Raw genomic sequence first — 72089 nt, forward strand, 5'->3', positions numbered from 1 at the left:
AATTTTTCACACAAAGCTTTGTTGCATAAAGAATAATAAGTTCAGTCATCTTATTCCCAGTGTAAGAATGCGCCTTTAAGATGGGCTGCATCATCTTTAAATCTCTGAACAGCAAAACCCCCAAATTTTTCAACAGCCTGATTAACAGATATATCCCTAACCGGAATCTGAGATCCACCCACATGCACCTCCTGACAACACCCTCTTTCAAACAGAAACGTTTTGGCGGCGCTAGGTTCGCCATACTGGGTCCTAGGTACTGGAATTCTCTGCCCCTAGAGATCAAATCCTGCACAGATCTCATGACCTTCCGCAAACTGCAAAAAACATGGCTCTTTAAACAGGTGTTTGAATAACTATCTGATTCATCTCCCCACCCATCACCTACCCAAGCAGCGCCAAGAAACCAACCCGGTGAACGTGCGCTATATAAATCCAATATAACATAACATAACATAACAAGAAAGCAATATGTATATTTTCAGTTTACAGTAAAGTAATGAAGCATATTATAAATTGCCTTATAGCACTTTTGGGTAGATTTAGTAATACTTTGGGGTCCATTAGGATGGCGGTCGGAAAATCTCCACGACCACCATGGTAGTGGGAAAAGACCGCCGGCATGGACCGCGGCATAACAGCCAGTCCAATGAGGATGCTCCGCAGTCGAAACCTGACGGCGGTGGTTGGATTCTGGCGATTAACATTGTGGCGGCCGATGATGCCAGCAGCACCGCCGCAATGTCAAAAAGAGCATGTCCTGCATATCCCTGCACTGATTGGCAAGCACTGCACAGTGCCTGCCACCTGGTACAGGTACATGGTACCCAGTGCACCCACACCCCTCCAACACATTGGGGGCCCGCAATGGGCCCCCGGAAACATTCTCTGCATGCCTTTCCATGGCGGTTCCTCCGCCGCGGAATGGCTGGCTACCGCATCATAATCGTGCCGACGGTGCTTGACCCTGCTCCGCAGCAATTGTAGAGGTCCAGCTCCACCAGCCAGGCAAGTGGGCGGACTGCAACCAGCGGAAAAGTGGCAGGCGGAAAATCACACCGCGGCAGTCACGACCGCGATGCTAATCGGACCGGCGGTTTTCTGGGTTTCAATGGCGTGCGGATGGCCGCCGCTGGTACGGCAGTTGCACCGCCGGACCGGCAGCTGCCATTCGCCCGCCACCCTAATAGACCCCTTTGTCCTGGGTTTGTATTATAAAATTGATGCAAATTTATGCAAAGTGTTAAACTGGGATTTACTTTCCTGCACAAAATGTGTTGTTTTTCGCTGGAAAAAAACTCTAAAGTAATGCAAAGTAATGCTATGTATGTGTTGATTTTCATCAAGAAGGCATACCATGTGTGGTACATGGGCGTCCACATACAACCACCCATAGTTTTAAGAGAAAAACCTTACCTACTAAAAATGGTAGACAAGGCTTTGCTTCAAAAATGTACATCTCCTCGAGGCACGAGGAATAGTAAAAAAAAATCTTTTCTCCAAAGTTTTTCAACGACACATGTGTGATACATGTACAGCACAGTACAACTTTGAAAATGTTTTGAACAACATATAAGCATAGTATTTTGTACTGGTAGTGTACCGTTCCAGTGTAAAACCCATGCTAGACATCATACACAGACCATTGAGTAGTGATGCAATGGTGTGTGTGAGGCACAAGGCAGCCTAAAGTGCATAGGCACAAAGGGGAGAGAGATGCAGCACAATCTCTTAAAAGATATGGTGTAGTTCTGCTCTCTCACTTTCACACAACCCAGCACAGGAATTCTGGTTGCTATGCAACGTTGCGAGAAAAATTATTAAAGCTGGCCCTGAAGGAACAAAACAAACTATTAGGTTGCATGTTCTCATTTCATGCAATGGTCTAATTTTGAAGACTTTTTCTTCTGAAAGCAAAAACGTTCTGCCAGTGTGCTGTCTTTGTTTTTACACTGTGTCTTGATGGGTACGGGCTCTTCCTATTGTTTTGTAATGCAATGAAAATAAAAAACAACAGGAGGACCGTGAAGGTTTTAAATCAACACCCATGGACGTGCAGAGACCATTTCATGAGGGTCAGGCCGGCAGCCCCAGCCCAGCCAGCCAAACCCAGCCCATGAAACCTGAATTGGGAGGCTAATGCTCTGTCAGTCCAGTGGCCATTGCACCTCTGGGAATGGCTTTGGATAGTGCCTCTATTGATGCCCAGACTGCCTGATTATTCCTTTGGGCATTTAGCCAGAGGATCACAGCCACTGGTTGTAGGTTTTTGAAGGAAGAGGCCAGCTCCCCCCGTTAATTTCGGCAGACACAAGTGCATTAGGTAAGAGAGAGTACAGAGAGAGGAGGGAAGGAGAGGGAGTAGGAAGGTTTTGAGCTGGTTTTAATATTTTCTTTTGCCAGGTTCCCATGTTTTTTCCCTTAAGGGCTTATTTACAAGCCCCTCTGCCACCGGTGCATCACTTTTTATGATGCTTTGGCGGTGCATTGTACATAGCCATATCTACAAGGCCACACAAAGTCCCTTTGAGTGGCTTTTTATGGCCTTGTAGAAATGGTGTAAGGCAATGCAGCTCAAAGTGCTGCGTTGCCTTACTCTGTGTAAGAGGGGCGTTCCATGGGCATTGTGGTGGGTTTTCCCTCGCAACACTCATGGGTTTTGACGCATTCCCAGTTTTCCAAGGACGTGTAAACCTGGGAATGCATGAAAATTTGTATGCCTCTCTAGGGGAGGCATAACGAGGAGAAATAACTTTGTTTCTCCTCGTTTTTCCTCTTTCTATGTGTACTGCAAAAGCCTCCATGGATTGTTTTTGTAAAACAATACTGCCAATAATGCAGACACCCTTGCACTGAATTGTGAGCTTTTGATAGCTGAAAGGACAGGAATGCGCCATGTATCATGAATACAGGGCATGCCTGCCCTTTATTTTTGGCACAGGCCAGCGAAGCAAAGTGACTTGCTGAACTGCCCTGTGCCAAAAACTCATAAACGAGGCCTTAAGTTTCCAGTCAAATCCTGCCTTGATTCCATATTGAGGACAGTCAGTCAGGACAGAAATGTAAGATCCTTTTGCACAAAAAACAGAATTACTGGCTAGATATGCAATCATTAGGAATACCAATTTCCTAACTGCGATTCTCTCTGAATCGCAATTAGGAAATCAGTATTCCCAATGTATGAAACTCATTTACGGATTCCCTGTGGGTGGAAAATCGACCTACCTCATGTATATTAAAGAGCTAGGTGGCATTTTGTGACTCATTAAGAATCACAGCCATCACAGGGATGGTGATCTGCTGGGGCGGCAATATTTTGTAATGTTGTTAAAGGAAAACAGGATGCATTTAAAAAGAAAAAAGAAAATCCTTGAAGTTTCAGTTTTTGAATAGTAGGCTGTGGGCCGTGAGACATTTAAAAAAAATATTATTTACATTCCCAAAGGGGAAGGGTGGTAAAGTATTACTGTTTTGCAATCGCAATTCAGTTGCAAAACAGATATATATACAACACCAATTGGGCATTGGGAAGGGATGTTTTAAAATACAAGCCTCTTCCAAATACCGAATCACAAATGCAAAATGAGATTTGGTAACAAGTTACTGAATCGCATTTTGCCTTTTGTACAATTGAAAAATAATGTTTCTGGTCGCTGGATTCAGCTAATTGGGCCGTTTGCGACTGGAAAAATTCTTTGTACATCTGGCCCTACATTCCTAACTATATCCTGCATATAGGGCACTAGCGTGTGAGTGCATGTATGTATGCTCGCGCACAGACACAAGTGCACACATATGCGCCCTCACAGGAACAGCACACACACATGTACACATACATAAACAACCCCGCAATTCCTTATAGAAAATACCTTTTATGCTGTTTTACTAATGACTGCGAAATGCTATACCACGCAATACCCAGCACTTCAAGAAATAATTCAACACAAGCAGTATTCTCAACAGAACTGATTAGCAACAGCTGGCAAACACAATAGATGCGGCTCAGCGGCAGCATCACCTCCTTTCCACCCTGAGACTCCATGTAGCCAGGAAAGAAGAGGTGCACAGTGCCACTGAAAACAAAGGTAAGCAGCTGCAGAATAGCGAACTCACAACTCTAGTCTGCAGGAGCCTTCTTGCTGCAGCTCAGGGCCTACTTTAGCATTCTTTCACCTATAAGCTGTTGTCCCTCATCATGTTGTTAGTCAAAATGCCTCACTCGTATGATTAGAAAAAAAATTATGAAAAAAAGCATCGTAAGTGTGGTGCATAAGTATGAATGCAATTCTTATTTTTATTTATTTTTGTAATTTCATGTAGCCCAAAGAGACCCCTTGAGTATCTCATGTATACGAATGGACCATAATATACTGCATCAAACCAGATACAAGCATACGCAAATGGTTTCAAACACACATTTAACATGTTTCAAGAAACAATAGGGCATTAGAGTAAAAACAGGTGGCAAAATCAGTAATAAAATTCTGGCAGAGAATCTAGGCATTCCCAAGATGACTATGATAGTGTGCATTCTGGCAGGACATCTTTTCTTTGCTGAGCTCAAGGTGTCCGCTTCTAGTGGCATCATCCATGACCCACATAAGTTCCAGACACAGTTCTCTTGACTCAGAATCATCACCAGGCCTCCATCGGAAGAAAATCAGGGGGCAGCAACCGATCAATGAACAGCGTCCAGCTTCGTGAATGAAGGTCCGTGGCCAGTGGAGTCAGGCCCAGAGATGTTTTAATGGATGGGCAAAGTGGCCAATCACAAAAGGGCACCACTTTCCCATGGGGCCTCCAAAAAGTGAACTTTCTCTCTATTCCACATCTGCCTATTTGTCCATCTCAATCTTTATTGTATTATAGGATATTATTTGGGATCAAGGAGCCTGAATTAGTAGAAAATGGGTGGTAAAATGAAAATCTGTTTTGGACAGGGACCCCTAAAGTATGTCTTTCCCATGGCCCTCAAAATCCCTAAGATAACACTGGTCCATTTACCTCTCCGGAGATGAAGGACAATGCTGAGTGGGACCATGTGATCTCCTGGGCAATCCACACCCACACTTCTAAAGTGCCACCATCCTCTGACATGACCCTTGGCCTGGGGACAACAGCCATGTGCCACTAGCATAGAATGTGACAGAACAGTAGGAAAATGCTTGCATTAGTAAGATTGACCAATAGAGACACGTACCTGTGGGAAGACACATATCAGTGGCTTGTTGAAGGCGTGCTGTGGCCAAACATTGGCATTGGTCTCCCATTGGTTGTGGCTCAGTGGCTGAGTCACGGTGGTGGGTACTCTTTCCTTGTTCTTGGGCAGTAGGATTACCCTTGTTGGCAGCCACAGCACCAAGAGGCAGGAAGGTGCATCACCATGGTGGATGTCACTTACTAGACCAGTGTAGTATGTTGTGTTTCAAATGGTCAAGCTCATTCCATGTTCTGGAATGGAAACCTTTTTATAAAGAAAGTTGAACCCACACAGAGCAACAAAATGAGTTTGCGCCTCAAAGTATAAACCTCCTATTCATTTAAGCATAGGGAGCCTGTCTGATGGGGACTGGCGCAAACATGCCTTGGATTTAAGGCAAATCCATAGCAGCTAAAAACAGCCTTACATGGCTTTGCACCAGCCCTCACACCAAGTGAAACTAGGCGTACACTGTGCCACGAAGTCTTCCATCAATGTTAGATCAACTGTAGTTTGCTCCTGAACACTGCCAGATCTTCTCCAGTCGTGGGTGCACTTCTGATGCATAATAAAACCTTTGAACCCACTTTTTGGCTCCGGTATTCGTACACTATGTATACGCAAGAGGAGGAGAAAAAAATGTACACCCACCGAGTACTGCTGTTTTTGCTGCCGCGGGAGCGATCAGCATGGGAGATGTCAAAGTGACTGCATGTTGAGAGCCTTGAGCCGTTGGTGTTTATGCCATCCGGCAGGAGATTGTCCACAGCTGTGGCTCCTCCATTTGGCAAACGGAGTCGGAGAGGGGAGAGAGGTGGCCATGACTCCGTTTAGGATCAGATTCTGTGGAGCTCCTTCCAGGTACTGTGGTGCGCGTGTGTGCGCGGGCAAGACTCGTGTGTGTTGGTCTCAGGCTGGAGTGTTCTCCACGCGGAGACGCATGTTCACATTGTGACAAGGGCACGTCACGTGCTCGAGGATGCCGGTGCAGCCATAGCAACGCTTGTCAGCAAATCACGTTGTTCCTCAGACTCCAATCATCTGGAAGCCATTTTCTTTAGCACCGTACACCTTTTAACCCCTTCGCTGCTGCGGACATTCCGCTGCAGCGCTGGGGGGGGCAGGGGGGCAGCGCGGTGGGCCTGTGCTCATGACGGAGCCGCTCCGTCATGAGCCACAGTTGAGCTGTGCTCATGACGGAACGGTTCCGTCATGACTCCGCCCATTTGCGTTGTCGCCCCGCACAGGCGGGGAAACAGCGCCGCGCAGGCGGAGCGGCCACCAACAGGATTGTCATGACGGAACCGTTCCGTCATGAGCACAGCGCAACCGTGGCTCATGACGGAACGGTTCCGTCATGAGCAGGGAAGGGGTTAAGAGACGCTTTTTATTTATTTTGTCGGCAGCGAATATGAAAGGTACCATTTTCTTGTATTTCAGAGAGCCAAGTGATGCTTATTAGATGGTTATTACAATTTAATACAGCAGTAATTATCTGTGTTTCGAAAGCTAAAGGATTTGAGCAGGATTCATTAGGGCATTTACTGACTATAGCAACATTTATCTTAGGGGCATATGTACAAGGCCCTATCGCCATCAGAACGTCACTTTCAGTGACATTGTGATGGCGATATGGCCCTCGCCTTATTTTCAAGGCAGCATTAACCCACTTAACGTGGCTTAACGCTGCCTTGTAAATAAGGCACTCTTTCACACTATGCTTAGTGTGAAAGGGGAGGGCAAATGGTGTTGCTGTGGGCGTTCCACCGTCCAGATGACAAAACCATCATCTTTATATGGGGCACTGAGACCAAAGTTGTGCCTTTCCAAAATGTCCCATGTACAGATTTGCATATGACGCAGAATAATTTGACCCATGGTCACCCCTTGGGCTTGTTTGTACCAGTCCTTGCCATGTAAACAAATGTTGTTTTCAAGAACCAATCTCATCAGTTCCAAAATCATCTTGGTGTGTTTATATAGTGTTGCGTCCCTCACCGAGAGGGTGGACACCAATGCTATTAGGCCCTTTTCTAATGGGATACTCGTATAAGGAAAGTTAACATACAGTGTTACAAAGCAAAAATTCTCTGACCACTCAATGTCTTCCAATTTGCTCAATAGATCTCCAGTATCTCGTATGTAAGATGGAAGTTTTCATATTAAAGGCTGTAAAAATACATCTATGAATTCCGAGATCCTTTCTGTTGGTGATCTAATACCTGAGATAATGGGTCTATCCAGTGGGAAGTTTCCACTATTATGGATTTTTTGTAGAGCATATTTACATGGTGCACGTGGGCATGTATTGTAAATGTATTTATACTCCAAGTCATTGATGAGTCCTCTTGTCCGCCAGTAATTCAGTTTGGACTCAATCTCCCTCACAGTTTCCTTAACTTTATTGGTGGATAGCTTTAAATATGCTCTGGTATTCGATACCTGTCTGTTAATTTCTGTGATGTAACCTGTATTGTTAATCACAACCACGTTACCCCCTTTGTCCGCTTCCTTAATGACAATTGAGGGTGTCTTCCTAAGTGTCTCCAATGCCTCCACGGATCTATGGACATATTACATATAGCGGGCACCATACACAACTACTTGTTCACCCATACATGATTGTAAGTGAAAGGTTGACTTTTGGAATACATTTTCATATACTATCTGCTGTCAGATTTTAATACAGGGACAAGGCTTGCTACTTGATGAATGCTAGATACAATTTATATATTTTCCCATTAAAACATGTCTAAGATGGCGGCCATCTTTAACCACCACCTTTGAACTATTGTCAGTCTACGTTCTATCTTTAATATCAGCGTTATACTTCACCGATCAGGAAACTTTTCGTAACCGGTGCTTACACTTCTGGAGTCTGGGAACTCGTAGCAAAGACGTTGTACTGAATACAGGTATGTACCACACTGGATTTATTTTGGTTCTTCTAGGGGCTCCTTGGTGTTGGTTCCGGTCCTCACATTTGACAATCCGGCATTCAATGACGAGGGTTTTGGCATTTTTTCTGTCTATTTGTTTCTTTCGCTGAATATATAAACATGTTTGTAAGTTGAAGCATTACATGTGAACAGTCCAGTAGGATATTTGTGTTTTTTTCTGTGCAGTACTGATGAATTCACATAAGATTGATTTTCTAAATAGACTTGAATATGGGGATAGATCATCACTTATTATTCACCTACGATCATGGTTTAGAAACTATTAGTTGTGGCATCCACCAATATTTCTGATGCCTGTTATTAAGATACATTTTATATATGATGAATACAGATAGAAAATATCCTTCGGTTGGGGGAATATTTAGCAAACAATCTACACTCTACATCTCTTGCCTTGGTCTGGGATTGTTTAAAGGCATATGTGAGGGGAGTCACACGTCAGTATATTGTTAAACAAAATCGGTCTTATTCTGCTCGGATTGAAGGTGATCATTTGATATATATGAACCTAGAGCAGCAACATGCCCAACTAATTGTATCGAAGGATACTCAGGAAGCACGAATATATATGCAAATCATTGACATAAGAGCGAAGCTTGGCAGAAGGATTAAAGATAAAGCAGCCAGTAATTTTTTAAAGTTTAGAACTCGACAGTATGAGTATGGGGAGCGGGTTGGTCGAGTTTTGGCTTATCAACTTGCAGATCAAAGAGCTAAGGTCCACATTAAAAAAATTTTGGGGGTAAATGGTGATGTCTTCTCTAAACCGCAAGAAATTGTGGACCAGTTTAGAATATTTTACACGGATTTGTATGACGAAGTAAGTTGCTTTATTACTCAATCGGCTCTAGACTATCTTCAAGAGACTGGCTTACCTTTATTAGATTCGTCGCAAATTTTAATCTTGGAGGGCAACGCCGATTTAGCAGAACTTAATCTGGCAATTGGGGACTTACCAACTGGCAAAGCAGTGGGTGAAGATACCATCCCACTGGAATTTCATAAAACATTTAGGGATCTCTTGGCCCCTGTGCTTCTCGGTCTGGTTAACGAGATACTAGCTGGTGGTGACTCCCCCCCTCGTGGAATAAAACTAACATCATTGTTTTCCCTAAAAAAGGTAAACCTCAGGAAAATCCTAGCTCTTACAGACCAATATCCTTAATCAACTCAGATGCTAACATTTTTGCTAAGCTTCTGGCATCACGGCTGGCACCTCTGATGCATTTGCTTGTATCTGAGGTACAGCATGGTTTTATCCCAGGCAGAGATACCACCACACATATAAATACTGCCATAGCGGTTTTTGATATTGCTAATAATTTGGATCAGCAAATTGGGATGATGATGCTAGATGCCGAGAAGGCCTTCGACCGGGTTGCCTGGGGGTCTCTGTGGTCCACAATGGGGTCTTTTGGTCTCGGTCGGGGGTTTGTCTCGGCGGTTCAGAAACTTTATCATAAACCTACTGCCGTTATTAAGTATAATGGTTTTACCTCGTCTTCTTTTAGTATTTTTCGTGGTACGAGGCAAGGATGTCCGCTTTCCCCTTTACTTTTTGCCTTATATATTGAAACTTTTATTAGACATTTGCTCCATAATATGCTTATCTTACCGTTTTTTTTAATGGCATCTCTTTAAAAGTCACTGCGTATGCAGATGAAATCGCAGTCTTCTCTACTAGGCCAGCGGAAGCCACTATAGCAATAACCCAAGAGGCGCAACGGTTCGGGTCCTTTTCCGGATATAAACTTAATTTGGATAAGACCCAGTCAATTCTCAATTTTACACCGATAGCACCCCCGCCATCGTTAGGTATTAGAACTTCGGCTATGTATTTGGGTGTTTGTATCAGCTCTCGTACCGATAATATCTTTGATTTAAACTATACACCACTTTTGAAAAAGGTAGCCATTGACCTTCGTAGGTGGCACAAGCTCCCGTTGACCATTATTGGGAGGTGCAATATAGTTAAGATGAATATCTTACCTACATTTCTTTATTTTTTTCGTGCCATTCCTCTAAGAGTTCCGGTTACCTTTTTTAAATGCTTGGATAGTGTTATTGGAAGTTTTATTTGGAGCTATCGGAGAGCGAGAAGAGCGCTTAGATATATTAAGCTATCTATTGAGCAAGGTGGTTTTAGACTGCCTGATTTCAGAACTTATTTTTGGGCTGCCTTTATTAGTTGGATTCAGTGTCTGCTTAAGGGACCTGCTGTGGTTAAACCCTGGTTTGCGTATCAGCTGGCATGTGGTTTAAACTCAGGATTTTTATTGCATCGTATGCTAGACCCAAACTACTACAAGAGAGTCCGATTTAAGATTATTCGGCATATTTTTCATATTTGGCAGGACATTTGTAAAAAATGTAATATTCCGGAATGGCATGAGTTTATCTATCTTTGAGATAATACGAGGCTCCCTGGTATTTTTTCTGACTCAGTTGTACGAAATTGGCAACAACAGGGTATTACATTGCTGGGGCACCTATACGATGAACACGGTTTCAAGTCTTTTCAATCATTGTCAGAGGAATATGGGGTCACTCACAACTCATTCTTTAAATACCTACAAATTAGGAACTTCTTTATGCAGGGGGAACGTCTGTTGGTTCTCTCCCCTACAACAGAGTTTCTTAGGGTAATTTTTAAAAATGGGGGTCGAGGTCTTATAGGAAGAATTTATCGTTGTTTATAGATATATCAGATGACGACATTATACAGGTCGCAGCGAAGTTGAATAATATGTTAGATATTGAGGTGACCCCTGATGAGGTTTCAGAATCATTGGTTAGAATTAGTTCCTCAGTCACTTCAATTAATTTACAATTACAACAATTTCGCTTTCTGTTTATGCTGTATTATACTCCAAAAGTTATTTCTAAATGGGCCGTACACAATTCTACTAAGTCTTATTGCCCTAAGTGCAATGAATTTGCTGCGGATTTGCGACATATGTTTATTGTTTGCCCTAAGCTTGCTGGTTTCTGGCATAAGGTTGCTCAGGAGCTGAGTAGGTTAACAGGTAAAACTATTGTATTATCAGAGAAAGAAATCTTGTTAGGGACACTACCTGATACAGGTAATGTCTCAAACGTTTTAGTTTTAATTTGTATTGTATGTGCTCGTTTGAATATCGCCAGGGTCTGGATAGAAGAATCGTGTCCTACTATTACGGAATTTTCGCTGCTGTTGAGGGGGGTTTATGAAATGGAACTGGCAATTGCTAAAGCTAGGGGATTGCGATCAATGGCTAAATTTAATAGGATTTGGTCCAGCCTTCAGTGGGATTGATAGCATTTACTCAATTTGTGTATTATTTGTAATGATATTTGTTTTTGTGCTCAGTCTGTATTTATTTCCATCTGTATATATTGCAAAAAAATTCTGTATCATTGGGGATGGTGATATTATATGTATACAAATTTGCTGCGTTTTGTGACCAATAAATAAAAAAAATAATTAAAAAACAAAAAGAAAAAAAAGAGAAAATATCCTTCGGCGAGATTCGACTACTCAGTTCCGCGATATCTTCACTTTTTAAGTATCTCACAATTACCTAGATCTGACATACATTGGATTCAGCACTGTGTATGTCTTCAGAATATAATTGGACTTTTGGTACTTGAACCAAACGGATGATGGTGTTTGCACCTTTCACTATAGTACAATGGAAATATGTGTGTTAGCTTCTTAACGAGATTACGGGTATTTTAAAATACAACATATTTATACTCTCCAATTCATTATCTCTTACCTACGCTTTTTTATGTGCAGGGGACTCATCAGGGACCATCCCTCCTACACTTTAATATGGCTAAACTGATGGGATGTTATTGGATCCCCCTTTAAGGTGATTTCTTTTGCATTCAAACATGGCTTCATCTGGTAACTTATCCCAGTCTGATCTATGGATACTGTTTAATACTATAAACTTCCCTTTGGGACTACCTTCTGATTGGAACAAGAAGTGCTATTGAAGCTATTCCCCTATACTTAAGATACTTAATTTGGACAACTGGACAGCTCTCCACACAGCAGAGGACACATCAGAATACAGGACTTGAGGTACGTCCCTATACATATATTACAAGGAAAGACTTCTGTCCTTCCCTTCCAGTTTTTGCAGGACATTTTAATAATAATTTTTTATTTCCATCTCTAGATCAGTCTATGAAATACTGTGGCCTATCTTTGGCCTTTGTATGCGTCCAGCTTTATTGGACTGCCTTTTTAGGTCAGTTTTATAACAGTCAACTTCTGGTCTCATAACTCTCACAAATTCACTTCTTCTTGGTTAAGGCACTATTCTCTTTATTCTCTATTAAATAGCTGAATCTCTGACTCAGGCGTTTGTGGGAGTCTGCACTGAAACTACTGTTTTATTTTTCTTACACTTCTTTCGCATTATGTGCACATTATAAAACATGAAGAATAAGAACTGGCATGGAGGCAGAGGCTCTGTTTTCTTTCCTTCCTAGTTCCAGGTAACAATATGCGGATGTAATTTACAATATTAATTTGATGACGATTATGTTTAAGAAACAGATTAAGTTATTATGTATGGTTGAATGATATATCTGTATATATGTAATTACAGCCTTGAAAAAGTCACCTGTGTGACAAAACACGTGTCGGCTGTTTTTCCTGACTTAATATACAAGTTTCAATGAAACAATGCTTGGCTCTTGTCATTTAAATGCTTGATCTGTGAAATACTAAAAGGAGTAAAAACAATGTATTTGATTGCTGTAGTGAGTTCTGTGGTTCTTGTTTCTCATTACATTTAAAATGGATTTACTATGTTTTTGTGATACAGCACAGAAAATGCTGTACAATTCTTGGAAGATATATTTGCATTAGAAGATTCCCCTAGGATTATAGTCACATACAATTGCACACATTTTGCAACATGCCACATGCATATGCTAAAAAGAATTCATGATGTGCAACACTTAAAAATGGCTTTTTATTCTCCTTACTCTACTGGGTTAGTGGAGAGAACAATCAGATTAGTTAAAGAAGGCACTCAAACAGTATGTAATCAGGGTAGTAAGTACAAGACTTTGTGAAGACAAAACTGTGGAGTTCAAACACAAAACATCATTCCACTACTGAGATAGCTCCTTTTATGCTGATCAGGGGGAGGAAAGTACACACAAATGTAATTTTGAAATTGGTTGAAATGTGAAGGTAACTGTAAAGTTATTGAAGCAGACAATGTAATGAAATCTTAAGTGTTACAGAAGCAAAATATAATTGCTAGACCTGTCATTCTTAGGGTTGCTTTTCCCCTGACATTTTACCTTTTGCCTCCTGTTTTTGCTGATTTGTTTTGTTGGCCTTAGGACTCTGTTCACTTTACCTCTGCTAACCCGTGATAAAGTGCATGTGCATCTACCCTAAACATGATGACATTGGTGTATACCTGACTGGCATATTTGTTGTATTGGTAAGTCCATTATAAAGTGGTATGCCATATACCCTTAGGCCTGTACTTCAAATACTACTAGTGGGCTACAGCATTGATTGTGCCACCCACAGAAGTAGCCTTTTCAAACCTGACTTAGATCTGCCACTGCACAGCATGTGTGTGAAGCCAGATGAACTTGGCATTTAAAACTACTTGCCAAGCCTTAAACTCCCTTTTTATTACACATAAATCCCCTCTAAGGTAGGCCCTAAGTAACGCTAAGGGCAGGGTGCTATGTAAGTAAAAGGGAGGACATGTACCTTTCTGTTTTACATGCCCTGGTATTGGCAAACAAACTATTTCATTTTTCACTAGTGTGAGACCTAATCCTCTCATAGGCTATCATTGGGATTTCCTTAATACACTTTTGAGCTGCAATTCTTGATCAGAGAGGAATAGCTTATTCGTGTTTCTTATCTTTGGACTGATAATGATAAATCCTCCTTGCTGGTGAAGTTGAATTTACAATGACTGTTTTAGAAATGACACTTTTAGAAAGTGGGTATTTCTCTGCACTTACTGCTCTGTGTGCCACCCAGCCTGTCTCCAATACATGTCTGGGATGTGTGACAGCGACACTTTGAGCATTCTCTCTAGGTAGTCAAAACACAGAGAGTATAGGTGTATCTAAGTACCCATATACATACAGCTGTATTCTGATGGACTTGCCTGGGCGGAATAGAACGGAGGGGCTAACATGTCACTTGCATAGGCTGTGTCCTGTCCTCATGCAACGGACGGATTATCCCCCACAGATAGCCTGTAGACAGGACTGGGTTGAAAGAGATCCTTGTGCACTTCAGAGGGCTGCTTTGAGTCACTCCGACATCAAATGTACTTTTGGGTATAAGTACTGGGTCTCTGACCCCCTAAAATCAGGGACTTCTGGATCTTGAACTGAACCTCTGTTAGAAAGACTGCTGTGCTGCTTAAATGACACAACTTAGACTGCAGGCTTAGAAGGCTTGCTTTTGTCTTATGTTGCCCTGCTGCCCACAGCTCTCTGACTCTGCTGAAGGAGAGTGAGATGTCAGATCACTTGCTGCTTGCTCCAGAGCAGTGCCATATCCTTTCCAGTCATGGGTGTATTCCTGATGCACAATAAAACCTTTTAACCCATGTTTCAAAGCTGGTATCTGCACAACATTCCGTTCAATCCATCATGGTTGGTGTTTCTTTGATCTTGGCACATGATGTCAATCTAAAATGATGGTTTTTACTTCCTGGGTATCTTTTTCTCTTCAAGGTAAGAGAACAGTCTAAAAGTATGAAGACCTTACTCTTGGGGAATCACAATGCCTTTGTATTATGGCTGTCTCAATTTCTAAAGGTTTTTCCATGTATATTATGTCCAGCCTTATTTTCCCTTGCCTGTCTACCTAGCCTTGTGCATTACCATTTAGCTTTTGTTCATGCGCTGTTGTTGTTGGCAAAACATTTTGAGTTTTTTTCTGCCTCTGACTTATTTCTTTTCTTTGTAGTCTTCTTTAGAAGGCAGTCCTCAGCTTTGTATTTGCAACACAGCACATTGACTGGTAAAGTGTCTTCTGCAAACTTAGGGCCCGATTCACAGAGTTAACTTAAGACAAAATCTTAAACTTACTACTTTTGGTATTCACAGAATGCACTTACTACTTTTGGTATTCACAGAATGCACTTATTACTTTTGGTATTCACAGAATGGATTTACGACTTCTAACTTTACGTCCGCACTCAGGCCGGAAATTCCGGCCCGGAGGCGGAGCTTCCGGTCCGGAGGCGAAACTTCCGGCCCAGAGGCAGAGCTTCCGGCCCAGAGGTGGATATTTTGGCCATGGCTAAATCTCCCCCACTGGCCGGAATCCCCACCTCCATGCTGGAAGCTCCGCCTCCGGGCCAGAAGCACCGCCTCCGGGCCGGAAGCCCCGCCTCCGGGCCAGAATTTCCAGCCCGAGTGCGGACGTAAAGTTAGTAGTCGTAAATCCATTCTGTGAATACCAAAAGTAGTAAGTGCATTCTGTGAATACCAAAAGTAGTAAGTGCATTCTGTGAATACCAAAAGTAGTAAGTTTAGGATTTTGTCTTAAGTTAATTCTGTGAATCGGGCCCTTAGTGTGGAAAGAAAAGGTTGCAGACCAGGCAGCCTGTCCGTATGTAATTTGTAGGTGAGAGTGGTGGCTTCAGCGCATCTCCAGACAATTTCTTTTTTTTGGCCCTGGCGTGGTTTCTCTGGGACTCCCCCAAGAGGCCTAAGGGGTCAGGGTATTCATACCCTATGCCATTCCCTTATTTTTTTGTCTTTTTTGGGAATTGGCTCAAACCAAGTTCCAAGATGGCTGCCAACACTTCCTGGTTTGAAGTGTTGGTAGGCAATCAAATTTGAGCATGGGGTCTGTATACAAATTTGGGTTTTGGTTAATATCTCTAAAACTACTGAACGAAGTTGCACCAAATCACAAAAAGGCACTTCCCTGGAACAATATCTGCCAAATTCGGTGTAATTTTGTTAAGCGATTTTGGCTGTATCCATCCCTAAATTTACTATAGAAATTAACAGTAACCTTTTTTCTCTGCCCCTGCTTGACAGATCACCCTGAAAATCTACAAGAAATAACTGAAGTGAGCATCATACTAGTTTTGAAAATTGTGCAAGGATTTCCCTATATATATTTTAGATAAATACCACTTGGTCTTTTTGATTGACCATGAAGATCTGTGTTGTAAAAAGAGGATTGGAGCATCAGGAAATAAGATGAAACATAACATATTTGTTGGTAGAAATTTTGAAATATATTAGGTTTTTCATTATTTTGTTTTTATCACTTTTATATTATGTACACATTGCCTGTGGATAAATACACATACTGACAGTTATTATTCAATTCTGTGATAAGAAATTGCAATTGATTCCAATTGATCTTTATGGTGTTTGTATAGCACCAATTTGATTAACAGAAGGATGCACTAGCACTTTCATTGTTGCCAAATGGTATAACATTGAAGGATATTTCTTTCCTCTGGGCACCTGCACTTTCATAGGCCGCAAAGAAATTCAATGTGCAATACTGAATGAATAATCTAATATAGATTATTCTGCACGTGCACTATAAGTAATGTTCAATGAGGATTTGAATTGAACGATAATATGGAGCACTAGCACTTTCAATGTGGCATATGATATATGTTTTTATTTGATGCAGAATGATCTCTTCCCTCTTAGGCACTTGCACTACAAATGGTTAAACAGGACCAAAATGTGTATTAGTAAATGGGCAGCATATCGTAGAGAACCTTGAGAAAGTGTACATGACTGAGCAGTACAATGTTTAGATTGTTCGACATAGCATCGGCCCGGCCCTCACGTTGGATGCGACCAAGGCTTTCGACAGGGTTAATTGGGTATACCTGTCGGGGGCTTTGGCTAAGTTTGGCGTGGGGGCAGGGTTTCGTAGGGCAATTGGTTTGTTATATCACATCCCAGTTGCACGCCTTCTGGTTAATGGAGAGCTATCTGACCCGGTAACTATCACTAGGGGGACAAGGCAGGGTTGTCCACTCTCCCCCCTATTGTTTGATTTTTATATCAAACCTTTTGCGCAACAACTGAGGGAGGAGGTCAATATCAAGCCTTTTTCTTATAAAGGCTGGGAAAGGAAAGTAGCCCTTTACGCCGATGACGTGCTTATTCTCACATCAGATGTTGGCACTGCACTCCCCATAATTTTAAAGACTGCACACTCTTTTGGCCAAGTATCCGGTTACGAGAATAATGATACCAAAACCGAGATGCTCGTCTGGAATGATGACGGACGAGCTAGGGAGTTACAAGCAGGTTCCTCGATGAGGTATTTGGGTCTACATATTGTGAAGGATATTGAAAAAATTGCTCAAGTTAATTTATCAGCAGTAGCTAAAGAATGTCGTAGGTTATTGCATTCATGGTCTCATATTCCACTTTCTTTAATTGGGAGGGTTAATTTAATTAAGATGTCGATTCTTCCTAAAATTTCTTTTTTGTTTTGTACCATTCCTTTGCACTTTGATTATTCTTGTTTAGCTAAATTACAGTCAGACATAACATCTTTTATTTGGAACAACAAACAGGCAAGGATATCATGGAAAAAGCTTAGGCGACGAAGAGACAAAGGGGGCTTGGCTGCTCCGGATTTGAAATTATACGCTTGGGCCTTCCAGTTGACTCATTCCCGTATGTTGTTAAAAATGCCTTCAGATTACGGGGTGGGTATGATGTATTCAGCTATGCTAGAAGGGGAAGGTGTTAGCCAATCGGCCTTTCTTTTAAATTTTGCAACCCAAAGTACTTTAAAAAAATCAAACTGAAGGTCTTACAGGGATTGGCAAAATTGTGGGCCGAAGTCACAAGATCTATAAAACAAGGGTATTTTTGTGATAGAACACCGCTATGGGGGCTACCTGAAAATCCTGTCTGGCTTGGAGACATTTTAGCGGCGCCTATAAGAGATGCGAGCCTAGAGGTCTGGGGGGATCTCTTTTTTGAAGGAGAGTTGCTTTCCTGGGAACAGCTCCAGGCTAGGATCGGCCCCAACCTATCGAGGTTCAAATACTTGCAAATGGCTAGCTGGACTCAGGCTTATAAAACTCAATCCCTTGAAAGAAATAAGTTTCCACTTGGAGGATATAGCTTACTTATTAACAAACTGGTCAACAACCCATCGGGTAAAAAGGAGACTTCACAGTGGTATAGACTCCTACTCGAGGAAACGGATGGAGTTTTTAGTCTGCCGGACTTGCTGTGGAGTCCTTCAATTTCTGGTCAAAATCTACAAGAACTCTGGTCAGCGTCATTCGGCCTCTTGTGTAGCATAGTGAAGCCTTCATGTCTACGCAGAAACCACCTTTTCACACTGCATAGGGCATATTATTCTCCCCTCAGATTATCTAAATTTTCTGTGAGCAACTTAGTGGCATGCTCAAGATGTGGTCTTCTGGCAGCATCAGACACTAACATGTTCTTTGATTGCCCTAGACTAGAGTCATACTGGGCAGCTATTAGCAATACTCTAACCACATCACTGGGTGTCCAGGTTAACATAGACTTGCCTCTTGTAATCTTCGGGATTCTGGAAGGAGTTCAAAGTGCAGCCAAAAAGTTGGTGTTCTATGCGGTGTTGTTGGCAAGAAGGGAGATCTGTAGGAAGTGGAAGGATTCGTCCCCCCCAACTTTAGCGAATGGCAGGCTTCCGTTTTGTACACATCACGTATGGACCTGGCTAGGTCTGGAAATCAGAGTAAAAAGGCTTTTTGGTATTTGTTGGCATGGGTACATTGAAATACCCGGGGGTTTTTTTTTCCCCCGGGTCCAATGATTACGTTACTATGGTGCCCCCATTGCCTTGGCACCATGAGATCAGCCGCTACCTGGTCCTAGCCCGGGTTGACTTGGCCGTTACCTATACCAAGGTTGCCTATAAGGGGGTAACCGGATGGTTCTTTGCATTTTAAGATTGAAATTGCAATAGCTGAGGGATATTGGGAACCCAGTATGTCGTTTATATATCACTGCCAGTTTTGCTATGAACTGAGACAGCTGCGTGCTTTTTTTTTTAATCTGGTCTGGCATTGAAACTATGGTAGCAATGAGGACTAAAAAAAATAAATAAAAAATAAAAATGTTTAGATTGTAAATTGGACTATGAAAACATGCAGACAATGAAGTGGAAAAAACTAAACAATGTAAAAACACAAATGAGAGTAATTTAAAATGATTATCATTTAATCATAATACCACAAAATATTTGGAATTATATAAAATTGCTTGTATGGTATATGTTGTGATATGAGTTATTGTATTGCTGAAAACAATTTGCTCAGTTTGGTAGCGAAGAAGTATGTTTTCTATGTCTCATATATCATGTGATCAACCAACTGTGATAAGAATGCAAGCTCAAATGGCGCACAGTGTGTGAGCAAGGCAGAAATACTGCAGAAAAGCTTTATAACAGTGCCAACAGCATAAGAAAAAGTGATTTTTTTACTAGCAGGGGTGTTGGTGTCCAGTATCACGACAACTGGAAATTGAAGTGTATATCATTTCTATTATTAATTATGTGTTTACGATATTTATCGTTGTTACAGTATTCAAAATTGTTGTTCATGAGGTCCGAACTTTGCATTGATATTCTTGATGAATTGTGAATGACAGGGTAACTTTTCTGTCTCTATTATGACGTAAAATTATTTAAATGTTTACCTGCTAGCACTATGGTAACTTGACAAAGGCCTCTACGGCTGAAACACGTTGTTTTTGAGTGATTAAACACTCGTAATACTTGATCGGTGGCCTGCTTCACTCCTTTGGTTTGACTAAGTTTGACTAAGTTTGCACATTTGTAGCTGACCTCCGCCATGGTAGGCACCGGCACGCACACGCTGGTGTGCAGCTTTGGGCGGACATTTTCTTTTGAATACATATATACAAATATTCACTGAAAAAAACATAGGTTTCAGGGATGTTATAGTTAGTTGGACATTTCACTCGTACAAAACCAGAGAAATTCCGCCGTTATAGTTAGTTCAGCTAACTATAACTCGCGCCCCCGCAATGCACTGCTGATGACGTCACATATTACACCATTCATGACATGGTCAGTGACATCACTGATGACATCTCAAGTGACATCACTGATGACATCACTGATGGCATCATCCAGTGACTGTGTGTTTCTATAAAGTTTAAATATGTATTATATATATTCTAAGGTGTATTGATGAATGAGTGGGAGTATAAGTGTCTGGATGGAGGATTTAGTAGGTGCATGACTGATTGTATACGTGAGTGATTAAATGTGTCTTACTGAATGCATGGGTTAGTGACTAAACTGTGTATGTCTGTATCAGTCTGTCTGTTGTTGTGTAAGCTGCTGCCTGGGTTGGCCATGAGCTACATGAGTGTCTATATGGGTTATCGATTGGTTGCCTGAGTATTTGTATGGGTGCCTGAGTGTGTGTGGGGGGGGGTGGGAGGTGTGTGACTGTAAATAGATGTGTGAGTGGTTGATTCACTGGGTATATGGGTTCAAGAATGCATGTGAAAACAGCTGTATGGGTGGGTGAGTGTGTGCATGGGTGTGTTGGTGAGTTAATGGATGTGTCAGTGTTACATGTCCAAGAAACTACGGGGCATATTAACAAGGGCTTTATCTCTTTAAAAGCCAAAGAAGCGGAGATAAAAATATCGCCCTATCAACAACAGGCTGCGAACATGCAAAATCGCATGTTAGCACCCTTTTTCACTACACTTCCCTTTGCATCTCATTAGAGAGTGGGCGTCCCAGAGCAAAATAATAGGAGAAATGTCGCTAAGCGTCATTTCTCCTATTATCAAGCTTCCCGCTAACCCTGTTAGAGACAAAAAAAGCAGCGCTAACCGCGGTTAACGCTGCTTTTTTACGTCTGCTAATTTTCAGACTTAGCCATGTAATCCAATGGGAGGTGGATTACATGGCTAAGTCCACCATGGGCTATCAACAAGGATATCCCTATCCTTGTAGTTTTATTGCTGCATTACCAGCGATAACCTCCCAAAATGCCGCTATCGCTAGATTTTTTATCGCCTAGGCAGTTAGCGTTGTTAATAATGTGATAACCAGGTGATATTATCCAGCGATAGCGGGCGTTAAAAAAATTAACGCTAAGCGCCCTTAGCGTTAATTTTCCCTGTTCCTTGTTAATATGCCCCTTGATATGTAAAATACAGTGTATGTGAGAGTTGGAGTATATAAAGGACTATACGTGAGAATCAGTGATTGTGAGAGTGGGTGTATGGATGAGTGTGTGCTTGCATCAGTGATTGTGTAAGAGAGTAAGTATGCATTAGTATCTGTATGTGTAAGTGATGTGGTGTGTGTATAACTGTATAGGCGAGTAAATTGAAGTGTGATTGATTTTCTGCATGACAGACTAGGTGTGTGAGTAACTCTGGATGAGTGGGGGTGTGTGAGTGTCTGTATAGGTGTAGGAGTGCATATGATAGTGTTGTATTGATGAGTGACTGCATGTATCAGGGATTGTATGGGTGAATGAGTGCATGTGTGTGTAGACCTAGGAATAAGTGAGTGTGTAGTAACTGGCATTGTTGTGTCGATGGTTTTGAAAATGGTAGTCTGTATTTTACAGCGGGTGTATCAAAGGTTATATTAGGGTCTGAGGAGGTGCATCAGATTATCACGTGGATGATGTCATCAGTGATGTCATCAGTGATGTCATTTGAGATGTCATCAGTGATGTCATCAGTGATGTCACTGACCATGTCATGAATGATGTAATATATGACGTCATCAGCAGTGCATTGCGGGGGCGCGAGTTTTAATTAGCTGAACTAACTATAATGGCATAATTTCTCTGCTTTTGTATGAGTGAAATGTCCAACTAACTATAACATCCCTGAAACCTATGGTTTTCATGACACACAAAACCTACTTTGAAACTTTTTGGGGAATATTCCATGAAGATTGGTCAAATGACGGCAAAGTTATAGAAAAGTCAAAAAATGCTTTTCCTATGGAAACTAGGTTTAACTATACCTACTGTTGGAGGTGGGGGTCCTTATCATTTACCGCCGCCATCAAATGCTGGAGGCAGGAGTCCCCGACCCCTTGCTTCAATGTTAGGCTAAGTAAGGACACCGTCTGTGATAGCCCTGCTCACCTCCTTATTAGTTTGGCATGAGCAGCCAGGGTTATCTCCAAGGCGCGAGTGTTCAGTATGTGCAACCACGCTCACAGTAACCTGATGATGTCACCACAAATAGACTCCACATGAGTTTTGATAAAATGAGTATAATCTTCATATAAGTAATTATACGATATGACCACACGATTCAAAATCAACATATAAGAATGGGTAGTATTCTTTCCAGTGGGTTGGTAGGTTCTAATCCTAACCATCGCTTCTAACCAACAATTAAGCTCACTTCTAACCGTTTCCAAAAGGTTAGGCCAGTCGTATTGCTAGAATCACACATGTTGAAAAAGGAAATAAATACTGCAATGCGTAACGATATTCTCTTATACTGTGCAACAGAGAAATAATGCCATATATAGCGCCATAGTCATGTACTTTGCTTTTGAAGGAATAATGCAATGTGTATCACCACATGCATGCCCTGTACCAGGAAGAAACAAAGCAATGTGTCACTCTACGTTATACTCAGATACTATGCACTGATGAAATGATGCAATGTGCCACATTACAATCGGGTAATATGCAAGGGAAGAATAACGCAGTGCATTGCTCACCAAGCATGTAGTTTGTCAGGCACAAATGAGGTCAGGCATCATACGGCAGTTCAATAGTTCATTAGCAGCAATAATGCAAAGTGTAATACGACAGTTTTACATGCTCTGTTAACAGTGCCTCCGTTATGGATCAAATGATGACACAAAAGTACTGCTTCCTACTACGCCCTCAACACTGCCCCTCCTTGGGTCAGCACAGGCCAGGATCTGAGCCCAAACAACGGCTCGTGCTGACTGAACCGGGAGTCTGAGAGAGTGTCCCTCCAGGCCCGTACTCCTTCACGGGGTGCAGCGGACTCGGGCCGGCGGCTCAGCTCTTCTGTGGTATCTGGTCTGGGCCGCTGCATGTGACTCCGAGGGCCCAATGACTTGGCCCACCTTCTGGCGGTGTCAGTCCACACCGAGATCTGCCCTCAGCACTGTGGAGACTTACTTCCAATTCAGTGACCCCCTTACTCAGGTACTCCTCACCAGTACCTCAGGTTGCACTATGACACGCACACCGCACATCTGAGACTCGCCTCTTCTCTGGTGCTCATGACAATCCAGAGCTCTTCACCAACACTCCGCTTGCACATCCACACGCACCCTGTGTGTTCTAGTCTCTCCTTTCCTCCCGGTGCACACGATGTCCGGGCGCTTTTCACCAACGCCCTGGCTGCACCACAACACGCACTCTGCGTGTCTGAGTCTCACCCCTTCTCCTGGTGCACACGATGTCCAGGCGCTCCTTACCAATGCCCGGGCTACACCACGACATGCACCCAGTGTGTCTGAGACTCTCTTCTTCTGTTGGTGCACACGATGCCCAGGCACTCTTTACCAATGCCCTGGCTGCACGCTGACACGCACCCAGAGCGTCTGAGTCTCGCTTCTTTCTTTGGTGCACACGAGGCCCTGGCGCTCTTCACCAACACCCGGGCTGCACCACGACATGCACCCTCCACGTCCGAGCCTCACTTCGTCTACCCGTGCACACCGCAACCTGGCGCTCCTCACCAACGCCTTGGCCTGCACTTCGACATGAACCCAGCGCGCTCTAGACTTAGTCTACTCATGTGTGCCCACAATCACACGCCACAACTTCTGAGGTTCTCAAGCTGCAAAAGCATGCACACACCGCTTTGCTTGGGACTTTCTCAGGAAACATTTATGATCCTGTATTTCCAAACAGGAAGCCAGTTCACCTCAGGGGTTACAAGACACAACACAAAGCACAGTCTCTTCAAGCAGGGAGACCCAGCACCTCCAAGCACAGTCCCAACAGCCTCTCCCTTAGTTAGAACAGCACACTGCAGACCAGCCTCAGATCATGAAGCAAGGACCGTCGAGACCTCAGGAGGCTGGACCAGAATTTTGCCAAAATCCGCAGGAGCGAAGACCAGGTCTTTCCTCTCCTCCGAGATAGCACGCTCCTTGATAATGAGATCACCAAAAGGGGCAGTATCTCTAGGGAGGGGAGAGACAAGAAGTCAGCACCAAAAGGGATTTTTCCAGGAGTTCACGTTTGGCCAGTGTATGACAGAGAGGGAAAGAACCTGCAGCAAGACAAAGACAAAGATACAAAAGAACATATCACTAGCACTGTCTAAGGTAGATTAAACAAGTAATTGTGAACGCCTTTGTGTGCCCAAACAACTTACTCAGGGACCAGCAACACCTCCCAATAGAAAGACTATAAATCAGACAGGAGTGGGGAGTCTTTCACAAGGTGACCACCACGGGTAGAGTTTCTGAAGTCTGTTGTCAATGCAAATGAAATCCGATACTCTCTGGCCGTGTCTCAATGGCCCAGGGATAATAGCACATGAAACCAAAATGAGTCTATAAAGCTTTAGTCTCCAAGAGTTTGTAACAATCCACTTACTTCCAGGAGAAAAGAAAACCCCGACCGGAGTTTTCAACTCGTTCGCTGGCAGGGTGAGAGAGCAGGTGTAATCCAGGAGAGTGGTTTATCCTCGAAGGTACTGCTGCAACCAGCACTAGAGCGTAATCACTGAATGTTGTTCTCCTAGTAATCCTCAATAAAGCAAAAACAAACCAAAAAAAAAAATACTCAAAGTTTCGGACGTGCACTCTGCGCGTCTTAAAGGTACAGCAGTCCTTTTCCTTCTGAACGTCTCTCCGTATTGTTCTCTCCCAGGCTGGATGCTCTCGTTATATGCCCGGGTAACGGAAGTGATATAGTCGTGTGTGACTTCTCATGAGGTATGTCCATAAAAAAAGAACAAAAACTAAGAAAGGGAACGCGATCTCTCTCACGTTTCGAAGTGCGGGGAACGCGATATCTCTCGCGTTTGAAGTCCGGTTACAGGAATGCGGGGAACGCGATCTCTCTCGCGTCTGGAGTCCGCTGATCAGGAAGGCGGGAAAAACTCGAATTCAAAAATGTAGCACAACGCTTCTTCCTTGCTCTGCGCTGTAGCGCGGGGGAGTCTCCGTGACTCGAAATAAATGACACACACAGCGATGCGCCACACAGGAGCTTTACCAAGTAGTTGTTGCACGCAGGTATCAGGTATATCAAACAGGAACAGGTAACGGGGCGGGGCCTCAACAGGAAACAAAGCCAAGCTCAGAGAGGCGTGTTTACTCCGCTTATAACCCCTACTACACAGCTGTGTTTGCCAGGAAGTCTGGGAAGGCACACAAAAGACCACTACTCTGGTGCATTATGGAACTTGTATTTCAGATAGGGCCTGCAGTGAATGTCTACCTATAACAGTTCTCCCCCCTAAGGGTCCCTCTTAGGTCGGGGCTTGGAAGGATATCTAGCATGAAACCTTCGTGGTAATGTGGGGGCATTTATGTTTTCGGCGGGTTCCCATGTTCGGTCTTCTGGGGGATACCCCAACCAATCAATGAGGTAGTGGACCTTTCCTCTCATTATCCTTGAATCTAGGATCTCTTTAACTTCATATTCTGGTTCTCCGTCTACCATGATGGGAGGGAGTGGTGGTTCAGGGAAAGATGGGGGTATATATGGTTTAAGAAGGGAAACATGAAAGACAGGATGAATCTGCATGTCTAGAGGATGTTTCAACGTATAAGTGACGGGGTTGATAACATGTGTGATGGAGAAAGGTCCCATAAATCTGGGTTATAATTTGCGGGGACCTTGTAAAGAGATGTTTTTGGTGGACAGCCAAACTTGATCTCCTTCTTTATACTCCGGGGAAGGGCGTCTGTGTTTGTCAGCCTGCTTTTTCATGGATAGTTTAGCATCGACAAGGTGTAGTTTAGCCTGGTCCCATATGGACTTGAGGTGGGCTAAATGATCTGTTACTGCAGGCACATTACTGTGTGTTAGGGCTAGGGGCAAGAATTTAGGATGATATCCAGTAGTAAAATAGAAGGGGGATACTTTGGTAGCAGAGTGAGTGGCATTATTATATGCAAATTCCGCCAAAGGGAGAGCTTTGAGCCAATCAGACGAAGTAGTGCTGATTAAACAACGGAGGTATTGTTCTAAAGTCTGATTGGTTCTCTCCGTTTGTCCATTCGTTTGGGGATGGTATGCTGAAGAGAGACGGTGGTCTATTTGCAAAACCTTACAAACTCCTTGCCAAAACTTGGATACAAATTGAGGGCCTCTGTCAGAAACTATCATAGAAGGCACCCCGTGTAATTTGACAATGTGATCGACAAATACATCAGAGAGTGCTAAGGCAGTAGGTACTTTTTTCAATGGAATGAAATGGGCCATTTTTGATAACATGTCCACTATGACTAAAATAGTGGTGAAACCTTGTACCGGGGGGAGGTCTGTAATAAAGTCCATGCTGATGGATGACCATGGTGTGTCGGGGATGGGCAAGGGACGCAACAGACCTGTCGGGACCTGATGTGAGGATTTTTGACGTGCACATGTGGGACATGCCTTGATACATGCATCAATATCTTGAGCCATTCTTGGCCACCAAAACCAACGTTGGCATATCAGTAAGGTTTTATCACCTCTGGGATGACCTGCCATAGGTAACGTATGGCACCATTTAATGATCACATCCTGAGTTTCTTTATTGGGGAGAAAAAGACAGTTGTCATGATAATACATATTCCCCACTATGGTGTTTGTCTTGTCAGTGAGCCATGTTTCCTTATCAACAACTCGGTAGGCGGACATCAATTGACTAGTAAAAGTATGGGTGTCAGATGTAGCTGCCACTATTCTGTTGCAGGGGATTATGGGTACTGGCACCTCATAGGAAGACTTCTGTTCCTTACCAAGTCGTGATAGAGAATCTGCTTTGCCTTGTTTTGCGCCGGGACGGAAAGTGATTAAGAAATCATATTCCGAAAAAAAAGATACCCAGCGCATTTGTCTAGGCGTAAGAGCTCTGGCCGATCTAAAAAACTGCAGATTTCTATGATCCGAGTATATGGTGATGGTGTGAGGTGATCCCAATAGGTAATGGCGCCATTCTTGAAAGGCCATTTTGATCGCCAAGAGTTCGCGTTCACCAACTGTATAGTTTTGTTCGGCCTGAGAAAGGGTTTTTAGAAAAATAGGCAACAGGATGTAGGTTTCCCATTTGAGCGTCTCTTTGTGACAGTACCCCTCCCACGGCATACTGCGAAGCATCAGCCTCGAGGTAATAAGGCTGTGTTTCGTCCGCATGTCGAATGATGGGAGCAGACGTAAAACTGTCTTTTAGCTGTCTAAACGCCTTTTCTGCAGCCTCATCCCATTCAAATGTGACTCCCTTCTTTAGCGATCTAGTAATGGGCGCTACTCAATCAATCAATCAATCAATGACATTTATAGAGCGCACTACATACCCGTAGGGTCTCAAGGCGCTGGGGGTGGGGGGGGTGCCGCTACTGCTCGAACAGCCAGGTCTTCAGCTTCTTCCTGAAGGAGAGGTGGTCTTGGGTCAGGCGCAGGTCGGTCGGGAGGGAGTTCCAGGTCTTGGCGGCAAGGTAGGAGAAGGATCTTCCTCCTGTAGTTGCTCTTTGGATGCGGGGGACGGCGGCGAGGGCGTGGTTGGCTGATCGGAGGTGGCGTTTGGGAGCGTAGAAGTTGATTCGGCTGTTGAGGTAGCTCGGGCCTTGGTCGTGTAGGGCTTTGTGTGCGTGGGTGAGGAGGCGGAAGGTGATTCTTTTGTTGACGGGGAGCCAGTGAAGGTCTCTCAGATGTCCGGAGATGTGGCTGGTTCGTGGGATGTCGAGGATGAGTCTGGCTGAGGCGTTCTGGATCCGCTGGAGTCTCTTCTGGAGCTTGGCGGTGGTACCGGCGTAGAGGGCGTTGCCGTAGTCCAGTCGGCTAGTGACGAGGGCCTGGGTGACGGTCTTCCTGGTCTCGGTGGGGATCCACCAGAAGATCTTCCGTAGCATGCGTAGGATGTTGAAGCACGCCGAGGAGACGTTGTTGACTTGCCTGGTCATGGAGAGGGAGGAGTCCAAGATGAAGCCCAGGTTGTGTGCATGGTCTGTCGGTTTGGGTGCGGTGCCCAGGGCGGGAGGCCACCAGGAGTCGTCCCAGGCGGAGGGTGAAGAGCCCAGGATGAGGACCTCCGTCTTGTCCGAGTTCAGTTTCAGGCGGCTGGTCGTCATCCACTCGGCTACCTCTTTCATCCCTTCGTGCAGGTTAGCTCTGGCGGCGGCGGGGTCGTTGGTCAGGGAGAGGATCAGCTGGGTGTCGTCGGCGTAGGAGATTATGTTGAGGTTGTGTTGGCGTGCGATGGCCGCGAGGGGGCTCATGTAGACGTTGAAGAGGGTGGGGCTCAGTGAGGATCCTTGAGGGACGCCGCAGATGACTTCGGTGGCCTCTGACTTGTACGGTGGTAGGCGGACTCTCTGTGTTCTTCCGTCGAGGAAGGAGATGATCCATTCCAGCGCCTTGTCCAGGATTCCGACGTTGCTGAGGCACTGTACTAGGGTGCGGTGGCAGACAGTGTCGAATGCCGCGGAGAGGTCTAGGAGGATGAGGGCCGCTGTTTCTCCGTTGTCCATCAGGGCTCGGATGTCATCGGTGGCGGCGATGAGGGCGGTCTCGGTGCTGTGATTGGCTCAGAAGCCGGACTGTGAGGGGTCGAGGGATCCATTCGTCTCGAGGAAGGCGGCCATCTGCTTGTTGACGGTCTTCTCGATGACTTTGGCAGGAAATGGGAGGAGCGAGATGGGGCGGTAATTCTTGAGTTCGGTAGGGTCCGCAGTGGGTTTCTTGAGTAGAGCGCTGAGTTCGGCGTGCTTCCAGCTCTCAGGGAAGGTGGCGGTGTCGAAGGATGTGTTGATGATGTCTCGCAGGTGGGGTGCGATGACAGCGTCGGCCTTGTTGAAGACGTGGTGAGGGCAGGGGTCGGTCGGTGATCCGGAGTGGATGGAGTTCATCGTGCGGATGGTGTCTTCGGTGCTGATCGGGGTCCAGGCGTGGAGGGTGGTGGTGGGGGGTGGTTGTTCGGTCTTGGTGTGCGTTGGTTGGTTGTTGAAGCTGTTGTGTATGTCCGCGATCTTGTTGTGGAAGTATGAAGCGAGGGAGTTGCAGAGGTCTTGCGATGGGGTGATGTCGTTGTTTCCTGCGCAGGGGTTGGATAGCTCTTTCACGATGTTGAAGAGTTCCTTGCAGTTGTGTGCGTTGTTGTCCAGCCGGTCCTTGAATGCAGTTTTCTTGGCGGCGCGGATCAGCTGGTGGTGCTTCCGGGTGGCCAGCTTGAAGGTGGTCCTGTTGTCCGGTGTAGGTTCCCTATGTCTGAGAAGCGATTTATGAATCGCCGATAGAAATTGTCAAACCCTAAGAAGGATTGTATTTCTTTGAGTGTTGTAGGGCTGCTCCAACTGGTAATGGCGGAGACCTTAGCAGGGTCCATATGTATCCCCTCCTCAGAGATTACAAATCCTAAAAAATCCACTTTTTGGACATGAAAGAAGCATTTGTCTAATTTGGCGAAGAGATGATTCTCCTGAAGGAGTTGCAGGATTGTTTGTACATGCTTCACATGTTCTTGGGTGGTCTGGGAGTAGATTAGAATATCATCTATATAGAGGATGACAAAGACATCGAGATGTTCTCTTAAGATGTCGTTCACAAAGAACTGAAACGCCGCGGGGGCGTTACAAAGACCAAATGGCATCACACAATATTCAAATAACCCGAATTTCGTTCAAAAAGCCGTCTTCCACTCATCTCCCTCCCGAACTCGGATTAAATGGTAAGCTCCTCTCAAGTCCAATTTTGTGTAGATTTTAGCTTTTCTTACCTGATCTAGAAGAGAGGAGATGAGCGGAAGAGGGTATTTATTCTTGATGGTCACTTTGTTCAAAGCTCTATAATCAAGGCACGCTCGTAAACCCCCGTCACGTTTCGGGATGAACAAGATAGGTGAAGACACTGGAGAAGTGGAGTGAAGTATGAATCCTTTTTGTAACATGTCTTGGATATATTCAGACAGATATTGGGTTTCGGGTTCCGTTAGTGCATACACTCTACTGACTGGGAGTTGAGCACCTGGCACGAGATCAATCCCACAATCATAGGAACGATGAGGAGGTAAGGCTACGGCCTTTACCTCATCAAAGACACCTGCGAATTGTACATATTCTTCTGGCAATGCAGGATCGGGAGCCCTAGAGACTGCACAACATAACGGAGTATGCCACTGTGCGACATCTCGATAGCAATGCGTCAAACAATATGAAGAACGCAACGTGATTTTCCTAGCGGCCCAATCTATGAGGGGGTTATGTAACTGTAGCCAGGGAACACCCAATATAGCCCCAAAGGAAGGAGTGTCTATTAAATCCAAATTAATGGTTTCTGAGTGCCCGTTATCACACGTCAATAGGAGATCAGGGGTCCGTTTGTAATCAACCCCGAGGATAATTCAGTCCCATCCACTGCTCTAACATTTTCGGGTTGATCCTTGCGCACAAACTCTTTCCCTAATGACTTGGCCAAAGAAAGGTCCAGGAAATTACCAGTTGCCCCTGAATCTATCAATATAGATATAGATTTCCTGATCTGGGAGGGCAACATCAGAGTAACCGAAATGGTAAAATGTTTTGGTATTAAGGCCACAGTGTTAGCTAAAAAATGAGAGACCTGTATCTGGTGGAGACTTGGACGAGCGATCTCTCGACTGCCCAAGTCTTTTAGTTTTCCGACTGGATCACAGCTCCAGTTTTAGGGACAGAGGGTTTTACGGTGGACTTGGGTTTAGCAGTACATTCTCTTGCGAAATGGTCCCCTTTTCCGCAATACAAACAGAGATTTAATCTCTTCCGTTTCTCACGTTCTTCTGAAGAAAGTGGGCCTCTTAGTCCCCCAATCTGCATGGGTTCTCCCATGTCCTTACATTCTTTCTTCTCACTTTTAGCCAGGAACAGGCGACTGTAGTCTCCCTTGCATTTCTCTCCTTTTCTTTCGGATAATCTGTGGTCCAATTTGACCACCAAATCGATGAAGGAAGGACAATCCTCGGGTGGGTCAACTATTTGGGACAAAATGTCCTTTAGTTCGTCTTTTAAACCTCTATAAAATAAAGAAGTTCTTTTCTCCTCAGGCCATCGGGTTTCAGTTACTAATCTATTGAATGTGGTGATGTATGTCAATAAGTCTTTTGACCCTTGCTTAAGATTCAATAACTCGTTGTCACTTGCTTGCATGTATGAATGGCGCGCGAAGAGATTGCTCATTTTTTCCTTGAATCTAGTGAGATCATACAATATGGGGTCATCATTTTCCACTAACGGTACCGCCCACAAGGCGGCATTACCGCTAAGATAGGAAATGATAAAAGCGATTTTAGCTGCATCGTCGGGAAAGGACGCGGCTCTGCATAGAAACTGAAGGTGGCACTGATTAATAAATACCCCATATTTACTACTGTCCCCACTAAATCTTTCAGGCATCGCTAAAGGGGTCTGGGGTGGTGTTACTACTGTCACATTAACTGGGGCTGGAGAAGCACCCATAGCAATAGCAGAGGCTTCAGTAGAGGGAACCTGAAAATGAGCGGGTTGAACGTAACTCCTCTTATTCTTAGTGCTCGTGTCCTGTGCCTGCACTGGGGCGGATCTTAAAGTGTTATGTCTGTCTAATTCTTGGACTAGTCTTAGATTTTCGCCTCTTACTGTGGCGAGTTATGCTTGTAGAGCCGTCACAACAGCGACTAGCTCACTCATGGAATCTTGGGTTGCACCCAGAGAATCTGTACTATCCATCTTCGCTCGGGGGATAATAAATTTGTGGGCTTGGCTTTCTGTCGAGACCTCAGGAGGCTGGACCAGAATTTTGCCAAAATCCGCAGGAGCGAAGACCAGGTCTTTCCTCTCCTCCGAGATAGCACCCTTCTTGATAATGAGATCACCAAAAAAGGGGCAGTATCTCTAGGGAGGGGAGAGACAAGAAGTCAGCACCAAAAGGGATTTGTCCAGGAGTTCACGGATGGCCAGTGTATGACAGAGAGGGAAAGAACCTGCAGCAAGACAAAGACAAAGATACAAAAGAACATATCACTAGCACTGTCTAAGGTAGATTAAACAAGTAATTGTGAACGCCTTTGTGTGCCCAAACAAACTTACTCAGGGACCAGCAACACCTCCCAATAGAAAGACTATAAATCAGACAGGAGTGGGGAGTCTTTCACGAGGTGACCACCACGGGTAGAGTTTCTGAAGTCTGTTGTCAATGCAAATGAAATCCGATACTCTCTGGCCGTGTCTCAATGGCCCAGGGATAATAGCACATGAAACCAAAACGAGTCTATAAAGCTTTAGTCTCCAATAGTTTGTAACAATCCACTTACTTCCAGTAGAAAAGAAAACCCCGACCGGAGTTTTACAACTCGTTCGCTGGCAGGGTGAGAGAGCAGGTGTAATCCAGGAGAGTGGTTTATCCTCGAAGTTACTGCTGCAACCTGCACTAGAGCGTAATCACCGAATGTTGTTCTCCTAGTAATCCTCAATAAAGCAAAAACAAAAAAATAAATAAAAAATACTCAAAGTTTTGGACGTGCACTCTGCGCGTCTTAAAGGTACAGCAGTCCTTTTCCTTCTGAACGTCTCTCCGTATCGTTCTCTCCCAGGCTGGACGCTCTCGTTATATGCCCGGGTAACGGAAGTGATACAGTCGTGTGTGACTTCTCATGAGGTATGTCCATAAAAAAAGAACAAAACTAAGAAAGGGAACGCGATTTCTCTCGTGTTTCGAAGTGCGGGGAATGCGATATCTCTCGCGTTTGAAGTCCGGTTACAGGAATGCGGGGAACCCGATCTCTCTCGCGTCTGGAGTCCGCTGATCAGGAAGGCGGGAAAAACTCGAATTCAAAAATGTAGCACAACGCTTCTTCCTTGCGCTGCGCTGTAGCGCGGGGGAGTCTCCATGACTCGAAATAAATAACACACAGCGATGCGCCACACAGGAGCTTTACCAAGTAGTTGTTGCACGCAGGTATCAGGTATAGCAAACAGGAACAGGTAACGGGGCGGGGCCTCAACAGGAAACAAAGCCAAGCTCAGAGAGGCGTGTTTACTCCGCTTATACCCCCTACTACACAGCTGTGTTTGCCAGGAAGTCTGGGAAGGCACACAAAAGACCACTACTCTGATGCATTATGGAACTTGTATTTCAGATAGGGCCTGCAGTGAATGTCTACCTATAACAAGGACTGGGCTATCCACAGCAGTCTTTTCAGTTGCTCCTTCTTCAGCAGAGGTTCCTCTTGACCACAGAATGGGTCCAAGCCTTTACAGTCTCAATCCATATCTGTTTAATTCCCACTTTCAGGGGTTTCAACTCTCCTAGTTATACCCCTCAAGGTCTTTGAAGTTAGTATGTGCTCAGGGGTCCCTGACCCCTCGCTAAATCAGTTCTGGGTGTCTCCCTTCCAGTGTCACCTCTCTCCCTTTAATACTGAGGTCGGGATCCTTAATCATTCAGCAGGAGATGGGTCAATTGGTTTCTAGCACCAGCCCAGGCCTTTTCACCTCCCTGGCTTCTCCTCCCCCTACTCTCCAGATGCAGGGAAGCCTGGTGCCATCTCAACCACTCCCTGGGTCAAGACCACTCCCACATCCTCTCACCTTTCAGTTCCAGACAGACAATCCACATTTCAGAGACACACAGAAATGCTCAGAGCACACAACTCAGCCACTTTTCAAAAGAGTGGTTTATGAACACACAGTGAAAAAACCACTTTCACAGAGAGATGTGTTATAACACAGTGAGTTCATACATACTAATCTTCACCTCTCCATTATAAACTGACAGGAAACTAGGCTAACAAACACATCACCCAGCCTCCTCCATTCTGTCCTATGGGCAGGATGGCCTTTCAGCAGTGAAAAACGAAATTGAGAGTTTTCAACTGTGAGAACATAGCACACACCTCAGTTTATGTTCTGCCTTTTACCTACACTGCACCATGCCCAAGGGTTACCAGGGATCTACCACCGGGGTGCCCAATGTGTATATAAAAGGGAAAGTCAGGCCTGACAAGTGGTTGCACTTGTCAGGACAACATGCTAACTTAGCAATCTGTGCGCAGGCCCTACACTGAAGGCCTGAGTTCCCTTCTCTGCGCACTCTTGCCTTACTAGCCCTTGCACATACAGTTCACATCACTAGGGACTTTTACTAGTAAGGCAAACATACCAATCACGGCCAACCAATCACCATTACATTTTAAATAGGTAACTCTTGTATTTTGGCACTGATCAGCAGTGGCTAAGTACCCAAAGCATCTAAATTGGCTATTCTAGGTCAGGAACACAGTCTAGGGGGGAAAGAAAAAAGTTCAGGGAACTTTAGCCAAAAAGGCCAAGTCCTACACCTACCTACTGGCAACCATCAGTAGGTAATATGTATGTATATGTATATCCACTCACAGAACCACACAGGTACTCGCACACCCACTCACACATCCATACAGCCATTCACACACCCACTCACAGACCCACCAATCACTACTATACCTACACACAGACCTACATAGCCACTCATAAACCCACTAACACATCAATTCACATACTCATACACCCACTTGCAGACCCACACAGGCACTAGCACACACATTCACACACCCATACAACCACTCACACACCCACTCACAGAACCACAAATCCACTACTACACCTGTTTACAGTCTTTCACAGCCACTCACACAGCTACTCACACACCCACTTACACACACATACAGCCACTAACATACCCAGTCACACACTGAGGGGCCGATTCACAGAACTAATCTGAGACAAAATCCTAAACTTACTTCTTTTGGTATTCACAGAAGGCATTTAGTAGTAGTAAAGTTATGATTTTGTCTTAAGTTTCACTTAAGTTTAACTTAAGATAAATATAGGACAAACTTAAGACAGACTTAGGACAGACTTAGGACAGAATTAAGACAGACTTAACACAGACTTAAGACAGGCGTAAAACAAAATCCTAACTTTACTACTAAATGCCTTCTGTGAATACCAAAAGTAGTAAGTTTAGGATTTTGTCTCAGATTAGTTCTGTGAATCGGGCCCTGATTCACTCACTCATACACCCACTTACACATCCACACAAGCACTCATACACGCACTCATACACCCATCCAGACTCTCACACACCCACACAGCCACTTACACACCTACTCACAGAGTCACAAAATTTCACAGACTGCTCGAGAAGATACTCAACAGACTTGCACAGTAGCAGAATGCTGACTTTCCCAATGCCCCTCCTGGAACCCCAACTTCCCTTAATGGTACTATGATACTAAGTACAGAGGCGTCCCAAGAGGGGAAAGCGGATGGGGAGAAAAAGAAGAAACAGCCTGACAACAATAGTTCCTTTTTCAATATGTTTTTTTATTTCGTCTGTAAATAGTGTGCAATATGGTAACCTTTCCTTGAAGAGTAGTAAATGCAAAAAAATAAAAAACTGATTATTTATTGTCCTACTCTACTCTAGACTGTCAATACTTTTATTATTACCTTCAAATATATTTAAAAATCCAACCCAAACTGTCTACGGTTATTGCTCCTCGTCTATGATGTTTTAAATGCAACTTTTTCTAATATTTCTTGTTAATTTCTCTACATGCAAAGAGTAATTGTTTACAGTTTTTAATAATGCTGAACCACAAATGATTTTAAATTATATTGGATTTTCTTTCCCTTCCAGAGGAAGTACTTGTGTGACCCAGGATATTCACTCTGAGCTGAGGCAGGCAAAGATTGATCTCTCAAGTAAGTGCTGTTCTTTTTTAAACTTGACAATCTGGATATTCCATTCAACTTCTTTCTTCATATATTTATCTAAACAAAAGAAATTGCAGGTGAGTAAACATGGCTTTTCTTTATATTTCTTTTTCTTGTTTGTCTTTACCAATGCTTTTATACTTGAAATATTCTCGTTATGTACAGGGTGAATTTCTATCAAGTAGACACTACTTAATGATAGTGTCTCTAATACGCCTCTCCTCAATGCTTTCCTGAGGCAAGACGAGGAGCGTGAATGGTCATACTCTGAAATGGAGACGCTACTCTCACAGAACAATGCTCTCATAAACAAGACATTATTTCAGAAAATGAACCAACTCTTTGAAAAGAATCTGCTGCAGAAACTAAACAATGGCCAGTGATGCTTTTACCCTCACTAGTTTCTGAGACAGAGAAATACAAAAGGGGCTGCTTCTTCTGGAAAGTACTCAGGTGAAGTGTGCATTACATTGTAAGTGAGCGCTTCACATTCCAACCACCGCTGGGGAAGAAAAACACTAGCGTGCTGCAGGGAGAACTGAGCTGGCAGACATCTTTAGTTTCCAGCACAGACTTCTCAGTCTCCATTCATTACTTCTTTTTCTCTTTGGTTGCCTTCTTATAGTTTTATGAGTGATTATACTGGCCAGTACAGAGTTTTTTGCAGGAATCCTCCTTAGGATCCTGACACACACCCACGCATAGACCCACACACTCAATCATATACCACAAATAGACCCACACAACCATTCACACACCTTACAGACACTTAAACACCCATTACAGACACATACAGCAACTCACATATCTAATCTCACACCCACATACCCACTTACAGAACCACACAGTCACACCCACTGTAATAAATGTTTTTTTGTTTTACATTGAATGAGTGTTTTGGTTCGGAATGGATTCACTGATCCATTGCATATCTATCTGCTATATAGCCGGCAGACTCCTTATTTGCCTGAAGATTGGCAACTGATACACGGGTTCTGAAAAATAAATTTAAAAAAAGGATTTGAAACCAAAACAAACCAGTGTTTGGTAAAAGGTTTGCTCTGAAAAAATAATTTGTGTTTATGATGAGCAGAGGGTTATGACACATAGAACAGCATGCAGTGTTTCAAGTTGTTGAGGAAGACCTTGTGACCTCCGCCTGTGAAATGGACTCCATCTTTCCAATATATGTCATCCATATCGAAGCGTACATTGTTGTGTTAATTGAGCCCATGTTATGGTCTCGAAGGAATGCGGAAACAGTTTTATTGACATGTGTCCTGGATTTTTCTAAATCTAGACGAAAATTTGGTTGATCACTGCCACTTCTGTCTTTGGCAAATGTTGGAGCACTTCAAATCAGTTTGTGGTAAAAGTGACATTAATTTGCCAAAGATATCCTCAATAGGATTTCCAGTGCTACCCCAGATATTTGTGCCTAGGTCATTCCCACCACAGTGCACCATCATGAGGTCTGGATGTTGGCGATCCACGATGATATCAACCAAAGACAACAATTGTTGCCACTGTAAACCTTTGTGGCAAACCCAAGTAATGTCTATGTTAGGTAAACCTAGGTCCCAGTCAATGCTACTCTTTCTAGCACTCTCTCTGGCCCAAAACCCAAAACTATGGCCCACAATCCAGACTCTGACCATTTTGGAGACATGTAGAAATAGCACACAGGAAAAAGACTACAGCAGAATGAGGCATTTTTTAACATGAAAGGCAGCTAAAATGGAGGATAGCAAGTCAAATATAAAAGGCCAGATTTGATTGGGAGGTGAAGATGTGGTGTGGACTACAATTATGAAGTGACTTTAACAAAGAAAGTAACTGCCTCTGTGATTGGCTTTGGAAACAAAAGTATGTTGGTTGGAATATGCTTGGGACTGCTAACAGTCAACCACACCTGCTGCAGTATAAGTTGAAGCTAGTGTGCTGCTTACAAAAGGTCTTTTGAACTTTTGACCTAGTGCTAGCAGGGAGTGTTCCAAACATGGTTAATATGGAAATGAAGATAAAGGTGTGTGGGGGAACACAACAAGAGACTGCAGAGTGAAACGTGAAAGCAGACTAGTGTAGACAAAATTGCTCAGTAAGGAGTGTATCTATTCTATTTGAGAATGTTTAAAAAATAAACATAAATGAAAAGCATTAATTAAGTGTAGATTGATGATTATCATTCAGGGATTCTGAGTGGACCTGAGTACCCATTGCATAATTTCACACAGGGTGATGCTGAGCACTGCAGCAGATTCACCTTAACTCTAACAAATTGGGCTTCTTTGTTGTAAGAAACATGGAAAGGGTAAAAAAATAGTGACCATTTAGGAGTGGTATAACAACAATAAAAGATTAAAGGAACTCTGTGATTTGTTAAGCAAGGGTGTATCAGTGAGCGCACATTGAGAAGGGTAGCCATCATAGGTACTTTTCTACTGAGAGTGGAAGAGAATTAAGAAATTTCTAACTTCACATTTGCAGTGAAAAACAGATATTAACAGACATACTAATAAAACTTCGACAACAACAAAGAGATCTTGCAGGTATGTTCATGAGGTTTTAGTATTAAAAGGTATATTTAGAATAAAGCTATGAGTGTATATAAGGTTATAGAAAATCGGTAGGTTCTAGATACTACAGTAAAGGGTAAAATAGAAGGGAACTTACATGAGGACATTAACTAAAAAAATAGTGAACAGCAAACGAGGAACAGGAATTCCCATACTGAAAATATAGTTATTTTATTAAGCCAATATGAATGAATCTGTTGGAAATTAGATGTAGGTGCTTGCTTGTAGCATGTTATTTAATAGTATGTGAAAACATAACATAACATGCGTATTTGTAAAGCGCATGCTCATCTAGAAGGGTATCTTAGAGCTGAATAAGAGATGTTTATTGTTACCCAAGTCATTGGAACTGATTTTATTGACCTCATAAGAATGGAAGAATTGATGTGCCAGGATATGAACCTATGACCATGAGTTCAAACACAGGCCCCTACAGTGGACATGTTAGTACAGTAAGCCACCAGACCCTGCTATAGTCAGAAAATTACACAGGTCTTAAATAGTGACATAACCATTTATGCAAGTATTAACTTGATTATAGTATGTAATATAATAGTATGTAATGTAAAGTTAAATCTGTTCTAGATTTGCTTTTCAGATATCTACCTGTGTTTAAAGAGGAGGATTTGCAATGACGAGAAAGACAGAAAGGAGAATTAAACAGAAGAAAGAGTGCTGTCAGCTTAAAAGTGAGAGTATAAAAGGACATGATGTAGTAAAATGTGCTGGAAAAAAGAAAGAACTGCTGCTAACAGAACTAAGGAGCTTGTTAAAGTAGTGTATGGCAAAAAGCAAAATGTGGAAAAAGTTTTAAATAAAAAGTGAGGTTTAAAATCAACTGAAATACCTGAAGGAGTAAGAAAAATCGAAGTAAAAATGTTTATTAGAAAACTCCCAATTTGACAGGGAGGCAGAAAGAATTAAAAAAATATGATTATGAATGTTTAGAAGTAGGGTAATATAGAATTTGTTTTGAAAAATAAAGGAGACTAAGAGGAAAAGAGCAACACTGAAACAAAGACAATATATTGAGAGTGTGGTTGAGAAAGTGTTTGCTTTGAAATGCAAACTATTTATTCTGATACCAAACTAAATGACAACACTGGATAAAACAGTGTTTCTATGAAGAAAAAAAGACTTTGTAATTAATGTCACTTTTGCAAATGTTTTAAGGGAGAATAAAAACATCTAGTACTGAGCCTTTCATAAATGAAGAAAGATACTTAAAACAGAATGAATTAGTGCATGCATTTGAAACAACTGGCTGATGCTATGAGGTTAAAGACTGTACCCCCATTGTAAAAGATGAGATGGTTCGTAGAAATGTAGAGGGAGAGATAGCTGAAAAGGTAAAAGGAAGGCATAGACATGCCCCTGAGTATAAACGGGACTGCAGTAGTGTTTGTAGTTTTTGTCAGGAATCAATTGAAACATTAGGATCTTTTCTACATGAATTTCTATGTAAAAGTGTGTAGAGGAAAATTGCAATGATGAAGGATTAGATCCATGCAAAGTGAGGAAATATACTAATTCACAAAGACACTCATTGTTGTGCTTACTGAGGGAAGTGTGCAAAAGTACTTTTCATCATTTTCAAATGTTGGCTGTTCAACATTCAAATATGCTAAATTTAGTTAGAAAACTTTACTTTGTAAAGACGTGCTGCATTGTGTTTAGGAGAAATGAACAAAGCACTTTTGTATGGTATAGTATAAGAAGTTAAAAAAGTTTGTGAATATATACATTTACATTTCTTTTGTCCTGAAGTGCACTCTGGCCAAATTGAGGAGTAGGTATGTTCAATTATAGAGGAACAAAACACATATATTAGTACTGGTAAGTTTAGATGAGAAATAGCTAAGTTTAATGCAGTTTCTATTTGTTGTTGGCAAACCCACTACAAAGTCCAAATTCAAAATGATAATGTGTCTTTTAAAACTGAAAAAGAAAACAGACAAGTGGCTTAAATTTGCAGTGTATTTATTTGTGGAAGAACAATTGTATTTGTCAACACACCAGTTGATCTGAATTTGTTGCTATGACAAATTAGGTGAAAACAAAATGCCTGCCAGAGCAATGTACAATAAGTTAGATGTGGTTGAAAATATAGAGGAACTTCGACATTTAAATTTTCATGAAGCAATACTGATACAATCTATACACCCTTTACAAGCAATAGTTCATATGCAACCAAAGACTGGGAAAATACCACCCACTGAGTTTCAGAAAGGCCTTAAAGGTAGAGTTGTATATTTACCTTTAGATTTTAAACTCTATATTGAAACTGTAGGTGTAGACAGAGATTTCGAAGAACCACTTGTTATTCTAGAAAATGGCGTGCCCACAAAAAATATGGCAAGAACTAGTGGATGTAAATAAGCTAAAGAAAACGAATTTCTATCCTAAAGAGAATAGTCTGTACTAATAAATTGTAGATGTTGTCGCACATGGATTTTGCATGGAGAAAGAAATGTTGCCTTCAAGTGGACAGTTTGAAAAAGTGGATAGAAGTAAATCTGAAGAAATATATACTACAGTATCCATCCACTACTTTCAAAAGATGTCATGGGGATGCAATAGAACTGTATCAGATAAAACAAGCTAAATAAGCCCCAATGAGAGTGTGGGAGAAAGGTTTAGGTGCTTGATGTTTTCCTCTAGTATTTCCAACTGGCGGCACAAGAGTGCTAGCGTGTACGATGGCTGCACTTATGTGAGGCTTTTGCCATCTGGGGTCCATTCCAGTGCTAACGTTGTGCCTTCTAAATGCTAATAGAAATACTAGAAGAAAGTGAGGGGAGGATTGCTGCGGACTGGAAGTGACAGCTCATATACAAAACCAGAAAGAGGGATTCCAGGCCTACCAGATGAACCAGACAAGCTAGGCCTAAAATGGCAGCCACGGTGCGTGGTTGCAACTGCTGAGACTGCCTGTCCCCGGAACGAGATGGAGAGAAATAATAATGATGTTGCTGTCACTGACTGAGGCTGACTGAGAGGGGCACCTCTAACTGACTGCTTTACTTCCTGGCTGTCGGGCAGCAGGAGTGCTGAGTTGCCCACAGACTGCTGCAGGTTAGACATGGGATCCGTGTGGCTGGTGGGCAATAGAATCGTGTGGGTTCCCATGCTCTGGCATATCCTGCCCTGGGTCGCTGATTGGAAAGTGTGATCATATACAAGGTGAAGTGGTGCACAGCCGACTGGCGGTGGCGGGAGCATTGCTATGGCTGCTATAGATGCGTCAGCAACTGGAGCAGGGTTGTGGTCCAGTGATCGATAAACTAGTGCGACCCTGCTGGGAAGCCCCCCTACAAAGAGACACAACCCTTCACAGTATTGATGGAACTACCTACTGTTTTCATGAAGGGCATCCTGATGCAGCAGGAGGTGCAGTAGCATGGTGGAAGCTAATGGGCACCCTTGCTGGTAGGCACTGCAATACTAGTTCCTTTAGTTGAGGTAGTGTTCCAGTGCAGTGGGTGTAGCCTGAATAGTTGGGATTCCCAGGTGGGGGCTGAAGTACTCAAAGACCACGGAGGGATTGTCTCAGGCTGACTCTCTGAACCACCTGATTGCCTGGGATAACCTTTGAACGCACACTCTGGCAGACTAATAGGATTTGTATCTTTGATCACTGGCTAAAGACACACAGTTACACATAACGTGGGGTGCACCACTACCGATCAGAGACTCTGGCATCTTGCCATAAGAAAGACTTATGGATTCGCTCATGTTGCACTTTCCATTCCTGCTTGTGCCCTATGACAACTATGCAGATGTGAGCCAGGGCTATTGTTGATCTGTGACCTCTGCTGGATTAGTGCACATGCAAGTTTCTGCAAAGAGCACTCAAGATACCAGGTGCTTGCAAGTGGGCATCACCTATCCCTGGGATTTTCTTTGTTTGGATGCTGACAGCCATGGGAAAGCTACCAAAGACCATGACCAGTGGGCCTCATGGGAAAAATTGATACCAAATGAACTAAAATACAATTAGATGCCTGCAGATCGACCCGCATGCTTGGCGAACCCGCAGACTGAAATACTACCAAGGAAACACCTGCGGACGAACAGACCGAGGCTGATGACATGAAGTCTTCCCTGCTCACGATGAAATAAATATTATGCACATACTCGAAAAACATGATGGCCGCATCACTGAAACCCAGCAGAGAATACCTGCTGTGGAGGATACGGTTACACATAGGAGTGGACAACTTCTGAAAATGAAGAAAGTGCTGAAAATAATCTCCACCAAAAATGAAGCTGTTGAGGCGTGTCTCGAAGAAATAACCTAAGCATTATAGAAATCCATCAAATGACACTCACTGGCAGGAAAGAAGATTTTGTGAAACGCTTACTTGTCACAATTTTTGGAGTCAAATGGAATTCTTCTCCAGGATGCTATTTGTGGAATGCGCTCACTGAGCCTCAATGACTCGGCCTCCACTGGGCATGACCACATGTCCTATCATCACCTGTTTGTTGAATTACAGAGACACTGTTTTAAGACAGGCCAGAGAGAAGCATGTGCTGCAATTTGAGGGTAAATCCATGGCCCTTTACCTGAACTTCAGGCTTGCTGTTCAGGAGGCTCAAAGGAAATGCATGCCTATCAACCAGAAATTACAGCAGGCCAATATCCAATATGCTATCTTATATCTGGCAGGAGTCCGCATTACTCTTTGGGGCCAGGTCAATGGGCCCGATTCACAATGGTAAAGTAAGACGAAAGTCTAACTTTATGACTTTCTGTATTTACAGAGAACATTTACTACATGTAAATGCCCTTTTTGAATACCAAAATTTGAAGTTTACGACTTTCGGTATTCACAAATGGCTTTCACAAGTAGTAAATGCCCTTAGTGTTAATACCGAAAGTTGTAAACTTAGACTTTTGTCTTATTTTACCTTTGTGAATCGGACCCTTCGTCTTTAATAACCCTAAACAGGCCTGTGAATTCCTGAAGCACAGTGTGGAGCATATATCCCCCTCACATGATCATCAAATACATCACTATTATCGAAGGTGGAGTAGCCCTATCACATAGGCAGTACCAAAATGGAAACCTGGTGAACTGTTGGAAACTGTCTGGTTGACAACCTGCTTGGAGCGGAATGGGAATCTCACAGTACATCTGAATCGCAGCAGTTGTATCAGCAGCTTTTTCTGGCTCTGGGTCTAAGACCTCTACAACATTATGCATTGACATGCACTAAGATAGGGATTACGATGAGGCAGTTGTGGTACAAACGCACTTAGCCCAGACACCCTCATTCACTCAAAGAGTAACTGCCTGGCACATTAGTGATCTTCTCAAAGGATACCCCTCGCTTTCCTTTCGTACTACAACTCATCTATTATTCTTTACTCTTTTAGTTCTAAATTACTGTATCTTACTCCACTTACTCTCAAATCTTTACAGAACTTACTCGCCAGTCTTGTTTTTTTTACCTCCTTCTTCTCATCCTCACTTTTCACACCCCATCTTGCCAATGAGTTGATCTTTCTGATGCTAATTGCCATGCAATGAACTCCAGACAAAAGCGTAAATCAAAATATTCATTATGAAGACCCCACATATGCATAAATACGTATAACGACCACACACATAATTCATTCATACAGAGAGAGAAAAGATGAAAAATAACCAACTTTAACCTAATAGAGAGCAATAAAAGTGTCAATACATGTGATATTCTAATTTCACAAAATAATATTATAAATAATTTGCAGGCAATGGATTTGTTGTTCTGATTATAAATGATTTCCCCCTGTACCCCTGCCAAGGTATCAGCTCAGGGGCTCCTTCTGTGTGAATGCTGCTTGCCATATAAGACATGCACTGTTGAACCACACTGACATGCAGCTCAATATTATACCCAGACCTTGGCATCCTGTTTGTTATATCATTGTTTTTTTCTGGGGAGGGAGACACATTCCTGATGGGAATGGGCTGTCAGAGTCGGAGGAGGGGGTAAGGGGGATTAGGAGACTTTTAATTCACTATGTATCCAGTAATTAAGGCACCATCACACTCACCTACACTGCGAATACACTCTACCGGAGGAATAGAGGGCGATCCTAAAGTCCATCAACTTCACCCTGGACATGCCTGCTAATGAGCAATCACATAATAACAGCACACAAGCTAAATGTAACTGTTTAACTTGGAAGGACGAGGCTTGTGTGATCTGAGTAAATGACGTCATATATTAGCATACCTGGATAGACATCATAATAATCTCACCCTTCTCCAGGGGTCACATATAGGGGACTCTGCAAACACTACATTCGGTAACTGCTTGGGGTCCCGTAGACATTGCTTGACTTGTTCAACATATACAGGATGCACTGCATCTCTGATGCGTAAGGGCATGGATGAGCCCTTAATGATCCTCATGGATGTTATACATTAATGTGGGGAAGGCTTGCTTCTGTATCTTTTATGATTGTCAATTGCAATGGCCCGAACACTGACAATCTACATTTTCTTGACCAGCTCTGGGGTCTTATTGCTGATACCGATTCCACACTCATTCTCTGGGGAGGAGATTTTAATGTGGCACTAAATGCGCAACATGATAGATCCCATATAGCATTGTGAGGTCATTTTACTGCAAGCAGGCATATCCAAGCCATTGTAAATGAACATAACTTACTCGATGCCTGGAGAACTCTTCGCCTCCTATCTAGGGAGGGTACTTTCTACTTGGGAGTCCATAACAGCTGGTCCAGAATAGATAACTGGTTCATAACCAGTGGACTGGGAACCTAGCTGCAGGAGATGACACACCTAGCACATACTTATTAAAGCTCCACGGTGCTTATGGTTTTGTGTCTCCTGGATGTACCATCCCTGCTCACAGCATGGCAGCTTTACCCAACATTGCTTCTAGATGAGGCATTTCATGAGGAACTGAAACAAGAAACTGTGGAGTTCTTAGACAGGAACAAAGACATAGTTCCACAGATTGGCACAGTATAGGAAGCCTTTAAAGCCACCATGAAGGGTATCTGTCTAGCTAAGAGTGGTAAGATCCTCTGTTCTATCAGAGACTATCTTGCTAGACTCAAGAGTGACATTAGAACATGGGAGGGGAACCTGGGAGACCAACCGTTGACCCTTAGGTGATAGGTAAGATTAGGACTGCCATCTCTGAATATCAGGAAACAGCTGACCGGGAGTGCCTAGTCCATGGCACATACTTTGCAACAAAGGAGAATGGAGAGGTATGGAAACCGGGGTGTGCATTGGCAGCTATGACGGGTAAGCCACATGACAATAATTTTATCCTTGAAAAACAAAATGAAGTCCGAGACACACAACTACCTGATCAGCCGAGAATGGGAGATCAGGTTAAAAATGGGGACAATGAGAAGGTGGAATGGATTCCTGTAATGGTACACTATGCTATTATTTGTCAGTTACTGCATCTGTAATGACTTACAGATGGTAAAAAAGAATGAAGTTTAAAAATTAAAAGTATTTCCAACTGGAGTAGGCGGAGGGTATGATGACCGCTCTGTTCAAATACTTGCAACAGAGTATAGGTCAACAAGATTACATTCAGGGGACCCTAAATTTTGAAAATGTTTTCCATATGTAGACCATCTCTTATTTGAAAGTGATGTGCTGTTAACCATATTCTAAAGATAGGAGCTAATTTACAAAATATGCCTACAAAGGACTTCATTGACAAAATTCATGGAAAAGATGGGAAGCTGGAGTTCAATTTGATAAATTTGATGACATGCCAACTTGGGACCAATAAACATTGGTAACATCTTCATTGTGAGTAGAAGTTTATGTTGCTAAATTTAGGTGCACCAACTTTGTTTGTGACCCTGAGTTGTGCAGAGTATGCAGGGGATGAATTGCATGACTTTTTGAGAGAAGCAAACTCTACCATTGAATGCATTGATTGAAGACACCAGGAGAACTTTGCTCTTTGGATTCTGCAAATGTTTGCAGGTTTTAAGCCACAGATTTCAACACATGATGTCCTTCAGTTGCAACAACAACCATCTACCTCTGTGAGAAGTTACTGATTTATTTTGCGAATAGAGTACCAAGCAAGAACTGCTGCTCATATTCACATGCTGTTGTAGGTAAAAGATGCACGTGGATTTGGAACAGATAAGTCTGTACTTTCTTTCATAGTGGAGTATATTACATGCAGCAATCCAAATCAAACTGAGGAAAAGGACTTACAGCAGCAGGTACCGTGTTTCCAATCGCATAAATGTGAGAAGTATTGTCGGTGGAAGTACAGAGCAAAAGGAATATTTTATACAAAATGTCATTTTGGATTTCTGAGACCCGTTATTTCAAAAGGAAGAGCGAACAGTTTTATGTCTGCAGTGGGACATACACTTACTCATAAATCACCCAAAAACAAGTACAACCTCCGGAGAACAGAGACTTCAAAGTATATTAATGACTATACAGTCATGCGATTTTGAAAATGTTGAACGTCAATATGGATATTCAGTTTGTGGCAGGCAGCTCTATAGCTGCTGCTAGTTTTTTTACTTCATACAAATCAAAATCTGAGAAGACAGAGATAAAAGATGTGATGGAAGAGATTTTTTGTACAGCTTCAGTTTGAAGATGTTTTCACACAGAGAAATTGGATCCTATGAAAGCTGTGATCAGTTGAACACTGCTAATTTATATTCTAAGTATAAATGAATTATTTGGGTGAGTTTAGGTTTAGCAAAAGGCCCAAAAAAGTTTTGAAAACTTTTTCAGAAATTGAATATCTTGAAGAGTTTGAGCCAGATAGTACTGATATTCAACGGATTAAAAACTGCCAAGGTCTCATCCAGGCTCAATAGCGGGCTGGAAAAGTTGTCCCGTACATTATCGTGAGTGAGTAAACCCACTGGAGGGATTAAAGTTACGCGATAATACTACAACTCCCAGCATGCCCGGTGTAAGCATGTATAAAAGGCACACCTAGGCCACCTCTAACACGGAAGCATGCAGGGGAGGAGACAGCGATGGAAACTTCTATTCACTAACAATGGCCTCTGAGGAAGGAGATCAAAGTACTCCGAAATGCGTCAGGCCAGGGACTCTGAAAGGGGATGTGAAATTGACAGTTTTGTTGTGAAATAAAGTGGATACTGATCTTAAAGTGGAGCGCATCCTCATCTTGCTGGGCAACTTGTGGTTATATATATATATATTCACTGAATAAAACATAGGTTTCACACATGTTATAGTTAGCTGGACATTTCACTCGTAAAAAACCAATGAAATTCCCCCGTTATAGTTAGTTCAGCTAACTATAACTCGCGTGCCCGCAATCCACTGCTGATGACGTCACATATTACATCACTCATGACATGGTCAGTGACATCACTCATGAAATCACTGATGACATCTCAAATGACATCACTGATGACATCACTGATGACATCATCCATTGAGTATGTGTTTCTGAACAATTTTAATATGTTTAATATATATAGGGAAAGGCCTGTTGAAGAATGAGTGGGTGTACAAGTGTGTAAATGGATGCTTTTCTGTGGTGCGTAACTAACTCTATAAGTGAGTCATTAAATGTATCTTACTGCAGACTAGTGACTAAACTGTGTAAATGTCTGTATGTTTCTGTATGTTGGTGTATCAGTGGCTGCATGGTTTTGTGAATACCTATATGAGTGTCTATATGAGTTATTGATTGCTTGTCTCAGTATCTGTATGGGTTCCTGAGTGTTTGTGTGGGTAGGGTGTGAGTGACTCTATGCATAGATGTGTGAGTGGGTGATTCTATGGGTGCATGTTTTTAAGAGTGCATGTGTGATGGACTGTATGGTTGAGTGAGTGTATGTATGGGTGTGTTAGGGATTGAATGTATATCTCAGTGGTACATTTGTGACTAACTACATATGTGAAAGGCAGTATATGTGCGTGTAAGAGTATATAAGTGGGTAGATGTGAGAGTGTGTGATTGTGAGAGTGACTGTATGGATGAGTGTGTGTTTGTATCAATGATTCTATAAGAGCGTAAGAATGTGATACTATTTTTATGAGAAAGTGAACTTGAGTGTGTATAACCACATAGGTGAGTAAATGGGAGTGTGATTATTTGCATGACTGAGTAGGTGTGAGAGTACCTCTATGGATGATTGGTGGTGTGTGAGTGTCTATATAGGTGTATAAATACATATGATAGTTTTGTATGTTGTGACTGTAAGTATGAGTGACTGTACAGGTGAAAGAGTGGAGGTGTATGTAGACCTAAGAGTTAATAAGTGGGTATGCAGTTATTGGTATTGCAGTATGTATGGTTTTGAGAATGGAACTCTTAAATTTTGAGTCGGTGTATCAAAGGTTATATTAGGGTGTGAGAAGATGTGGTAATTTATCACATGGATGACGTCATCAGTGATGTCATCAGTGATGTCATTTGAGGTGTCATCAGTGATGTCATGAGTGATGTAATATGTGACGTCATCAGCAGTGGATTGCGGGCGCGCGAGTTATAGTTAGCTGAACTAACTATAACAGGGGAATGTCATTGGTTTTTAATGAGTGAAATGTCCAGCTAACTATAACATGTGTGAAACCTATGTTTTTTTCAGTGAATTTGCAAGGTTTTTTTAAATGCTAATTTCTAGCTATAACGTGTGTGAAACCTATGGTTTTTTAAGTGAATTTGCAAGGTTTTTTAAATGCTAATTTATGAATGTATTATTATATTTTTTAAATATTTATTTTACAATAGGCTACCTATATATATAGTTATAGATTGACGTTATCCTGTAATATGGAATGCCTCAGTTTTTTTTTTTAAATTTGGAGTTAAACAGCATAGTTAATATCTTCTATAAACGTATAAACACTTTAAATTTTTTTAAGGGTTTTTGTCCTTGCGCGCTGCGCGCACTGTGCGCGCATGGTGCGCCACGGTGCACGCATGCGTACGTACTCCGTGTGCGCATGCGTACGTGCTCCACGTGTGCATGAGTACATCGTGCGTGCTCCGTACGTGCATGCGCGCGTGCTCTGCACACGCATGTGCGCGTGCTCCGTACGCGCATGCGTGCGTGCTCCGTGCGCGTACGCGCATGCGCACGTGCTCTGTACGCGCATGTACGCGTGCGCGTGCTCCGTGTGCATACGCACATGCACTTGTGCTCCGTACCTGCATGCGTGCGTGCTCCGTGCGCGCACGGTGCGCGCACGGCAAGTCATGTGATTTAGAAACAACACTTTTCATTGGTTTATAGTAGTTTCAGGTCATGTGATTAAGAAACAACACTTGTCATTGTTTTATAGTAGTTTCAGTTCCAGAAACTTCCAACACCACACCCACTCCCCTCATTATTCCTTCTGATTCCCTTGGAGAAGGAGCTGAGCAGCTTTTCCAGTACTCCAGTACTTGAGAATGGCAGAGCAGCAGTCATCTTCTGGGAGTGAGCAGGAGACCCTTGTGGGACAGAGACAGAGGAAACAGAAAGACTCTTTTATATGGCAATTTTTTACATTTCCAGACGGGCAGAAGAAGGTGAATGCTCCAAAAGTCACCTGCACTCTTTGTGATCGTGTCTTATCAAAAGGAGATCCTAAAAAGAAATACTCTTTTAGTATCTTCACTATGATCAGGCACGTTAGAGATGTACATCCTGTGGCTTATGCTCAAGCTGCTAGAGAAAACCCTCCAGCAGCTCAGCCGAGCACATCATTGGCAGCTCAGCCGAGCACTTCATCTGCAGCGGCAGCTTTACCTACTTGGGTTCCTCTGGATATACACCCTCTGTTTAAGAGGGTGCATATACGGTGCAAAGCGTGCAATGCTCTTCTCTCTTATGCGGACACCAGCATTCCCCTAATAGAGAGCAAGATACAGCAGCACACGTGCGGCACCCTATAATTTTTGCCATGTTTTCATTTTCCTCTGTCCCTCAATTAACACAACGGCTCTTTTTAGAGCCACCTAACATCTAAACACTTAAATTTGATTTTTAATTCTATTTTTTTATGATTCCGCCGTGCGCGCACCGTGCGCGCACCTCGCAACGGTGCACGTACGATGCGCGCACCGTATGCGCACCCCGCAATTTAAAAAAAAATAATAATGTTTTTTTCACCCTTCATGGTCCTTCAGGGACCCCCTGACAAAAGCTAGGGGGTCAGGAACTCTGTACCCTGCTCCCTTTTCACGTTCTCCACCTTTCTTTTTCACTGTCACACACAAAATGGCGGTCGGCACTTCCTGATTTCGACCGATTCGAATGTTGACTGACATGAATCCACCAATCAAAATTACGCTCGCACACGGCACCGTGCGCGCAACGTGCGCGCACGGGGCTCGGCTATAGATATTTATGTGCTTTTAACTGCAATTTTCTCAGGAACTACTGAACAGATTGACACCATATATGCAAAATGCACATGCATGACCTGAGGACTACCTCTTTGCCAAATTTCAAGTAATACTGTTCAGCCGTTCGGGCTGTACCTTCGACTAAAGGTCCTACGGGAAAATGCATGGGGAAAACGCGTTTTGGGACCCCCCTTTTCTCTCAGCCCCCGCTTGACGAATCACCCCGAGACTTTCAGGGTAGGAGCTGAGCGGAGCGCCCCATTAGTTTTGAAAATTTTGCGAGGATTCATCAACCGGCGCCAAAGTTATTCAAAATAGAATTTTCAAATTTCCTATGGAAACACGGTCCTAACTATAACTATCTACCAGCGACCGCCTGTAGATAATATATATATATATACATATGTGAGCAGATCTAGAGTGTCGCTGGTGTTGAGAGTGCTCCATACAGGAGCTGCTTTCCACCTAAACTTGAGAACTACCCAGAGTTCTCTGCTTCTTTTTTGCATATATATATATATATATATATATATATATATATATATATATATATACATACCGTGGATTCCGCTGAAGATTTTCTTTCACCAAATGACGGACACAGACCCAAGACTGGTGCTAGCAAGTGTTTATTCCACCGTCGCCATAACACGTTTCAGCTCCGTAGAGCCTTGATCACATGACATGGTAACCACCTATCGTGTCTTATTTAACATCGTACACAACATTCTCGGAACGTCACATGGTCATAGACATATGTGAAAGACTTCATTGTATTCTCAACATCGGTATAATATAAGCATAATGTAAAAATTTCTGCTGGGCGTCATAACTATAGGTATAAAATAATTATAGTGGATGCCTCATTGGCAATCAGTATTACATATATTCTATTTTCCTTGTATAGATGATGAATGACTTAATACCTCATAATGATTGCAAAATCACAGTTTGTAGGGTTAAATCCCTGTTTGCATACAATATATAGTTAGATTGTCTAGACTCCTACGTATTTCCAAGTTGTGTTGTGCAAAATTTAAGCTGTGCAAACCGTGCATAGTAAGTCCAAAAGTGCAATGTGCTAAGTGCAATGAGAGTTGGGCATACAAGTAATAAAATCATAGAAAATTATATCTAAAATCACTATACGCTTTCCAGACCTATTCCATAGTATTCTATCATACTGTTTTAACTTGATTTGAGAAGAATAGCTATGGATACCAAGATGATCGAAGGTGAGTATCCTATTTGATAATTTTAAATACTTTAAATAATTTTAAATAATTTTAAAGTGCAATGTGCAGATTCCAATAAATTAAGGCATACAAATACGATATAAATATACTATAATATAACTAAATATACCAAATTACACAGGAAGAGCACAGCTGGGAATTCCATCTTACATGCTAGTAGTGCCCATCCACCCCACCTCATATACAGCATACCGTATGGGGAATTTCTTCGCCTACGGCGTATTTGCAGCCGTCAGTCTGACCTTGTACAATGTCAGAAGGAAGCCTTTAATCGATTCCTTGCCCGAGGTTATAATCAAGTTAACCTCAAAAGAGCACTTGTTAAGGCTAATCGTTGCTCACGTGAAACCTGCCTTCCCATTGAACAACCCCATACCACAGTTTTTGAGAGTGTAGCAACGAATGAGGTTACGCAACCAATCAGATTAATTACCACTTTCTGTAAACAACACAAAAATTTCCGGGGTATCATTTACAAACACTGGCCCATTGTCCTAACTGACATGACTCTTAAATTTCTGTTGCCTGACTTACCAAACATCACATTTAGGAGAGCACCCTCTATGAGGGATGCTTTAGTTAAATCTAATCCTGAAGTCACGGAAACGGTCACTTGGTTATCACGTTCTGGCTTTTTCAAATGTACTTCATGCCGTGCTTGCAAATTTGGAACTAATGTTTCTGAATACACCACAGTGTTCAGTAACATTCCAATACAAATAAAACACCATTACACCTGTCGCACGGACCATGCGGTTTATGTGCTTGAATGCACTTGCCATCTCAAGTATGTGGGCAGCACAAAATTACCGGTTTTCAATCGCATTTTGCAACATCTTCGTGCGATTGTTAACTCGGATTCCACGTACCCTGTTGCCCGACATTTTAAAGCCGTTCATTCCAACAAAATCAGTGACTTAAAATACTTTGTCATTGGGGCAGTGCCCCCTTCCATCCGTGGGGGTAACAGAGAGAAATTACTTCGCCAGTTAGAATCCTCTTTCATCCTATTGCTTGACACTAAAATGCCAAATGGGATGAATACAAGTGAGGATCTGCACAATTTTTTATAATGAGTGTATTAACTTGATATATGATCCTTTGGATTTGTTGTTTCTATATTGATGAATTATATATTTTTGGATCAGTCACATATACATCTAGCTGTTTTATGCTTCCATGGCAGTTTCAATATCAAATTTATTTCTTTAAGATTATTTTTCTTTATTGTCTTCTGTTTCACCTCATTCTTTCCCTCTCCTTTTTCTTTCCCCACACTGTTTTATTACTTTAAATTTTTTTCATCCTTATATTTGCTACATTTTGGGACTTTAAGCAATCATTGTTTACTTAATTTCCAAGCTTTTATCTAGAGAATATGAGCCTGAAACTGCATCATTTTCAACCAATGAAACGTGGATTAAGTGTTTTAGTTTATTTCAATTTTGATTGGGATATACAACTGTATTTAATTAATTCTGGGGCACTTGCCGGATATTTGTTACAGTCATTGTATGCTCATTCATTATGATTTGTACTATTTTTAGTGACTGGTCGGAGTGTTGAACTCTTTGAAATTAATTCACATCAGATTCATGGTGATTACTCGGTTCTCTAGTATTTTGTTTATGTTTATTTAGCACGAAGAAACTGATTGGGTGTAACTACCCTTTTAAGGAAGGTCCGGTCTCAGCGCGTCATGTGATCAAGATCGCGGAGGCGATCGAAACGCGTCTGAGGCGGACACTTGTCTGACTTATATGGAATAAATCAGAAATGAAATGAAACTTTAAACTGCTTGGCGTACTCTTATTGGACAAACAACAACGTGTGGGTTTCGTGGTCCGTATCTGTTTCTAGACTCCCCAGCTCGATTGGGAGTTCAGGACTTATCTTCATACTATAATATAACTAAATATATAAATACTTAAATATATAAATATTTAAAACATATATAATCTAATATTTAACCCCATTTTAAAGGAATCATTCTAGAGCACTAAATTAAAATTATTAAACCGCTTTCGATATTCATTATGGTATTACTTGATTTATTTTGTTCTATTCTGTTATCAGTGATAGTTTTCAACTTAGACATGTATGTAAATCCTCTGTAACATTCAACCCTGATGGTGCCTTTGAGTCCAACTGAAGTATATATCTTGTTTCAAGTTTTCTCAGTTTAGTGACCCTGTCTCCTCTTCGTCTGCTGGGCGGTACAGAGTCTATAACAAAGTATTTAAGGGCTGTGTTATCAGAGTTGTGTTTCTCCTTAAAGTGTCGTGCCGCAGGATATGTGTTATCTTGGTTTGTTATGGCTCGTAAGTGCCTAAGAATGCGTTTATGTACCTGCAACACAGTACTGCCCACATATTGTAGGCCACAAGTGCATTGCAACACATACACAGCAAACTCCGTTTTACATGTTAATAATTTGTCTATTTTGAATTCTCTATCACTGAAAGGGGTGTTGTACGTATTTTTGTTAATACCATGTGTACATGCCTTGCATGTTTTACATTTGAAGAATCCCCTTCTCATTTGTAGCCAGCTGCTTCTCTCAAAGATTTCAGGATTTGTCTTAACGATTTTATCCCTGGTTGATGGAGCTCTAATATAGGTGATGGGGACTTTTCTGGGGACAAGAGAGCCTATTACAGGGTCATAAAGTACCATCGCCCAATTTTTGTGAATCATTTTCTTAATTTCTTTATGCTGATTGTTGAATTTTAGAATCATACGGTAATCTACAGCCCCTTGTATCATCGTATCCTCTTTTATTTCTTTTGCTTTAACTTTTAAGGTATCATTTCTGCTTTTTTCACATGATCTTTTAATTGCTTTGTCAATTGTTATTTCTTGATATCCTCTCTGTAGGAATCTCAATTTGCTCTCTTTCTGTGCTACCTCCAAATCATTGTCATTACTGCATATTCTTCGCAGTCGTAACATGTCACCGTACGGTATACTTTTCACCAGATGTTTTGGATGCATTCTACTTGCGTGTCTCGTTGAATTACCTGCAGTTTTCTTCCTAAATAATCTAGTATGAATTTTGTGATTCTCAACGTATACCTGGGTGTCTAAAAATTCCACAGAACTGGAGCTGATGGTGGCCGTAAATTTGAGATTAATGTCATTAATGTTGAGGCTATGTACAAATTCATGAGCTTCACTTTCTGTACCCTGCCAAATTACAAAAAGGTCATCAATGTAACGTTGCAACATTTTAACATTGGTCATCATACTATGTTTGTGTGTGTCCAAGAGAGCCAGTTCCTCCCACTTGCCCATATGCAGGCGTGCATAGCTAGGAGAGAAACTGGCTCCCATGGCGACTCCTCTCACCTGTTGATATAGTAGACTGTTGAACATGAATATGTTGTTGTACAAACAGAATAGAATCATGTCAATTAGCATATTTCTGTGACATTTCATAGAGATAGATCTTTTAGATAAGTAATGTCTAATCGCTGCTATACCATCCGTGTGTTCAATACTCGTGTACAACGAGGTTACATCCAATGCCATCAACAAATAATTGTCTTGCCACTCAAATTCAGAAATGTGTCTTAAAACATCGCCTGTATCCCGAACATAACTGGGTAGGTCTTTGACAAAGTCTTGAAGGAAAAAAACAATATATCTAGTGGTATGTTCTAATAGTCCATCCATAGCCGAGATAATGGGTCTACCAGGGGGATTATCTCGATTTTTGTGTATTTTAGGGATGAAGTAAATTGAAGGGGTAGTTGGATGTTCATTCCTAAAGCATTTATACTCCTCTCCTGTGATTAGGTTCTCCTGTTTCCACCCAGATAATTTCACATAAAACTCTTTGTATGAAATAGATAGTTTTGCTTGGTTACTGCGTTCATAACATGATCTGTCATTCAGTTGACTGTATGCTTCTTTGTCGAACATGTTTCTAGGCCATAGCACAATGTTACCACCTTTGTCGCTGCCGCGTATCACCACATCCTCATTATCTTTCAATTTTTTGATTAGGTTTCGGTATTGTTGGCAGTAGTTATTTTACCTGCAACCCTTTTATTTAGTTTTTTTATATCAGCTGTTGATTCATGAAATAAATCAATCGAATCTCTCATCATGATTGTATTGAAAGTAGATCTACTTCTGAATGGAGTTGATACGCTTTCTTTCAGATTGTCAGTTGGCCGGATTTCAAATTCAGTATCATTTGCCGTATTGCTGACATTCTCGTACCATAAATCTTCCATTGTCCGTAGAAGTGTTTGATCAACTTGTGATATACTTGAACTCTTATTGCCTTCATTAGACATTTGATTTGCTTCAATAGCCCTTTTTTTGTTCTCATTATTCTTGTTGGTTTTCATAAGATGTGACGTCATCAGCAGTGCAATGTGGGTGCGCGAGTTATAGTTAGCTGAACTAACTATAACGGGGGAATTTCAATGGTTTTGTACGAGTGAAAAGTCCAGCTAACTATAACGCCTCTGAAACCTATGGTTTTTTCAGTGAATTTCGAAGGTTTCTTAAATGCTAATTCCTAACTATAACGTGCCTGAAACCTATGTTTTTTTCAGTGAATTTCAAAGGTTTTTTAAATGCTAATTTCTAACTACGCCTACTGAGATAGGACATGTGAAGAAAGAAGAAAAACGCACAGAAAGAAAAAAAAGAAATGCAGAAAGAAGCAACAGAAGTCCTCAAAGACGAAGAAATGTGCAGGAAGAAGGATAACGTGCAGAAAGAACAAACAAAAGAGCAGAAAGAAGCCTTGTTGCAAAATCATCATGTACCCTCAATTTTTTCAGACGGATACTGGTGGTAACTGAGTCTGACTAACCAGTCCTAGAGCCAGTGCTATGTTAAAAGACACTCAGAATACAGTGAAAACACCTCCATACACTAGGGAACACTATGCGTTGGGGTCCCCCTGTGATTAGCATGACCTCCTCTGTAAGCCCCTAGTATATAATAGGGCAGGGGATTAAAACTACCTCTTAAAACGCGCCACAGGGTGTGTTTGCACACGTCACCTCAGGCCCCGTCCCCTCCCTTCCCCACTGTGTAAACACGCCCTGTGGCCGTTTTAGGTTGGGATATTAAGTCCCCATGAATCCTGAGGGTCCCTAGGGTCCAACTTGACCACTAGGTACCTCCAGTAAGTGCCACAGAGGTGCGTTGCAGAGAGATGTAAAAAGTGGTACGGCCTGGACCACCTCTCTGCAACGCAGCTCAGTGGCGCTTACTGGAAACACCTGGTGGGCTAGTTAGCCCCTTGTGGCTCTCAGGATTGAAGGGGAATTATTTCCCCAACTTAAAACGTGCCATAGGGCGTGTTTGCACACGTCACCTCAGGCCCCATCCCCACCCTTCCCCACTGTGTAAACAAGCCCTGTGGCTGTTTTTTAAGTTGGGAAATTAAGTCCCCTTGAACCCCGAGAATCCCTAGGGGCAAAATAGCCCACTAGGTACGTCCAGTAAGCATCATTGCAGAGAGGTGTAAAAAGGGGCACAGCCTGCACCACCTCTCTGCAACGCAGAGCAGTGGTGCTTACTGGAAGCACATGGTGGGCTAGTTGGCCCCCAGGGTCCCTCAGGATTGAAAGGGAATTATTTCCCCATCTTAAAACGCGCCACAGGGTGTGTTTGCACACGTCACCTCAGGCCCTGTCCCCTCCCTTTACCACTGTGTAAACGCGCCCTGTGGCCGTTCTAAGTTGAGAGATTAAGTCCCCTTGAATCCTAAGGGTCCCTAGGGTCAAACTAGCCCACTAGGTACCTCCAGTAAGCGCCACAAAGCTGTGTTGCATAGAGGTGTAAAAAGGGGCGTGGCCTCAGAACACCTGTCTGCAACACAGCTCCCTGGCGCTTATTGGAGATACCAGTTGGGCTAGTTGGCCCTCAGGGACCCTCCGTATTGAAGGGGAATTAATTCCACAACTTACAACTGGCCAGGAGGTGCATTTGCAGAGTGCTGCAAGGAGGGGTCGTGGCCTCCGGCGCGATGCCGGTATTTTATTTATTTTATGTGGCCCCCCTTTTTTTCTAATTTATTGGCCCTAGGGACCCCATCCCCCAGGGCCTGCACCCTAATTTTTTTTGTTGAAAAAAATAAATTTTGAAAGGGGGCTGCGTGGCCCCCCTTCCAAGGCCTCAATCGGCCCCGGGGACCCCAACCCCCGGGTCATGGCCTTTTTTTAAAAAAAAATCTTTAGAAGGGGGCAGCGTTGCCCCCCTCCTCAGGCCACTTATGGCCCTGGGGACCCCATCCCCCGGGACCGGCCTTTGTTTTTTATTATTTTAAAAAAATATATATTTATAGAAACACCTAGGACATGCTGGACAAACCGTATGTACCTATCACCATGATGATTTGCGTGATATTCATTAAATTGCGACTATTCATACAATGAATCCACGTAGAATGTATTTACACCGCTACTGAAGCTCTGACATGTCTGACACCCTACCGAGCCTAATCCCGGCGCCCCTGCCGGTGGGTACTCTCCAAGTAGACACCCTTGTCGTTTATTTATACAAACATGGATAGCTATTGACGGACACATTTAATACACACGCACACCAAGCCATTCAATGGGGATTCGACAAAAATTTGACCAAACTATGCAAGAAACCCCCCTCACGGTTAATAAAACACACATCCACCGCCGGATGTGTAATACTTTTTATTTTACTCTCTGGAAAGGAGACGAACCTCACTTGAGAGTCACAGCATGCTCCTGGCTGAGCCCAATGCTGTGTTACACCCACCAGTGCCCGCCGATTGCCACACACCTCTGTGTTGTATTCCACCAGCTAGTGCGTATGCTATGACACTCTCTAGCCCATGTGCACTGTAACACCACCCCGTGAATATGTCATGCCACACTTGCCTTCACACGGGTTATATTGCCCCATCTAATGTGCCTTCCTCGATGCCTATTTTATAACCCACAGCGCTATGCCATACATATTACAATCTGGGATCCATATCTTTGTCACAGGCATTATGCAATGTTACACTCCCTATTGCTTTCTATGGATTGCTGTGCTGCACTCCCGTCCTTCATGCCCTGTGTGGTGTATTGTGCTGCTGCAAACCCTGATGCCTGCCCTGTAGGGTCAGTTTGGGGCACCTCTCCATGTCCCTCCTGTCCTCTGTTATCCGAGTCCATGTCCCTACCCCAATTCCTCTTGCCTACCATGATCCAATGTACCATACTTGCGAACATTTTGAACTTGGTAAGAGGGAGATTCTGAAAAAAAACAGGGGTATTGTTTTTCCCCTTTGAGTTACATTGAAAAAGAGGAGATTGTAGACAGGAGACAGATCAAATAAAGCCCATTCCGGCAGCGACACACCGCTATTTTTCAACCGCCTTGACCAGGTAACCTTTTCCTTCCCCACACGCCAAGGAGACATACTTAGGTTTTCACAGTTCGGTCCAATTATAGTTTTTCTTTCTCGCCCCTACTCCCAATCTTCGTTTCATTGACACACGGTCTTACCCGCCCGTGATACCCGTTTACTCAGATCTGAACACCCGTTCTTTTATTGGATCCTATAGATGCCACATTGACATCTCGGTGAGTCATGCTGCCTCATTGCAGTTTCATTACTTACTTGCTTATTTCCACTGCATGATGATATTCCATATATACTGCAAGATTCCACCACTTTTACGTTAGTCTTTCCATTTCTCCCGGTCACTGCTCCCCGTGACCTGCCATCACTTCCTGTGGTTTCTTTACTTTCTGATGTGGCCATTATACCGCTTTTTCTTCGGCAGTTGCACACCACTTAGGTACGCTCTTTCCTCACCGCTCACATTGTTATGTGGATGTTTCTCACACTAGCCTATCATAGTTTACATGTTCGATCTACACTATGTAGTGCTTCACTTCTTCAGTAATGTTCTAATTTTACTCACCGCTCCTCGGAGGTTACGCCATGTTCGTTTCTGCTCTTTGTTTTAGTCCTAGCAATTTTGTTTTGTTCACACATGAATGGAAATGTCGCCTGTACTTTTATTTATTCATCCTATTTCCTTACATACTTGGCTTTACAACACATTTCGTTCTCGTTCTTCTACATTTCTGTCAATGCAGTCGTCTCACTGTTTCAATTTTGTGATATTGTGGTCCACCACCTATAGTTTGGTTTTCGGCACACACCTACCTCAATCTGGAGGTTATTTTACGTCCTTCAACTGTGTCATTACATGTCATAACTCCTGGTTTTCGCCCTTTCTTTGTGAACCTTATACCCCATCCTTTCATTACTCCTTGCTCTTTTCTACTCCTTTTTTTTTCTTCCATCAGGATCTCCATCACTATGATTCATGTTTGTGGTTGTTTTTTGTCGCTAATATTTGACATTTGTTTTGCTTGTCACCTCACCTTCTTATCGAATTCATGTCACCTTTTTCCCTTTCGCTTGTTTAATTTTTAAAATTAATTTTTGTTATTGTATTGTTCCCAGCCCTGAAGAGTCACAGATTTTTATCTGTTGACGAAACACGTGTCGGCTGGCGCTCTTTGTATTTGATGGACTCATCTTGAATTAAAACATCGTTTCACATAACATTAATGTTGAACTACGTTGATTATTTTGTGAATGTATTATTCATCATATACGTGTGCACAGGATTTGTCTATAGTGGTCAAATTGTTGCCTCTGCACTCTCCTACGTGCCTTCAATTTTCAGAGTCCGTGCCCCTGGCCTCTGCCTCTCAACAGTATCCCAATGAACAACTAGATTGCTAACATTCTACATTTATTACAAAAGTGTGGAACGCCTGACGTCATCTTGATGTAATCAAAACTGTAATACCTAGAGCATTTCCTTTAGAAAATACATATATGAGAGGGTCTTATTTGCATCAAAATTATGGTTAGTGCTCCAAAAAACTAAAATGAGGACATATTTTCGGAGTTTTCAAATAGCGACAAATAACTTTTAAATTATTTGCAATCTTTATGTTTTTTTATCCAGTTGACCACTTGATTAAATGTTGCACCTATGGGAGAGGATGTGGTGTTACTTCCAGAGCTGCAGACTTTGCAACTGGGGAACCAGGTTGGAGTTTCTGCTTCAGCTCAACATTCTGTGATTCTGGTCAAATCACTTAATTTCCCCATGTCTACAACCAAAATGAATTTTATCTTGTGTGATGTAACCAATGCTCATATACAGCACTCCAATACCTGACAAGTCTGCACTATATAAAAGTGCAAATACACAAAAAATAAGTGTTTTGCACACATCTGTCATTGGGCTACATGTGGGCTACATCTGGGTGATATTTGTGCTGTATTTGGGCTCTTTTGTCTCTGGTGGCCATCTTGGGAGATTTATTTGTTATGAAGTTTTCTAATTTCCTCATTTACTGCAGTCTCCTCAGTAGGAAATGCTTTCAGTTTTTTACTTTGATTCCATCAAGATGGTATTCAGATATTTCACACATGTGCCATTAATTCAGAATATCAGCACTCTAGTTGCTTATTAGATCACTGTAGTAAAGGTACTGCTCACCAGGTAGGTCTGGTGCTGGTATTGAAAGTGCATGTTTCAGTCTGCATGTCAGAATTTTTTAATGAAATATAAGAGGATTTGAGAAGTCACTCAAAATGTGCCCTAATTTTTCTTTCTGCAGCACTAATCATACTTTCTATGGCAAAATGAACCCCCTCATTCCTTCTTAAATTAAATGTTTTAAGAGTTACCACTTTATTCCAATCAAGATGGCTTCAGGTGTGCAATACGTTTGTCATAAGTAGGACTGTTAGCGCTCTAGTTGTTCTTTAGAACACTCTGGGAAGCTGCAGTAGAACACAAAGGAATCAACTGACAGTCTCTGCCCTTGTTGGATGTGCATGTCTTACTGAGAATATCAGACTTCATTCTCACATGACTGAGAAAGATAATGTGAATTTACAGAAAATATGCTCTCAGTTTAGCTTATAGATCACCTTCCAAACCTCTGTGGGAAAAGCATGAGAAAACTATAACTACCTACTGGCGACTGCCAGTAGGTAAGATATATATATATATATATATATATATTACCTACTGGCGGTCGCCAGTAGGTAGTTATAGTTAGGACCACGTTTCCATAGGAAAACCTCAACATTCTATTTTGAATAACTTTGGCGCCGGTCGATGAATCCTCGCGAATTTCTCAAAATAGGTGGGGCGCTACGCTCCGCTCCTACCCTGAAAGTCTCGGGGGGATCCGTCAAGCGGGGGCTGAGATAAAAGGGGGGTCCCAAAACGCGTTTTTCCCATGCATTTTTCCATAGGACCTTTAGAACGAGCTACAGCCCGAACGGCTGAACAGAATTACTCAAAATTTGGCAGAGAGGTAGTCCCTAGGTCAAGGAAGTGCCTTTTGTAGGTTTGGTGTAAATCTGTTCAGTAGATTCTGAGAAAATAGCCTTTAAATCAATATATATATCTGAGCCAGCTTACGGTACGCTTACCGTACGCTTACGGTAAGCGTACGGTGGCGTGCGCGAGCGCGATTCTGATTGGCTCTTAGATCTTAGTAAACATTCGAATCAGCCGAAACCAGGAAGCGGCGGCCGCCATTTTCTGTTTCACTCTGAAAAAAAAAAGAGTGAAAAGAAGAAAAGGGGGCAATGAGGAGAGTTACAGACCCCCTAACATTTGTAAGGGGGTCAAAGAAGGACAGAAAAGTACAAAAAAAACATTAATTGATTTTTTAAAAAAACACGGGGTACGCTTACGGTAAGCGTACGGTGGCGTGCGCGAGCGCGATTCTGATTGGCTCTTAGATCTTAGTAAACATTCGAATCGGACGAAACCAGGAAGCGGCGGCCGCCATTTTCTGTTTCACTCTGAAAAAAAAAAGAGTGAAAAGAAGAAAAGGGGGCAATGAGGAGAGTTACAGACCCCCTAACATTTGTAAGGGGGTCAAAGAAGGACAGAAAAGTACAAAAAAAACATTAATTGATTTTAAAAAAAATCACGGGGTACGCTTACGGTAAGCGTACGGTAAAAAAAAATAAAAAAAAATAAATGAAAATCAGATTTAAGAGTTTAGAAATTAGGGAGCTCTAAAAAGAGCTGTTGTGTTTATGGAGTCATTTTTTTAGTGGTACCTACAAGTAAGTACCGATGCAGAGTCTAAGGTTCAAGAGGAAGACTCTGTTCCCTTCATCATTGAAGTGCACACCATCTCCTCTATAAATGTCTTGCATGTTGTAACGCAAGTTGTTGTGGTAAATGGCACCCATACCATAGTCACGGAGGAAAGCAGAAACAGATTTGTTGACGTGCTTTCTTGCTTTGTCAATCTGTGGACAGAAATGATTGGACCAGTTCCATTTTTGCCTTTGGCATATGTTGGAAAACACAAAGGCAGTTTTAGGGAAAAGTGTAAACAGTTGTGCAAAGGTGTCCTTCATAAGCATTTCCAGACCTACCCCAGTCAAAGTGCCTAGGTCATTGCCACCACAGTGCACTATTATGAGGTCAGGGTGTTGGATTTGAATGAAGGATTTCACCAATGGCATCAATTGGTGCCACTTTAACCCTCTCTGACCAATCCATTTAATGTCTTCATTTGGCAAAGCAAGGTCTCTCACCATATCTGTTTTCTCTGCAAACTTTTCACTCCAGAAGACATAGCTGTGCCCTACAATCCACACTGTGAACATCTTCAAAGGAGAACTGGATGCACTCAGGAGGTGTCTTTCAGTAGAATGGCAATATGAAAAGAAAGACAGTTTGGAAATGGAGGCATACATATTTTTTTAAAACAAAAAGAACTGATTGGCTGTTTCATACCATTCCAGAATAAAAACTAGGCTGTATGTGAAAATTAATAGAAACATGTTTTTTATTGGTACAAAAAAATGTGTAACCAAAGAACAGTACTTTGGATTTGCTGTTAGGTTTGAAAAGTCAAGCACTCTTGCTCTGTGGAATTGAAACATTGTGTGTCGAACTTCTGACCTAACTGCACACAGCAGTGTTCCATGAGCTGTTGCTATGGTAGCAGGCAGAAGTCAAGTTGGGGGAAGGGTACTAGGCAGAAGTCAAGTTGGGGGAAGGGTACTGTTGGAAAAGGGTTGGTTTTCAACCAATAGAAATGTGTGATTACATGTGAAAAAAAAGGGGGAAGCACTGAGATTTGAAACTTACATGTATATGTGTGGAAAAATAGAGGGAAAGTTTGCCATTATCTGGTTCTGCTGAGAGGAGAGAGGTGAACACAACAGAGATCCTGGCTCTGATAATCTGCTGTTTGAGTGCCACATTTCTTTCACAACTAACTAATTTAAAAGGTGAGTTTACAGTTTGAGAGGGGGTGTATGTGGTAACTTAAGAAATGAATAATAGAAATGGGAATTGTTTTTGTTGTAGTTACATAATGTGTCAGTCTGTAAAAGTGATTTCAAATTGAAAAAAGAGATATACACTTGCCCCCGAAAAAAAAAGAGCAGTAAGTGTGCTTTCAAATTGGCAAAGAAATTTCGTTTTGGCACTAATGTGAAAACATGACTCTGTGTGCATAGAAGAATTATAGGCAGAAATGTATTGCGTCTTGCTCTGGTGATTTCACAGTTGCAGTAGATGGAAAAGAGGAGCGAATTTTTGGGGGAAGAAGCAGAGGTTTAGCACACACCCATGTGCTTGCCATGTATAGTCATGCACAGTAATTAGAAGCGAGTGGGGTTTTCAGGTTTAAGTCTGTAATGCAAATACATTCAGCATCACTAAGGCTGGTTGCCCCTGCTGGAGTGTAGGCAGTCACAGAGAATACACACGGTGGTGGTCTGAAAAAAAAACAGCTTGGACATGTGCATTTAAATAAATTTAAAAAAAAAGGTTTCAGAATGTGTCAGTCTGTAAAAGTGATTTCAAAGTGTAAAAAGAGATTTTCACTTGGCCCGAAAAAAAAAGAGCAGTAAGTGTGCTTTCAAATTGGCAAAGAAATTTCGTTTTGGCACTAATGTGAAAACATGACTCTGTGTGCATAGAAGAATTATAGGCAGAAATGTATTGCGTCTTGCTCTGGTGATTTCACAGTTGCAGTAGATGGAAAAGAGGAGCGAATTTTTGGGGGAAGAAGCAGAGGTTTAGCACACACCCATGTGCTTGCCATGTATAGTCATGCACAGTAATTAGAAGCGAGTGGGGTTTTCAGGTTTAAGTCTGTAATGCAAATACATTCAGCATCACTAAGGCTGGTTGCCCCTGCTGGAGTGTAGGCAGTCACAGAGAATACACACGGTGGTGGTCTGAAAAAAAAACAACTTGGACATGTGCATTTAAATAAATTTTAAAAAAAAGGTTTCAGAATGTGTCAGTCTGTAAAAGTGATTTCAAAGTGTAAAAAGAGATTTTCACTTGGCCCGAAAAAAAAAGAGCAGTAAGTGTGCTTTCAAATTGGCAAAGAAATTTCGTTTTGGCACTAATGTGAAAACATGACTCTGTGTGCATAGAGGAATTATAGGCAGAAATGTATTGCGTCTTGCTCTGGTGATTTCACAGTTGCAGTAGATGGAAAAGAGGAGCGAATTTTTGGGGGAAGAAGCAGAGGTTTAGCACACACCCATGTGCTTGCCATGTATAGTCATGCACAGTAATTAGAAGCGAGTGGGGTTTTCAGGTTTAAGTCTGTAATGCAAATACATTCAGCATCACTAAGGCTGGTTGCCCCTGCTGGAGTGTAGGCAGTCACAGAGAATACACACGGTGGTGGTCTGAAAAAAAAACAGCTTGGACATGTGCATTTAAATAAATTTAAAAAAAAAGGTTTCAGAATGTGTCAGTCTGTAAAAGTGATTTCAAAGTGTAAAAAGAGATTTTCACTTGGCCCGAAAAAAAAAGAGCAGTAAGTGTGCTTTCAAATTGGCAAAGAAATTTCGTTTTGGCACTAATGTGAAAACATGACTCTGTGTGCATAGAAGAATTATAGGCAGAAATGTATTGCGTCTTGCTCTGGTGATTTCACAGTTGCAGTAGATGGAAAAGAGGAGCGAATTTTTGGGGGAAGAAGCAGAGGTTTAGCACACACCCATGTGCTTGCCATGTATAGTCATGCACAGTAATTAGAAGCGAGTGGGGTTTTCAGGTTTAAGTCTGTAATGCAAATACATTCAGCATCACTAAGGCTGGTTGCCCCTGCTGGAGTGTAGGCAGTCACAGAGAATACACACGGTGGTGGTCTGAAAAAAAAACAGCTTGGACATGTGCATTTAAATAAATTTAAAAAAAAAGGTTTCAGAATGTGTCAGTCTGTAAAAGTGATTTCAAAGTGTAAAAAGAGATTTTCACTTGGCCCGAAAAAAAAAGAGCAGTAAGTGTGCTTTCAAATTGGCAAAGAAATTTCGTTTTGGCACTAATGTGAAAACATGACTCTGTGTGCATAGAGGAATTATAGGCAGAAATGTATTGCGTCTTGCTCTGGTGATTTCACAGTTGCAGTAGATGGAAAAGAGGAGCGAATTTTTGGGGGAAGAAGCAGAGGTTTAGCACAAACCCATGTGCTTGCCATGTATAGTCATGCACAGTAATTAGAAGCGAGTGGGGTTTTCAGGTTTAAGTCTGTAATGCAAATACATTCAGCATCACTAAGGCTGGTTGCCCCTGCTGGAGTGTAGGCAGTCACAGAGAATACACACGGTGGTGGTCTGAAAAAAAAACAACTTGGACATGTGCATTTAAATAAATTTTAAAAAAAAGGTTTCAGAATGTGTCAGTCTGTAAAAGTGATTTCAAAGTGTAAAAAGAGATTTTCACTTGGCCCGAAAAAAAAAGAGCAGTAAGTGTGCTTTCAAATTGGCAAAGAAATTTCGTTTTGGCACTAATGTGAAAACATGACTCTGTGTGCATAGAAGAATTATAGGCAGAAATGTATTGCGTCTTGCTCTGGTGATTTCACAGTTGCAGTAGATGGAAAAGAGGAGCGAATTTTTGGGGGAAGAAGCAGAGGTTTAGCACACACCCATGTGCTTGCCATGTATAGTCATGCACAGTAATTAGAAGCGAGTGGGGTTTTCAGGTTTAAGTCTGTAATGCAAATACATTCAGCATCACTAAGGCTGGTTGCCCCTGCTGGAGTGTAGGCAGTCACAGAGAATACACACGGTGGTGGTCTGAAAAAAAAACAGCTTGGACATGTGCATTTAAATAAATTTAAAAAAAAAGGTTTCAGAATGTGTCAGTCTGTAAAAGTGATTTCAAAGTGTAAAAAGAGATTTTCACTTGGCCCGAAAAAAAAAGAGCAGTAAGTGTGCTTTCAAATTGGCAAAGAAATTTCGTTTTGGCACTAATGTGAAAACATGACTCTGTGTGCATAGAAGAATTATAGGCAGAAATGTATTGCGTCTTGCTCTGGTGATTTCACAGTTGCAGTAGATGGAAAAGAGGAGCGAATTTTTGGGGGAAGAAGCAGAGGTTTAGCACACACCCATGTGCTTGCCATGTATAGTCATGCACAGTAATTAGAAGCGAGTGGGGTTTTCAGGTTTAAGTCTGTAATGCAAATACATTCAGCATCACTAAGGCTGGTTGCCCCTGCTGGAGTGTAGGCAGTCACAGAGAATACACACGGTGGTGGTCTGAAAAAAAAACAGCTTGGACATGTGCATTTAAATATATTTAAAAAAAAGGTTTCAGAATGTGTCAGTCTGTAAAAGTGATTTCAAAGTGTAAAAAGAGATTTTCACTTGGCCCGAAAAAAAAAGAGCAGTAAGTGTGCTTTCAAATTGGCAAAGAAATTTCGTTTTGGCACTAATGTGAAAACATGACTCTGTGTGCATAGAAGAATTATAGGCAGAAATGTATTGCGTCTTGCTCTGGTGATTTCACAGTTGCAGTAGATGGAAAAGAGGAGCGAATTTTTGGGGGAAGAAGCAGAGGTTTAGCACACACCCATGTGCTTGCCATGTATAGTCATGCACAGTAATTAGAAGCGAGTGGGGTTTTCAGGTTTAAGTCTGTAATGCAAATACATTCAGCATCACTAAGGCTGGTTGCCCCTGCTGGAGTGTAGGCAGTCACAGAGAATACACACGGTGGTGGTCTGAAAAAAAAACAGCTTGGACATGTGCATTTAAATAAATTTAAAAAAAAAGGTTTCAGAATGTGTCAGTCTGTAAAAGTGATTTCAAAGTGTAAAAAGAGATTTTCACTTGGCCCGAAAAAAAAAGAGCAGTAAGTGTACTTTCAAATTGGCAAAGAAATTTCGTTTTGGCACTAATGTGAAAACATGACTCTGTGTGCATAGAAGAATTATAGGCAGAAATGTATTGCGTCTTGCTCTGGTGATTTCACAGTTGCAGTAGATGGAAAAGAGGAGCGAATTTTTGGGGGAAGAAGCAGAGGTTTAGCACACACCCATGTGCTTGCCATGTATAGTCATGCACAGTAATTAGAAGCGAGTGGGGTTTTCAGGTTTAAGTCTGTAATGCAAATACATTCAGCATCACTAAGGCTGGTTGCCCCTGCTGGAGTGTAGGCAGTCACAGAGAATACACACGGTGGTGGTCTGAAAAAAAAACAGCTTGGTTTCATAATGTGACAGTTTGTTATACAGATTTTCACTTGCCCAAAAAAAAAGAGGAGTTTGTGTGCATTCAAATTGGCAAAGAAATTTCGTTTTGTGACTATTGTGAAAAGAAATGTAGTAATATATTTAAATACAATAAAGGATTTTTTTTTTAGTTTTTTTGCAGGTATTGCTGAAGAACAGTGAACAAAATTTAAGATGCCTACAAAATCTCGAGTTCAAAAAACGCTAAAAAAAAAACTATATTTGAAGACAACTGGAGGACCAAAGTTAGTAGAAGATGCTGATGTAGGGAAAAAGAAAAAATCTTCTGGTAAGCAAAAAAAACAATTTATAAACAAATTATTCAAAACAAAGAAAAATGTACAAAATGTCTGTTGTCGGAAAAATGTAAAAAAACCTACAGAACAGCAAAAAATTGAGGATTTAGTTAATGCAAATATACCTTCTGCAATTGAAAAGTTTAACATAAACAGAAAAACAGCATTTAAAGAGATACGTAGAAAAATGTTTCAGAGAAGAGTTATGTCCAATTTGATAAAGGATATAAAGAAATATAAGCAAAAGGCTAAATATTACAAGAGAAAAAAAGAAATTGAAGCCATTGCAGCAAAAGCATTAGAATTAAAAAGGAAACTATTCATATTAATTTTGAATAGGATGCGTACATTAGATAAAATGGTTAATGTACTGAAATCACAAAGCAAAAGCAAAAGAGTAGTGAACAGAACAAATTTTTGTAAAGTGTTTTTAGGAAAGTGGATGCATAGCTCAAGTAGTGAACCTTTTTTTAATGAAGAGAGCTATTTTCAAAGTAATAGTTTGCTGCATGCAGTTGACACCAGAGGTCGTTCATACGAAGTAAAAAATGGTTGCATAATGGAGAAGGAGATAATGGTTCCAAGAGATGAGGTACAAGTGATGGCAGATGAGGCAATGGGGAGACGTCCTAAAGCCCCAGTGTACACTTGGAATTGTAGTAGTATTTGCACTGTGCGTCAGGAATCTATTGACAGATTTCGAGAGTTTCTAAGAGAATATAGTAAAAAAAGTGTAAAACAAAAGATTAAGGTGCTTCAAAGTCTGGATCCATGCAGAGTGAGAGAGAATACTGGTTTGCAGGGTCATTCTCTTGCTTGTCTATCTAGAAAAGTGTGCAATAGTGTTTTCCATCATTTTAGGATGCTGGCTGTTCATCATACTGAAATGAGAAAGTTTGTGAGACGGTTGTATTTTGCCAAAAGTCCAGCAATAAAGTTAAATGAATTGAATAGGGCTCTGTTCCGAGGAACGGTATCAGATGTAGAGAAGGTTGTTGATGAAATTCAGTTTTGTTACTTTGGTCCTGAACAAAACAGTGCAGAGAAGGACACAGTAAATGAGGCAGAAGTGGAAGAGAATGTAGAACCTTGTGTAAGTAAGACATTTAATGATCACATAACAAAATTTGCAATAGTCTCTAATGAAAGACCAAATGTTACTTGTATTTGTTGCCGCAGAACTCATTATAGAAAACAAACTAGGAATGTTGATCTCTACAGAAAGAGTGAAAATGAAGATAATTATAAGTGGATGGATTTTGCAACATATATATTTCTTGAAAATTGTTTTGAATTGGGTGAAGATCAGCGTATTTGTAAATACTGCTACAACAAGTTAGAGGAAAATAGAATGCCGACCAGAGCTGTACATAATAATTTAGAATTGGATGCTATTCCTGCTGAACTTTCTGAATTAAATACATATGAGTCTATACTCATTCAATGTGTTCATCCGTTCCAGACCATAGTACGTATGGAGCCCAAAACTGGTAAATTACCTCCTTCAGATTTACTGAGAGGTTTAAAAGGTAGAGTGGTGTATTTGCCCTTGGATTTGAAAAAAAATATGGAAACTATTGATGCGGATACTTTGGAAACTGAACCATTAATTATTCTGGTTAATGGTGTACCTACAAAGAATAAGAAGATTTGGCAGGAGCTGGTAGATGTGCGGAAAGTACAAAGAGCAAATTTGTATTTGAAAAAAAATAACAAATGGTATGAATCAATTTATATAGTAGAAGAAGAAGAAGAAGAAGATTTACAAGGAGATACAGAAACACCAAGTGGACAAATTGAAAAAGTGGACAAGTCAAAGGAAGAAGAAATTTATGAACATTTTAGCATACATCCTCTCCATTCGAAAGAAGTTATGGGAGACAATATTGATCTCTTTCAGATGAAGAAAGCAAAAGGAAATCCCGTGAGTGTATGGGAGGAGAGCTTGGAAGCTCGATGTTTTCCCCAGCTGTTTCCTAAAGGAAAAGGAGGACGATACGATGAACGTCCAGAACAGATTCCAGCTTCAGAGTATCGGACTACAAGACTATATGCTGGAGATCCCAGATTTCGACAAAGTATCCCTTATTTGTTCCATCTTTTATTTGAAAGCGACTTGTCTGCACTGTCTTATGCAGTAAATCACATTTTAAAAAGTGGAGTACATTTACAAAATGTGTCTGCTAAGGATTTTATGGAGAAAGTGCAGCACCGAGATGATCATTTGGAAACACAACTGATCAATCTGATGGCTTGTCAGCGTGGGACAAATGAATATTGGTACCGACGCCATGGTGAACTAAAATGCATGTTACGCAATTTAGGAACACCAACATGGTTCCTTACCCTAAGCTGCGCCGAGTACGCTTGGGATGATTTACTGGATTTTCTACGAGAGGCCAATTCAAACATTGAAAACATCGAATACAAGACAGCAGGAGAACTGTGCTCATTGGATCCGGTTAATGTTTGCAGATATTTCAATCATAGATTTGAGGCTATGATGTCCTTCATCTGCAATAAAAAAAATCCACCCCTTGGAGAAGTAGTGGATTTCTTTTGGAGAAAAGAGTACCAGGCAAGAGGTGCTCCTCATATTCATATGCTGCTGTGGATCAAGGATGCCCCAAAGTTTGGAACAGATACTGATGAAGCAGTGTTATCTTACATTGAAGAATATGCAACATGTGCTATACCTAAAAGCACAGAAGAAAAAAAGTTAAAGGAGCAAGTTCTACGTTTCCAAAGTCATCGGTGTGGAAAATACTGTCGACGGAAATACAAGAGCAAAGAAAAATACTACACTAAATGTCGATTTGGATTTCCTAGACCTGTTCTTACAAATGGAAGAGTCAACAGTTTTATGTCAGCTGTGAGACATACTATCACAAGAAAATCACCTAAGAATACCTACAACCTTAAAAGAAAAGAAGAATCAAAAAATATAAATGACTACAACCCAGTCATTTTATCCATG

This window comes from Triturus cristatus, chromosome 2_2 (genome assembly GCF_964204655.1).
Source record: "Triturus cristatus chromosome 2_2, aTriCri1.1, whole genome shotgun sequence".
NCBI classification, from domain to species: domain Eukaryota; kingdom Metazoa; phylum Chordata; class Amphibia; order Caudata; family Salamandridae; genus Triturus; species Triturus cristatus.